The sequence below is a fragment of the Cnephaeus nilssonii genome (assembly GCF_951640355.1).
Source record: "Cnephaeus nilssonii genome assembly, chromosome: 7".
Taxonomy (NCBI): Eukaryota; Metazoa; Chordata; class Mammalia; order Chiroptera; family Vespertilionidae; genus Cnephaeus; species Cnephaeus nilssonii.
In genome coordinates this window covers 73327291-73397343 of record NC_137078.1, presented here as the reverse complement: position 1 = coordinate 73397343, position 70053 = coordinate 73327291, and the positions used below count along the sequence as shown (strand labels likewise).

Sequence of the window (70053 nt, the reverse complement as noted above, 5' to 3'; positions counted from 1 at the left end):
GGGCTCAAGGGCCACCAGACCCCTCCTCCTTCCCCCGTCACCCTCTCTGAGGGCCCTGGGCCTCTGGTTTGCAGGCCTGAGGAGAGGATGAGAAATAAGAGGAAGTGGGCCAGCTAGAAAGTTTCTGAGAGCCTTGGGGGCCACCTGAGCATCCACACTGGCATCTCTTCCCTCTTCCTCTGCCCCCCAGAGCCCAGGGCAGCCTCCTGTGCCCAGGCGGCTGAAGGGGGGAGGCTGACAGAAACCTCCGACTCCCACCAGGGCCGTCTACTCAGTTCTCCTCTGTCAGTGTCCCTGGGGGCACTCCGGCCAGTGCTGGACCTTCTGTCCAGAAGACACCTGCACAACTGGCCTGAGACCGAGCAGCAGCCGTTCCGTCAGGCAGGGAGAGAAACAGGAATTCTGTGGTCCAAGGAGAGTAATTGCTGGGCCCAGCCTGGAGGGCCAAGCCCGGGAGAAGGCTGAGCCTGTCCTGTGAATTCTTGGATTCACAGGGGGTGGTCCAGCTGTGCCAAAGCAGCTGCTGCCCTGCAGACCCCCAAGCAGTAGCAGGGAGAGGGCAGGGCTTGGGACAAAGCAATAGTAGTCCCGTCCAGCAGGGGGCGCTGGCGCAGCAGAAACCCAGCCAGTGGCAAGCAGGGAGCCTGCCAGCCCTGAGAAGGGCCTGGAGGTTCTGAGGCTGGAACATGATGTTGGAACAGGGAGGAAAGGCACCTGCTCATCAGACCTGATTGTCGAGGCATGACCTGGCACACGGACCCCGTGCAGTGTCATGAATAAGAGCACGGGCTTCGGCAACCACAAAGATGCACTTGCGTGGGAATCCTGCTTGTTGCTGTCTCTGCGGCCTTGGGCAAGTCATTTCTCCTCCGATCTTCAGATTCCACCTCTAAAAACGGAAGATGCTCACAGCTCTTTCCCCAGGGGGTTGTTGTGAGGCATAAATGAGAGAATGCAGGCATCAATGAGGCGTGGAACCTGGTGTGCAGTAAATGCTCAGTAAACGGACGGAGTCCTTTGTACGGAGCAAGAACACGTTCAGACCTGAGGACCAGTTTGGCAGATGTCCACGTCCCCCTGAGCCACTGACCCGGGGTCCTTTACCTTCCGGCGCAGGAAGAGAAGGGCTACAGAGACAGCGAGCCAGGCAAAGCCCCGGGGGTGGGGGTGGGGCCTCAGCTACCTGCCGGGTTTGCTTCATTTGCTCAGTGAATTATCAAGCACCTGCCCTATGTCAGGCTGCGTCAGGCACGGAGGATTCAGGAAAGGAGACACACATGCCCTGCCCTCCAGTCTCAGGCAGGGACAGATCCTGCTGACCACAGCCGGGTAGGGCCAGTGCTGCCTGCCCTGGGTTAACACTGGTTGAGCACCTCCTGGTGCGGGGTCCGCGCTTGACCTCACAAGGCCCCATTATTGCCCCGTATGAGGTGAGCTGTGACTTGGCAAGTGAAGGCTTATGAAGGTTCGAGCTCAGGGAGGGGGCCAGTGGCCGAGCAGGCCAGCGCCCCACCCCCATGCTCTCTCCCCCGAAAAGGCCACTCCTCTCAGAGACTCTGGAGCCAGCAGGACTTGGGTTCACATCTGGGCTTTGCTACTTACCGGTGACCTGGGGTAAGCCATTCCTGCCCTCTTAGCCTCGGGTTCCTCACTTATGAAATGGGCCCCCTAGGCCTGGCAGGAGACTACAAGGACAGGCTCAGTGAATTATTATATGATTTCCCTTTCACCAGGAAAGCCCCTCTGCTTTAAACTAACCTTGTGAGGTTGGTATTGATCCCCAGTTACATCAAAGGAAAGGCTCAGAGAGGTTAAGTGGCTTGCCCAACATCACACAGTATAAACCAGGTGCATTACTCCAACGCCTGTTTTTTCTAGAGCATATACAGCCTCAGGCAGACTGTTCCTTCTTTATACGGGCCCATCTAGGACCAAAAGAGTCCTTAGGAAGAACAGTTCACAAGGAGCTGTCCGTGGTGAGGGGCCCCCCTGGGGGTCCTGGTCCCCCACCATTGAAAGCCTAATAATATTCTTGGATAATAATCCTGGATCTGCTGCAGACTGCGTGACCGGGGACAAGTCTCTTGTCCTAGGCCTCCGTTTCCCTCTCCTTAAAATGGGGGAAGGAGTTCAATAAGCATAGGGCATCCTCCGCCCCTCTTTGTTTCTTTCCTCTGCCTGCTCCATCCCAGGCTTCCCTCCCCAGGCACCCCCAGGACTCGCCCCCTCAGATGGCACAGGCTGCTGCTGTGCTGAGCGCGTTCCCCCTTCCCAGAAGCACGCTCCCTGCTGGGGCTGGGGCTGCAGGCACCCTACCGAGGTGCCCTCTCGGTGCACCGAGTGCTCCCTGAGGACTTCCTACCGTGGAGCAGACACCCGGCTGAGGAGGCCCGGCATCTGGGGGCACACGAAACCCGGGAGCAGGTCTGGGCAGGAAGAAGCAGGGGCTGGGGGCGCCTGGCCTGCTCTGGTCTCCTGCCTCAATCTCCTGCACTTCTGGGTTCCCCTGGCCGTAGGATGTTGGAGGCCTCGCCTGACTTGGAAGGGACCCCCCCCCCCACCCCCCACAGGCCTGGGAAACCCAAATTATAATTAAACTCCTTGGTTGAGCCATCAAGTAAACGGCATTGCCTCCTCATGCACGTGAATATCAGCCAGCTAACTGCCAGGCCTGCAGCCCACCTTCCCCAGCCCCCGGCCTGCATGAGCACTGCAGGGGGACGGCCGGCCATTAAAAATAACTCTGTGCTTTGGGGAGGACGTGTGCGGAGAGAACGGCCAAGATACCCCACAGCCAAGCCTGAGGTAAGGCCACAAGTGCGGCGGAAGGAAGTCCTGGCAAGCCTGGTCCCTCACGTTGGACCAAGATGTTCAGTGCTCCTCGGAGGAGGGCGGCTTTGGGGACTAAGCGCCCCGCCCGCCCGGCAGGGCCCGGCAGGGGGGGAACCCGCATCAGCACCAGAGGGGCACACGTGGTTCTCGTTTGCATCTGGAAGCAGTTTTAGCTGCCTGGAAAGGTTGGACTCTCTCTCTCTCTCCCGCTCCTGCCCCGGCCCACTATAAAATTAATACTCGTTAAATAAATCGGAAACATACAACAGCAGCAAAGCACAAGAAAGCAACACCACACCGGCTCACCACTCACTTTCAGCATCCAGTGACCTCTGGGCGTTGGCCTCCCCACACTCTAACCACCTCCGTGGTGCACGGAGGGCCCCGTAAGCCTCCCCTTGGGCTCCGCGTCCCATCTGTGCCCGGAGGCTGCTCCCTGGTTCACCGGCTGAAGGCCGTTTCCACTTCCCGCTGCTCTAAGCAGAGCTGTGATGAGTACCCGTGTGCCGGCAGCTTTCCCCAAACCCGAACACGTCTCCGCAGGACTGACTGACAGAAGCAGGTGGCAGGTCAGAGGCTCTCTCTCTCCAAAGACAGCCTTGAGAGGGGGATGCTTTGTGCTGGCGAGAGCGGGAGACTGTGCCCTCAAACCCTCCCCAGCCCATCAGAGGATTTCCAGGGGAGACTTTCCCTTCTGCTCAAGGCCCACACAGATGGGGTGTCCCCAGTGGCCCTGGGAAGAGGACTGGGGCTCCTGAGGAGACAGAGGTTCATGTTTGCCTCGTCTATGAAGAAGCAGCCAAGGGCTGGGGGCGTGGAGAACAGGCCATGCACAGTGCAGAGCTGAGAATCGAGCGTGATGCGTGCACAACAGCTAAGAAGCCCGGGGCAGGAGCCAGACCTCCATCCTCAGCCCAGAGCACGGAGCAGTGGGGGTTTCAGCCAATGGATGTCGTGGGGAAAGACAACAGGCTTGTTCCATGTGGCTCCTGGGGCAGAGAAGGCCCTCGGGGGCAGCTCCAGAGAGATGGCCTCCACCTCGCCATAAGCACAGACCTGTGGACAGACAGAGTCACCTGAAGACAGAAATGGATTCCCGTAAGGGAATGAGCTCCCCGTAGCCGGAGGCAGGCAAGCAGGGGAGAACAGAGGTTCTGAAGGAGTGTTCTGGTTGCATTGGGCTGTGGGCATTCATCCAGTCGGTCACTCGGTGGACAGTCACAGTGCCCCTGCGCCCAGCCCTGTGCTGAGTGGCTGCACCGGGTCTGCCATGGGCACTGTTCTCATGGAGGTGAAGTCCCAGGAGGAAGACCAGGTGTGTGAACAGGGTGGAGAGGGCTTGGGATCACCTAACTCTAGGTCCTAGAGGGACAGAGCAAGTGTGAGGTCAGCAGAGGAGGGAGGGAGAGAGGCAGGGCGGACTGGGGGAAGGAGGGAGGGAATGGGGGAACATTTCTGGCTAGAGAGGAGGGGAGCTTCCTGGAGGAAGTGACGCATGCGCTGGGCTTTGGAGGGTAGGTTTTGACCTCAGGACACAGAGGGAATGGCATCTGGGCAGAAAGGGCCTGGACCGAGGTCTAGAGCAGCACCGCCCCAGCGAACTCTCTGTGGGGTGAGAGCTCTACATGTGCTCCGCCCCCTACAGAGCCCACGGACACCTAAGGTCATGGCACACCTGAAATGGGGCCAGTGTGAGTGAGACACGGAATTTTTTTTGTCTTATTTCACTTTAATTAGATTTAAATCGTCACGTGTGGCTAGGGACTACCACACAGGGCAGCACCGGTCTAGAGGCAGGACCATGTGGGCCAGGTCCGGGCTTGGGAGCGCAGTGAGCCAAGGGTGGGAGGAGTCATGGGGAGCTGGTCCAGGCGGCATCAGACTTGATCCTGCAGGCAGTGGGAGTCACTGAGACGTTTGCTGGGGCTCAAAGCCCCTTCTGTGGCAAGAAGGAGGGGTGCTAGAAGCAGGGAGATGCGTGTGACAGACTGTGGAGAGCGAGGGTGCCTCTGGGTTGAGGAAGAGACTGGGAGGGAGGCATGAGTGTGTTAGCCCGGGACATGACCTTGGGATGGGGGGCACAGCCCTTGGGGGGAACATAGCCCTTGGGGGGGACACAGCCGGGTGTCAGGAGACTTTATGCAGTGGTCCTCGGGGAGGAAGGTGTGCAGGGTGATGGACGGGGAGTCCAGCCGAGGGGAAGTCATAGATCTGTGTACTTAAGTGGCCTTGGGTAAGTCACTGAACCTGAGTCTCAATTGCCCCATCTGAGAAATGGCAAATGAGAGGCTGTCTCTGAAGGGTTTGGGGAATTGTTTCCTGGGGTGTTGAGAGAAGTATACATGTATGTGTGCATGTGTGTGGGTGTGGGGGACACAGAGGGGGAGGCTGGAGGGCTAGAGAGACAAAAGCAGATGGAGGGTGGCATTTGTCTACCCCACCATCCCTGGGGCTGCATCCTATATACAGTAGGCGCTTCCTAAATGCAGCTCAGAGCAGGCCAGGAGTCCTGAGTTTCAGTCCCAGATCTGCTCCCGAGGGAGAATGGGAGAGAAGGGATACATGTTGCGCACCTACTATGTGCCTTGTCCCGTGGGCAAGTGGGGTCCCTTCGCCTCTGTGAGCTCCTGTGTGTGCTTTACCTCCAACATCCTCTGTATTTCCCGGGTGTGGGGGTACAGTTATTGCTCACAGTTGACCAATGAGAAATGCTCAGAGAGGTGGTGGTCCCTTGGCCAAGGCCACACAGCTGTGCTGGCTCCCGAGGCCACGGGGCCCCTTTCCCAAGCCACCCGGTGTGTCTGGAGTCACTTCTGGTGCTGCACCCACACTGCCTGGTGGGACCAGCGTGAGGGCTGGGCTGGTGAGGGTCAGAGACAGCGCCAGCCATGGGTGCACTGGGGGTCCGGGAGAGGGGACCAGCTGTCTGCCAGTTTGCTAGCCGCCCGCCCAGGGTGAAGGCACAGGCTGGGGTGAGAGAGCTCCCAGGAGCAGCACAGTGCCGCTCATCCCTCCCTGCCCCCCCCCCCCTTGCTGAGCAGGAACCGCAGGTTCAGGTTGGGGTGTTTCTGCACAGCATGCTAGCTCTCCTGGTGGGAGGGAGGGGGTGTGCAGAGTGGGCACCCTGTGGGCATGTGGGAGTGTGGGTGGTGCACGTGCACAACTGTAAAGCCGCCTGCACTTGGGATGGGGCTGTGACAGCTTTAGGCAGTTGCCTGGGGGAGGGGGGGCAGGATGTGAAGGTGGTGGGGATGCTTATGGAGAAGGTGTGGCCAGAGGGCTGCAGTGCAGATGTGAGCAGCACCTGTATACAGAGTGGCCATCTGTCTGCTGGAGCCGTGAGGAGCCCACCCAGACCCCACCCCCCGCCATCATGGCTGGGCAGCCCCTGCCAGGAGCAGCAGGCTAGGCGGGGAGCTCCACCATCACAGCAGCCGCCTGCCCAGCACCCCTCACCATGAGCCCCTGCCGGGAGCACCAGCCTTGGCATGACCCCCGCCCCTCACCATCTCACAGGGTCCGGTGAGGCCCTGCAAGTGCTCCCCCAACCCCAGGGAAGCTCTAAGCAGGCAGGTGTGCCAGGAGGCATGAGACACCAGGGACCAATCTGCTAGGCTATTCATAGGCACCTCCTCCTGGTCTGGCAGCCACTGTATTTGATGAAACAAGCCAGTCAGAGAAAGACAAGTACCATATGATTCCACCTATATGTGGAATCTAATGAACAAAGTTAACTAACAAACAAAATAGAAACAGGCTCATGGATACAGAGAACAGACGGACAGCTGTCAGAGGGGAGGGGGGTTAGGGGTCTAGGTGGAAAAGGTGAAGGGATTAACCAAAGAAACAGTATGGTGAGTACCGGAGGGAAAGGGGGTGGGGGAGGATGAAGTGGGTAAAGGAGGGATGAATGGTGATGGAAGGAAACTTGACTTGGGGTGGTGAACATGCAATACAATATACAGATGATGTATTATAGAATTATCCACCTGAAACCTATATAATTTTATTAACCAACTAGAGGCCCGGTGCATGAAATTTGTGCACTGGGGGGAGGAGGGTGTCCCTCAGCCCAGCCTGCACCCTCTCCAATCTGGGACCCTTTGGGGAAGTTTGACTGCCAGTTTAGGCCCAATCCCACAGGATCGGTAGTCAGACATCCCTCTCACAATCCGGGACCACTGGCTCCTAAACACTCGCCTGCCTGCCTGATAGCCCCCTAACCACTCCCCTGCTGGCCTGATTGACATCTAACTGCTCCCCTGCTGGCATGATCATCCCAACTGCCCTCCCCTGCCAGCCCAATCACCCCCAACTGCCTTCCCCTGTGGGCTGAGGGGACTGGGGGACTCTGGCTGGATGAGGCTGGCCTGAGGGAACTGGGCACTGCCATCTTGTGGCTGTGGGCACTGCCCTCTTGTGAGGGCGTGGCAGTCAATTAGCATATTCCCTCTTTATTAGATAGGATGTTGCCCCAATAAACTCAATAAAATAAAAAATAAAAAATATTTATGAGAGTTCTGGAAATCCCAAATATTACTATTCCGAAATCTAAAATACCTGGAGAAATTTATATACAAATGTCATATGTGTTACACCAAGAATATTTCTGGACTTGCTGATAAAGACCTGTTACATGAAAAAAATAAAAAGAAAGAAACCTTGCAACAACCTTCCAAGATGGGTGTCTCCATCACTCCCATTTTACAGAAGAGGAACCTGAGGTCCAGAGAAATGACAAAAGTTACTCTTCCAAGCAGGTGCTGGCCCTCAATCCCATTTGCAACATGGGGTGTGGCACACAGAGGCCCGAACCAATCCGTGTGTCCTGAGCCAGCTTGTGGGGCCGCGTGCCCCGCCCACCTCACCACGTGAGTCTGATGGTCGTGCTCCTTGTTAACAGGAACAAGACTCCCAGGCACGGCCTCCAGGAGTGGAGCTGGCTGTGGCAAGCAAGGGCCAGCACCTCTCTTGCTGTTTCAGATTCCCAGGAATGTGGGAAAACCAACCAGCCATCCTCCAGAGCAGAGAGTGGGGTGGCCTGGAAGGGGCCTAGGGTCCCTGCTGGGAAATCTCAGCTTTGGCCCCATATATAGAGCCACTCCTTACCCCTTCCTGCCTAGGGAGGCTGTGGAGTGGGCTCTAGGACATAAGACAGGACAGCTGGCCAGGCCTGGCACGAGCAGGTGCCCTGCCCAGTGCAGCCCCTGCCTGGTACTTACAGCTCAGCCCTGAGAGGGAGGCCCGACTCACTGGCGTTTTGGGAGCTGCTGGTTCCAGGGTTGGGGCCCGGGGCTGGCTCTGATCACAGCCCACAGCCAATTGCTCATTAATCCACCCTCCTCAGCCCCTCCAAAGTGGTGCATTAGCCCCGGGATGCTGCTGGCAGCTTGCCAGAGTGGGGCTTTGAAGGAGGGGCCCCATACTGGAGGGAGGGACTGTGAGAAAGTGGGTGTTGCCGACTGGAAGTGGAGAGAGCTCAGCCCTCTAAAAAAATAGCAGGACGGAGAAATTTCCAGCAACTTGCCAGCCACTGCCCTCAAGACCCTTCCTGACTGTCCCCCATCAGTCCAGGCACACTGGGGGAGATGGGTGTGTGCACACGAACCCTCTCAGAGAGGGACGCGAGACTTCCAGTGAGCGGGAGCACTGCACGTGTGTCAGGTCCAAGGCTCAGCTCGCTGCCTCCATCTGCCTCTCTCCCACCTCCGAGAATGCCCCCATCAACCCCCAGCTTCCCAAGCCAGACACTGCTGACTCCCTCCCGCCCCACCCCATGCCCACTCTACCACCCAGTCCTGCCCAAGCCCCTCCCAAACTCTCAGAATCATCCATCTCTCAACTCCCCCAACCCACCTGAATCCAGGCCACCATCATCACCCCTCTGGGTGGCTGCCAAGTCCTTGTCACCAGTTACCCTGCTCTGCACACCCCTTCTACACACACACACACACACACACACACACACACACACCATCAGTACTCAAATCTGGCCGTAACCTGGCCTTCGAGGCCACTGGGACTTGCCTGCTCATCTCACTGAGACCCGAGGACAGAGCAGTTTAAAACACAGGCTCGGGATCAGCCAGGTCCGGGTCTGAAACCTGGGTGGGCCATTGGTGACTGTGTGATCTTAGATGAGTCACACCGTCTCTCTGAGCTCTCTCCTCTCCTGGGAAACAGGTTGCTAAGGGCCTTCATCGTGAAGGACTAATGAGGTCCTGGGGTGGGGCTCCTGCAAAGTGCCTGACTCCAAGTGGCCACACCACGTGGCACTGGCGAACTCCCACCCAACTCTCCATGCGAATGCCCAGGCCTTCCTCACCCTGCAGCTGTCCTTCCTCCAGGCTCCAACTAACCCTAGCACCCTGGCCCACATCTGTCTATTCTGTGAGACTGGGACGCATGAGAATTATGTTTGATGAATGAATAAATGGATGAAGTATGAATTCCTGTAGATGGACATGGTCACATGGAAAAGCACACACACACAACACACACACACACACACACACACAGGCTCATACACACACATACTCACACTCACAGGCGCATACACACACATACTCACTCTGCCATCTGTGGCCCAGATGGGATAGGAGTCAGAAAGGGGCCCCAAGTTCCCTCCCAAACTCTCAGAATCCCCCATCAGGGTCGGTCATCTTCACTCGGGAGTGTCTTCCAGAGCCCTTGGCACAGCCGCGCTCAGCCTGAGCTTACGGAAAAGGTGAGGACCCGTTCTCTGAGGCCCCGCTGTACACCCTGCACAATCACAACGCACCTGAGCCTAAGACCCTAAGACAGGCCGGCCTGCAGCGGGAGCCTGGGGAGCCGTGGAGGCCCACTGGGCAGGGTGGCCCACAGTGGGGGGCGGAGTTGCAGGCTGCCAGCTGGCGAATGCCTGGGCCTGGCAGTGCCGCCAAACACCCACTTACACCAGCCGTTAGTTTCTGGGTCCTGCCCACCAGCTAGCAGGCATGCTGGGCCCAGGCTTCCCTGGGGTGTCCTGCCAGGAAGAGGCAGCTTCTGGGAGGGCAGGAGGGGAGGGGCAGGACCCATCCTCCACCTCCCATCTCCCTGCCCCCCAAGCTGAGGACACCAGGCTGGAGGCCAGGGCCACCCCCAGCTCACAGTGTGGCCTGAAACAAGTTGTAGCGCTTTCAGGGCTCCCTCCATGCTGCCCACCCCGGGTTGGGGATTCTGGGCCCAGCAAGGGGTGGTGTGTGGAGGGATGTGGCCACAAGGGGGCACCAGAGCCTCACCCTGCAGGGAGCCAAGGCAATGAGGCCTCCAGGGGAGGCTGGGCTGGGCTGGAGCTGGAGCTGGAGCTGAATCTTGGGGGATGGGGCGCAGATACCTGTGTCCCGGTGAGGCCCTTGCCCACACTTTAGCTCTGTTCATCTGACGGCAGCACTGCCCAGCCTGGATAAGCACATACATACATTCATCGAGCGAGGTGCTACTGTGCGGTATTTTACAGGTGCGGAGAGCAGCTCAGGGTGACTCAGCGATTCCCTGGGTCACACAGCAGTGGGCATGGAGCCGCTTGTCCACCTGGTTCCGGCTGCTGGCAGAGCTTTGGAGAAAAGCTGGCACCAACCCGTGGGGGTGACAGCACTCCAGCCCTCAGAGCAGGGACAAACCCCAGTCCTGGCCCCCCTCTGCCAGAGACCAGACCCGTCCCTGGGCAGCACAAGTAATAACAATCATTAAGAAGCAGGCCCGCTGTGAGCACGTTACCCACCTCTGAGGCATCATTATCCTCTGACTTACAGATGAAGGAGGCCTGAGAGAGGTCAGAACTTGCCAGAGGCCACAGAGCTCCCAGTCCCAGCACTTTGGCCCAGAATCCACGCTCCCGCCTCCACGCTGTGTGTCTGGGACCTTCTGGCCACCTCCTTCCCTGGTTCAGCCAACACCTGGGCAGTTGGGGCAGAGGTGGCCTGGTAGCAGGCCTGGCCCATAGACCTCATGCTGGGGAGGGGGCAGGGGGGGAGAAAAGGCACATGGTGGGGGTGGCCATGCTCAAGGGGGTGCCCCCAACCAGTCAGGGGGTGAGGGTGTTCTGAGGGGAGATAACTCCCGAGCTGAGTCTTAAAGGAAAAGGAGAGGGAAGGAGAGGTTGGCATCTCAGGTAGGGGAAGGCCCGGAAGCGTATGTGTAGCAGGGGCAGCCAGACCACCGGCTCCAGGAGCCATGTGGGGCACTGGGCCTCTTCCTGAATAAATAGACGCTCCACAGAGGAGCGGCTTAGGATCGATGGTCCTGCCGTGGCGCTGGGCGGGCTACTCCCCACCCACACGTGCTCCGCACAGCCCTCACTGGCTTCCCTCCTGGGCCCAGGGGAGCTCTGAGCTGGGAGAGGCTGGCCCTGTGTGGACAGGAGTGGGCACCCAGCATGGCCGAGTCCAGGCTGGTTCCAACAGCGGCCAGCGCCCAGCAGTCAGGAAGTCATGGTGGGGTCATGAGGGGCTCCTCATGGGATCATGATGGGGTCACGGGTGGTCATGGAGCCACGCCCTCCATCCCCTTCTCTCAGGATGGGACCCGGGCGGATTCCCAGGGGTGTAGGGGGCAGTGAGACATGGCGGTCACAGCAGCACCACCCCCAGCACACTGAGCCCGGAGCCTTGTGCCCCTGGCCCTGTCTCTGGAGCCCGTTACCCTGAGCCTGAGCAGGGCCTGAGGCTGGAGGGGGTGAGGGCACCAGCCAGGGTCCGGGCTTGCTGCCCTCTGCATTGCCAGCCTAGATCCCAGCCCAGCGCCTGCACCTGTGCCTCAGGGAACCTTGAGGACCTGACTGCCACCCCCTGATGGGGGCAGTGAGAGACCAGCCCAAGTGCTCCCCCACGATCCAGGCCTTCCCAGGGCAACTAGTGGGGTTCTAGAGGCAGGACGCAGGCCAAGGCAGGCCCCTCCCCACCAGCAGCCACCTGGAGTGGAGCGGGCGGGGGGCTGGGAGCTGTGCGGGGAGCACACCCAGCACCTGTGCCGGCAGGGCGGGGAGGCACCCAGAGGGGTAAGTGGTCTTAAGACCTTTAGATCTGAGTTCCCCTCTGCAGAGGCTCACAGCACCGTCAGCTCGCTCCCCCAGCGATAAAACTCGGACACACACACCCCCAACTGGAGTCCTGCCTTCACGCTAGGCACTCCCAGCATCCCCCCATGACCCAGCCAACCCCTGCCTCTGGGTTTTGGGGTCCCCCACCACCAGCAGCCCTCGCCCTCCTCTGCACTCTCCCCACCATCCACACCTTGGACATTGTCCTCGCCCCTCTTACTCCCTCCCACCCAGAATCGGCCTCTATCTATCGCCCTCCATCCACCTCCGCCCTCAGGCTGGCTTCCCTCTCCTGACCCTCACACTCTGACATCATCTCACCCACTTTTTCCTCCTCCTGGGTTCCCTCCCTGTCCAGCCTGGACTCCAAGCGGTCTTTTCACATCCACAGTCTTGAGCACTCACCCTGGCCCTCAAAAGTGTCCCGCCCCATTCTCCAAAGGCCCAGCTTGGGACAGACCAGCAGCCCCCTATGCGGAGCCCGAGGCCCTGAGCGCCCGGCTGCACCCTCCCTGCCTCCCTGCCTCACTTTCTCCTTCCCCCGTCATCAGCAAACACTCCCACCTCTGGTTGAGGATTCCAAACCAGTCCTTCAGCACCACACGGGGCTCCAACGGGGCCCCATCTTTCTTCTCCCCTTCTCAGTGGCATTCTTCAAGCCTTACCTATACACCCCATCTCCGCCTCCGCTACTGCAGTCCCCCCACAGTCCCCCCCAAACTGTTCCTGCTGAGTCACTCGTGACATCGTGGCTACGGCCACGGGCTGAGCACTTCCGTGCCTACCCTGACCTGTGGCAGGCGCCTGAGCGCTGCTGGCCACCCTCCTCCCGCGCCCTTCTCAGCTCCGTGGCCCCATCCTGGGGGGGTTCCTCCTGTCTGCTCCTCCCCTACAGGTGCCCCTGCCATCCATTCCTGCCGAGGACGGGGCTCTCTCTTGGCCCTGCTCGTTAGGGCTGCACTTTGTTCCTCGGCACCGCGGCTCCCAAACTCACCGTCACCAGGACCCAGGTCCGCGTGTCCCATCCTCTCCTGAATGTCGGTCTGCCTCACACACACACTCGTTAATCCCAACACCGCAGCCTCGTGGGGGTAGGTGCTCATGTGATCCCCATTTTGCAGGTGCAGTACTGAGGCGGGAGGTTCACCGAGTTGCTCAGGGAGGAACAGCAGATAAGGCTCTGAGCCAAACTCTCCCTCCTGGAGATCCCACAGGAACCTCAAACTGGCCACAGCCGAAACAGGCTCTGCCCTGAGCGGCTTACTCCGGGCCAAGCTGGCCTTTGGATCAGACAGTTCGCAGTGGCCGGACCTTGAGCAATTTTACTTAATGTCTGTGAAGGGCTGGGCACAGAGCTCAGCTCACCGTGAGTGGCCACGGGAGGCCGCTGCTCTTGCTGCCTCCGCCCCTCGCTGCCTCACCTCGGAGCCGGGTTGTGGGGGAACATCCAGGCCCGCCACCTGGCCACATGGGGGAGCACTGTGCCCCGCCCCTCCCCGGTCACTCAGCACGCAGGCTTTCCTGCACTTACTTAATCAGAGCAGCATCGATTTATAGCCCTGCGTGTTTGGCATACACGCACTATTTTTCAAAAGCCAAAATAAAACTCCAAGAGGCTGTAAAACCCCGGGAGTTTGAAAGATTCCCTGCAGGGTCAATTAAGGTGAAGGAGGACCCACAGAAGTGAATCTCCCCAGTCATGGCAACATGGGTGGGTGCACTTAGGAATGCTAACGAGGCGTCTGCTGAGGGGGAGCCCGCCTCGCCCGCCCCGTGGGTGAGGAGGGACAGGGCCTCTGGCACCCAGGGCTGGGTGATCCGGGGCCAGCCCAGGCCCTCAGCTGCCTTTGCTGTGGCTGGGTTCCTGTGCATCGCTCAGGAGAGGAAGGCACCGGATGGAGACTCACAATGATGTGTTCAGCCTTTCTCATCCTCGGCATAGGTCTAGGGATTTGTACTCGTGGTTGCAAAAAAAATTCACCGATTTGCGGTTGAATTCACCAATAGTTGCTCCATAAGTGTGTGCCTCCGTAAGGCAGGGCCATTCTTCACCTTAATGGAAGCAACCCGAAAGTTGTCCTTGCTTTAGGCAGGGAGCCTGTGCGAGGCTGGCTGCAGTCCGGGCTCTGGGCCTTTTACTAATCACCGCCTCCCCCCCGCCCCCCCCCCCAGGGATGGTGACCACATTCCCCATTCTACAGATGAGGAGACTGAGGCCTGATTCCCAAACCCAGGAGCCGAACTTCTATACGTTCCTGGGACCCAGGCCCCAGCCTCACCCACCTCCTTGCTGGTGAGGTCACAGCCCTGCCCTGTGCCCCGATGCCCTCCTGCTTGGCAAAGAACACAGATCTCGGAGCCCCGAAGCCCAGCTCTGCACTTACAGCTGGGCAGCGAGAAGCAAGCCTGTCCCTTGTCCCTGAGCCTCAGTTTCCTTATCTATAAAACAGGCGGCAGTGCCCCTCGCAGTCCAGCAAGATAACTTGCATAAAACACATGCACAGTGCCTGGCACAGACTGAGTGCTCAACCACCGTCAGAAGGGCTCGCTATCTATTCATGAGGATCTATTACCCAATTTTGCAGACGAGTAAACCGAGACACAGACAGGTTTAGCAACTTGTCCAAGGTCACAGAGCTCCAGAGCCGTGGGCAGCAGGGAGGGTGTGAGGGAGTAGAGGCTCAAATCAGATCTGCTTGCCTCCTAAGGGGTCAGCCAGGTCAGAGCCCCCACAGCTGGGGAAGGAACTGGGAGGGCTAGAGGAGGGAAGGCAGAGAGGAAAGGGGAGAGAGGGCACAGAGGTGAGGCCAGGTGCAGGCAACTGCCTTAGGCAGGGAGCCAGGGCCAACAGGGGTCAGCGGGGGAGGGGCCTGGGCTGTGGGCCGCTGGTGCCCACACCCTTTCTCTGTTCTCCAGGGACCGGTGACTTTGCCTGCTCAGCCTGCACCACCTGCATCCTAATGAGGCCCTGTGGGTGGGGGGTGACAGCACTCAGCTGCGTCTCCCACCACCAGGGCCAGAGCCAGGGTTCTGCCCCTCCCCTGGTGGCCCAAAGTGCCTCCAGCAGCTCCATTCTGGGCCGCAGGGACAGGAGGTGAGCGTGACCCTGAGCAGCCAGCCAACAGTCCCACAGGGCTCCAACCAGCCCTGGAGACCTGGAGCGCCAGCAGCTGGCCCCGCCCATTTCCCCCCTAGGCCCCTGACGGCTGGGAATTCCTGGGGCATGACCCAGTCAGCCTTGCAGGGCTGGGAACCTGGCCCAGCAGCCCAGATGTGCTGGTTACAGCTCTGGCTGTGAGCTGGCTGTGAGGTCAGGGCCAGTGACCTCCCTCTCCAGGTCAAGGAGGGGGAAGCCACCGTGGAAAAGACTTTTCCAACCCAGTGAGTCTCAGATTCTGGAATCACAGAAGCCAAGGGTTGAAAAGAGCCTCTGGCGCTGATTTCCTAATACCAGTCGGAACGTGACAAAGTCAGGGTCACCTGGGAAACCTGGGGAAATGGGGGCTCCCTTCCACCCCCAGGAGAGCAGGAGGTGGGGGACCTGGGCATCTGTATACTTAACAAGAGGCCTAGATCCAGGCCCTCGTGGGCTTCCTGCTGCCTCTGACTCCTGGGGTGGGAGGGTTCCTGAGAGAGGGTCTCTTCAGGCCTCTACCCAGGGCTGGGTTCCAGCATCCACTCCCATTAGCAACCCCTCCATAGGGCTCCCCCCCCCCCGCCCCCCGCTTCTCTCTGTCCTGGATGGAGAGGCCACGGCTGCTGGCCCTTCCAACCTTCGTTCCCAGCCAGCCTGCTTTTGGTTTTCTTCTCCCAAAATATGCAGAAAGGGCCCTGATTTTAAGTGAACAGCTCCATGCACTTCTGCCTGTGTATACTCCGAGTAACTACAACCGCTGGTGGCTCTAGAACATTCCCCTAACCCCAGAGAGCTTTCAGGCAAGACCCCCAACCCCTGTGTCTCCCACCCCCACTCTGCTGACCTCTACCAGCACAGGTGGGATGTGAGAGGCCTCTCTCGAAGGTGATCTTTTATGCCCATTGGGCTGGACTGCAGGCTCCTTGGGGATGGCAGCTGGGCTGTCCTGCTCCTTGGCAGTTCCTGGCACAGAGCTGGTGCTTGGGAAAGTTGTGGGAGGAATGACGAGATGGCTGGAGGTTGCATCCCTAACTCCAGCAGCTGCCACGACAAGGCCCAGATTCCTTGGCTCGGCATTTGGGGCTTCCTCCAACCCGCCCCCTGCCTCCATCAGGCCTGGCCTGCAGGACACCCCGACACGTGCCTGTATCCACAGTCAGACACCTCTTTCCTGCCACCCCCACCACCCCCAGTGCTTTTGCTCCAGCTGTTGCCTCTTGGAATTCTGGAAATGCAAATGCACAGGATACCAGGACCTGCCACCACCTCTGCAGTGCCCTCAGCCCCTATCCTTGGTGGCCTCACTCACCCTGGCAGGCTGCACTGTCCTTCTCCCTGACCCAGCTCTGCCTCAGCCAGTAGGGTGACCTACAGACGCCATTCTGGGCTAAGCATGAAAGCTCAGCTCTCCCACATACCCACATACTCACACGTGTGACTTTAGGAAGGTCTCTCTCTCTCTCTCTCTCTCTCTCTCTCTCTCTCTCTCTCTCTCTCTCTCAGCCTCAGTTTCACCATCTGTAAAATGGCACCGTCAGGCTAGCTGGATTCTGTAGGCTCCTTTGGCGCTGATGTTTCCTGCAGGGCACTGCCCACAGCAGGTGTAAATAAGTATTTGTTAGACAGGTAGCGCCAAAGAGTGAGTCATCACTGACGGTGGCACTGTAGGCATCTGCTGCAGGTGATTTAGAGGCAGGATTCCGGAGTGTGGTGATCGCATCGAGTCACACTGCCTGGGTGTGAAACCCTGGGTCTCAACTTTCTCATCCGCAAGGTGGAAGTGATAGCAGGGTAGGAAGAGGATAAAATGAGATCGTGCATAGAAGCAGTTGGAAGAGTGCCTGGCACATACCAAGTGCTCAGTACACATCAGCGAGGCCCTGAAGTCCAAGCTAATGACCAGCGGGTGGAGCAAAGTATGGCAGCAGTGTCTACCTGGTGCCGCCAGAGGGCGCTGTGACACAGCCAAAACCTCCCTGACTCATCCTGCAAGACCACTCATGAGAGGAGGATGTGCCAGCCAGAGGCCTGCCAGCTGGGAGGGCGAGGGCAGAGGCCTGGACACCTGTGCAGTTTCTTCTCCAGAAAACGCTCCCAACCACCTTGGCTTGACATTCTATCCTTTTCTACCATAGTCACCTAGACCTTCCCACTGGGTCCATTAGTCCATCTACCAGAGGTCCCGGAGAGGGAGAGCCCCAGGTCACAAGGTGAATTCTGGCCTCCCTGCTCAGACTGACCTCCCTGCACATCTCGCTAAACGTTCCTGGTGTGATCTTCCAGCCAAGGCTGGGGAGCCAGCATTCATGCCCACTTCAAACACTCCTTAGCCTGGGGGGGCGGGGGTGCAGAGAGGACAATGGAAGATGCACATCGGATGGTGGGGAAACCTCAAGGATGAGGGGGCTAGAGAAAGTGAGTGCTGAGAGTGCACAGAGAGAGACGGAGAGACACATATGAGGGAGACTGGAGGGGAGCATGGAGGAGAGAGAGGTGTGGGAGAGCCATTTGAAAGAGACATAAGAGAAAGTGCATGGGATAAAAAGAGAGAGACAGAGAAATGAAGGAGAACTGAGGGAGGGAGGGAGGGAGGGAGGGAGGGAGGGAGGGAGGGAGGGAGACACACACAGAGGTGGAGATAGAGAGAGAAGGGAGACGGCTCCCAAAAGGCAGAGAGAGCATTGCAGGAAAAGAGATGGAGAAGGTGAGGGAGACAGAGAGAGAGAACTGGGGGGTCCTGCAGAGATCCCACTCTCCCCCACCCCGGGGCGCCCTGAAGCAGCTTCATCCTGGGCTGGAACGGGAGGAGCCCCCATGCCCCCCTCCTGGTGCTCAGCTGTAACTTCTGCCCTAGCCCCTCTGTCCCAGCCCCACCCCAGCAGACTTGCCAGCCAGACACCACCTCTTGGGGGTAGTGGTTGAGCCGGCCTCCCTGGGACGCCTAAGGCAGACAGGCGGGTCCCTGGGGCCATGTTGCTAGGAGATGAGGCCCAGGGTCCCAGCTTGTCTCTGGAACCTCTCCTAGGGCGGGTCTTAGCACTCACCTTGGGACTCACCTGCGGCCAGCGTCCCCCCAGCTCCCATCCCACCCAGCCCTGCAGGTCTCTGCCCAGTATCCTATGGATCCCTGTGGGCACAAAGATGGTGAAGGCGAAGGGAATTCACACTGGGTGAGCGCCCACTGCTCGCAAGGCCTCACGAGCTCCAGTCCCAGACCACGGGCCTGGTGGCTCGTGAGAAACACTGCACTCCCAGGCTTGGCTTCAGGCTGCAGAGAAGCATGTCCACATCGCAGCCTGCCCTTCCTTCACCCGCTGCGTGCACTTGGGCGAGTCGCTTTCCTTCCCTGAGTCTCAGTGCCTCAGTCTCTAAACAAGGATAACAATAGTCATTTCACGCGGCGGGCCAGAGGAAGAAGAGCCATGGTGAGGCACACACTGGGACGGGAGGCTGCTTCCAGCTCCGTCCCTGAGCCTGCAGGGGCTGCAGCTGGGAGCACCTCCTCCTACCTCCCCAGGGGGCCCAGTCTGATTGACAGCAGCCTCTGGGGAAGGGGCTGCCCTGATCCCTCCCCCACGCACTCAGACAGGCACCAGGAGGCACAAACCCAGGGCCCAAGTAAAGTCATGCCCGCGCCCCTGAGTGCTGCTGTGGGGCCTCAAGCAAGAGCAACATATCTCCCAAGCCCTGTTCCAAGCACCTTAGCAAACCCGCTAAACCCTCACCGGGGCCCACCTGTAGGTACGACCATCCTCCCCATTGACAGATGAAGAGACGGGCACAGACTGTGCCTTTGTCCAGGTTCCCACAACCAGGTATGCAGGACCTGGCACTTGGACCCGGGCAGGCAGCTTTCAGAGCCTGTAAAACCAGAGATGCTCGCAGGGACGGGAGGGAAGGCGCAGGGCCAGGGCTCCATCAGAGGCTGGTGCGGGCAGGCAGGTGAGGGCGCCTCGAAGGCAGCCTGGGAGGGCGAGCCCGAGGCCAGGCTCAGCTTGGGCCTCCCAGCTTTGATTTATCTGCCCCGCCTCCAGGCTGGATGCTCACCTCAGCCATAAATCTCCGACTGCAGTGCTGGCCAGGCCCTGGCAGGCTGCGGGGGCAGCTCAGAGAGCTTCAGAGCATGCCACCCAAAGGGGACACTTCCCCAGCCTGAGGCTGCCTCTTGGGGAAATCTGAAAACCACGTGCGTGTGTGTGCCTACACACACACACACACACACACACACACACACACACACACAAGCTAAGGCCTGGCATCACCAGGCTACTCGGCTCACGGGCCTGTGGCCATGCACCGGGTATCCAGCCCAAAGCCCCTTACCCCAGCCTGCTCCCTGCTGTGTCACCTTCTGGTGGCCTCTGCCCTCAGCAGGGTCAGTCTGAGACTATGTGGGCTGGGGGGCTGCCGTGGCAGCTGTGCCAGGACCACTCCAGCCTCTATGCCTTTCCAGCCAGGCCACGGCTTTGTAGAGACAAACACCTGAGGTCAAGGCCAGCCCTTCCCACCCTGGTCCGATGAACCCTGCAAGCCCCTTGACCTTTCACTTAAAAATGTAATGAGAGGAAAGAGGCCCACATGACGCCAGCACCCAGCAACTTCCCCTCCACAGACGCCAGCTCCTCCCATCCCCCTCTCTCCGGCCGGGGGCGCTAGGCACCGAGTCAGGCTGGTCAGGAGCCTTCTGGGCTCTTTTCCGGGGCCCCAGGCCCTTAGCCAGGACGCCCTGCCTGGGCCTCGGGAGATGGGTCCAGGGAGCTGAAAGGAGAGAGGACCAGAGGGAACATCGGTGGCATGGGGGTGGGGAGTGGTGCCAGCTGCAGGGGAAGGCACGTGCCAGCCATGTGTCTGGGCAGTTCCCTGGGTGGTATGACACATCTCTTTCTACCAGCAACAGCCATCCTCCCGCGCCTGCTGTGTGGCCCTTTGGGGGCTCATGGATTCACTACTTTGTCGGCTCCCCACCCCCACACAGGCACGCCCTCCCAAATGTGTCCAAATCCTGGCTCAGGTTCCGTGCAGCTATGCGACATTGCGCAAGTCACAGGGCTGTGCGTGTGACTGACGTAAGACTGAGGAGCATCTGAGATGCAATCCTGGCCTGGAGACCGGTGAGGCCTTGGGTCTCAGACGGTGTGAGACAGACTGTGAGAGCGTGAGAGTTTGTGACCAGGCCAGGTGGGGGCAGGGGGATGTGAGTATACACATGTATGCAGGTGTGCTCACATGTGTGTCTCTGTGTACACACATGTGATATGTATTTGTTCTGTGTGTATGTGTGTGCACATGCATATGTGTGTACGTGCGTGCTTTGTGTGCTGTAGATGTGCGTGCATTTGTTTGTGCACATGTATGCATGTGCTCCTATGAGCACCATGTGAGCTTTGTGTATATGGACGCACATGTGAGCAATTGTGTGTGCTATGTTCACTGCCTGTGTGAGCGTGCACATGTGCATGCATGTGCACAGAAGTGTGAGAGGTGCCTCGGGTGGGTCTTCTGGTTCCTCTGAACCCTCTGCCCTCGGATTCCTTGCCTTCTGCTTCCACCCCTCTTCCTCAGCCTGGGCCGCTCTCTGCTCCCTCCCCACCTGAGGCCCAGTGGCGGGCGGTGAGCCGGAGCTGAGCACACTGAGCCACTCAAGAGGACCATCTAATCCTCTCAGCTCCCCAACCCCACAGCCCCCCTGGCGGCAGCGGCCCCTGTCCACACTCAGCTGTCCTGGGGGCACATGGCAGAGGGTGATGGGCTCCTAAGCCAGCCCTCACCAAGTTCATTAGTCACAATGAACCCCAAAGCCTCGCTGAGGGGTGAGAGGGACACTTCTCAATCAATAGAGCCCTTTCCTAACCGTGATCCCTTTTGATCCCAGCGATCTCCTGGGAGGCGGGAATTCTAATTGCACATTCGACAGCGAAGGGCACTGCGGCCTTGAGAGGGAGAGGAGCTTTCTTGAGGTCACATCGCAGGTCAATGGCAGAACTTGCCAGAACTTGCTGAGCTCAGGCTGCTCCCACACCTGAGCCACAGGGAAGTGCCCTGGGGTGCTCCCTGGAGGAGACAGACTTGGAGGGCTCTGACACCTTGGAGGTCTCCTTCTAGTAGAGCACGCCTCACGTCCTGGGCCCCCACACCTCCTGGCAATCTTCTCCCCTGGCCTCCTGTCCCACCCACGGCTGTAGCTTCCTGGCAGCAGCCTCCTGGCCGATCGTCCTGGCCTCTGTCCTCCACAGCCCTGCCTCGGAGCCTCAGCTTCCTCTCTCCAAGTGTGTGTGTTGGGGGGCGGGGGTGGTAATAAGAGGGCCTACCTCCCAGGGTTGCTGTGAGGAGAAAGTGCTGAGAGCAGGACCCGGAGTTCTGTGAGTACTATGGAAGCACTGGTTATCACTGCAGTCACTTCCGCTCTGCCTGGGAGCCCTCCCTCCACTCCTCCCTCTCTCCTCTCACCACCAGCAGGTCTGCTCTCATCTTCCCTCCCCTGAGTCCCAGAGCCCGGGAGACGTGAGCCACTCCCCACATCTTGGTCCTCCCGAACCTCTCTGAGTCTCAGCTTCCACGTCTGCTAAAGGGGACCACTCCTCCCACCTGCACCCAATTCCCGGTGAGCACAGCCTCTCCCAGGGCCTGCCCTCCTCAGCTGGGTGCTCCCACACGGTTGCTGTACTGGCTCTCCTTCCCACAGGAGGGGGGCGTTGGGGAGAATGTTGGTCCCTCCCCTACAGACCCCCCACCCCAGCTCTGGCAGCCCAGCTCTCTGCTGACGTGAGCTGGCACCTCACCCAGGAGGGGAGAGCAGCTGCAGAGATGGTGGGAGAATTCCTCCCGCTGCTGGATTTGTAAAACAATTGATTAAAGACAATGCAATTAATTATTCCTTGATGAAATAGTGGAAATTACCCAAGAAAATGAAGATTTTAGCAGCAGAACGTTAAATCCCTCTAATTATGTCATTTCTGGAAAAGGGGGAGGGGGATTAAAAAGGATAGAAATGGTGGGACTAAGGAAGGAAAAGAAATGTAAAAATAGATGAGACGAGGTGACCCTGGAGCTCCTTGTAGGGTGAGCAGGGGGAGGTTAAATGGAGCCACCTCCCTGGGCCTTGATCACACCGTTCAAAAGGAAAGTGTGAGGTAACAGCTCTCTGCGGGGGACAGGAAGCAGCCCGGCAGGCCAGACACAGACACTGGGATACGTGCCTTGGGTGCATTAGCTCATTGTCCTCACACTGAATGCTGGTGCCTTCTTCCCTTTTTACAAATGAAAGGACCAGGCTTGGAGAGGTCACGTGACTTATTCAAGCATGCACAATTGCTAATGAATCGAGACAAGACTTGAACTCAGGTCTGACTCCTGAACCTGTACTTTTTCAACCCCACCCACTGGAGTCTACAGCAGCAGGCACTGCAGATGCCCTGGCAGAAGCTGCTCTGACCACCAGCTCCCCAGGGACTCAGTGGCCCCCTGAATCTCAGGGCTGGGTGTGGTGGAGTGCGTAGCTGCCGAGTGTTGTCATCTCTGTCCATCTGAATTGGGTTGCAGTCCTCTGGGAATGGGTCTGTGTAAACCCTCCATCCTCTCTGATCCCTCTGAACGTGCTTTTGCAGGCCAGGAAGGGGTAGCAAGTGGGACCTGCCACGGACCTGGCCAAACGTCTCTCCCTAGGGGCCCCGGGTGCTCTGCTGAGCCCAGGACTAGGGCGCTGATGGTTCTAACCTGGCTTTGCTAGGGGTCGCTGTTTGGCCTTCGCACATTCCCTTGCTTGCTCCAATTTCTTCTTCTTTTTTTTTAACTTTTTTAAAAAATATATTTTATTGATTTTTTACAGAGAGGAAAGGAGAGGGATAGAGAGCCAGAAACATGGATGAGAGAGAAACATCGATCAGCTGCCTCCTGCACACCCAGGTACATGCCCTCGACCGGAATCGAACCTGGGACCCTTCAGCCGGCAGGCCGACGCTCTATCCACTGAGCCAAACCGGTCAGGGCGCTTGCTCCCATTTCAATGGCCCTTTTGTAAGAGGTGATATGGGAGCAGGGGATATATTGGTCCATTTGAAAACACTGGACCTGGCCCTACCCAGCTCCAATGATGAGCTCAGTTCCAAGAAGCCAAAATTGGCTCTAGAGTGGGCAAGGGGAGGAGAGAGATGGGGAGGTCCCAGAGCCAGCAGAGGAGGGACTACGGGCCCCTGCAAGGAGGTAGCAGGGAGCCCTGCTGGGCCCGTGAACAGGGAGGGAGAGCTGCCCGGGATTCCTCCCAGTGTGGGCTGGGTCCAGAGAGGGAATGAAGGGTGGATGGAAGGAAGGAAGTAGAGAGGCCTCGAATGGAGTTAGACCAGCCCTCTTTGGGACGCCAAGCCAAGGGGACCAGTTTACTGGGATTACTGGGCATAGCGGGCCTAGAGCAGACAAAGCCCGATTCTTCCTCCGCTCTGCCGAGATCCCTTTCAGAGCTGGCTCAGTGTTTCCCTGCTCCTGAGCCATACCCGAGGCACACGCCCAAATTTTTCTGGACACACTCAGGTGCCGTCAGTCTCAGTTTTATGAGTTAAAATTTCCAGTCTAATCTAGCATCAAAACTGCAATTTCCATTCAGTCTAAAGATGCAGCCTTTTCCTCTCTAGCGCAGGCCGCCCGGCTAAGGAACCTGCGGTGGGATGGAGGCGGCCCTCCAGGAAGGTTGGGGCCCACAGATCTGCTGTGCGGAGGATTTCTTGTGGGTCTCTGGAGTCCCCCTCACTGGGATCCTGTCGCCATTATTTCCCTGACACGGGCAGTGATGTCTGCAGCTGGTGTCTCACAACTGCCCCGCTCACTCCAAGAGGTCACCGCACCATGGCAGTCAGGCCCTCTGTGCAGGGAGCCTCGCCGTGGCTGCTCTGACCACAGAGGAGCCTGGACTCCCCAGACTCTCCCCCACCACAAACAGTTCCAAGTCCCCAACCCCTTCTAGAATCTCTTCAAGCCAGGGTCAGGCCTCGGCCGCTGCGCTCACCCAAATTCTAGGGGACATATGTCAGCTTTTCCAGAGGTGTCTCCTGAAGCACCATCCCCTCACCCAGTTGAGGTGGGAGTAGGGGGCACGCCCCGCCCCTCCAAAGGGATCTTCATTGCCCGTCCCTCATCTTCCCCTCCCCACCCTCACCTCCCTCTGTGTGGCATGGAAGGGGGTACTGAGGGCCACAGAACCAGCTTGGGGTCACCACCCTTGCAAGGCCTGAAGGCTGCATCTCGATGCGGAATGTGGGGCTTCTTGGCGCCAGCTACTCTCAGAGCATTCCTAGTGAGCAACGTCCCGCGTGGACATCCTGTTAGGAAAGCCCCTGCTCCTTCAGCACCTCTGACTTTCTTGGCCACATCCCCATCGCTGCCATCTACCTCAGCTCCAGCCTCAATTCTCCCCTGCGCAGGGCAGAACCGCCCCAGGTCCGCTGTCCAGCAGCGCAGTTGCTCCAGCCGTCCCGCAATGCCTGGACAAAGGGACGGTGGCCCTGAGCGGGCTGCTACAGAGCCAGCCCCCAATCCAGGTGCCGACTCACAGGCCAGAGCTCCTTCCGCCCGCTCAGCCCCTGCCTGTCATCCCTCTGGTAGGGATGAGCTGACGGATGGAGGGGCTGGACCAGGGAGGGGTCCCTTGCCTCTGCAGTAAGGGTTCCTGCAAGAGCCAGGCTGGGAGCCAAATGGCCCTGGGCTTGAACCCTGATGCTCCCACTTTCCAGGTGGCTGATTTGAGGCAAGTTGCCCCATGTTTCTGAACCTCAGGTTCCCCTCTATAAAATGTGTCTGCTAATCCTGAATCCACAGAGTTGCCGGGAAGGTGATTGAAATATGGTCTTAGCCAGGTGCTGGCACAAAGCAAATTAGTTCTCTCAGGACGCTTCTCTTAAAATCAGGATGCCTGCCTGACCGGTTTGGCTCAGTGGATAGAGCATTGGCCTTTGGACTGAAGGGTCCCAGGTTCAATTCTGGTCAAGGGCATGTAGCTGGGTTGCGGGCACATTCCCAGTAGGGGGTGTGCAGGAGGCAGCTGATTGATGTTTCTAACACTCTCTCCCTCTCCCTTCCTCTCTATAGAAAATCAATAAAATATATATATTTAAAAAAAAATCAGGATGCCTGGGTCCTTACTCCTAACCCAGAGACCAGTTTCCTGGCTGAGCTGGGTCCTGAACTTCTCTTTTGTGTCAAGGAGGAAAGGGCTGTGGTGTGCTGAAGCAGGCAGCAGTGGCCTGAGGAGCTAAGGAGGGGGCCCTGGAAGAGGGCCTTTAGAACTCGGGTGGGGGGCACAGCCCAGATGGGAAGGGCTGTTCCTCCCACCCATCTGCTCCTAGACCCCTCCCACCAGGAATGGCACTTAGCCCCTCCCTTAGCTCCCAGCACAGATGGCAGGAAGGAAATGCCAAAGCACTGAGGCAGGGAGGGGCCACTCAGCCCCCGGAGGCTCCAGCCCTTGCCAAGCTTCCCACGGGAGGAAGAAACAAGCCCCCTCCCTGCCCATGGCACTGCCCCTACAAGAGCCACAGCCCACTGATGCCCTGGTGCCTTGCATCCCGTTGTCATGGTAACCAGGACTAGCTGATGTGCCGACAGGCAGACCAGGAGCCTTGCCACATGAATCACTTGAACTTGATGTGACAGATACAGGCAAGCGGCCTGCACGGGGCGGAAGGAGGTGGTGCCCCCATGGACAGAGGGGAGCTCAGGCTGAATCCCTTTGGCCGTGACAGGTTTGGGGGCCCCAGAAACCTGTGAGACCCTAGACCAGCCACGGATCATCTCTAAGCCCCCATTTCCTCATTTATAAGATTGGGAAAATAGACCGGATATAAAGATGAAATAAAATAATGAGCATGGGCTTGCTTTGTAAATTCAAATGTGACCAAGCGTTGGCTGTTTGGGAAGGCTCAAAGGCTCTGTCCTCACAGGGACTTGGACTTCAGTGCCCCTTCTGTCACTTACTGACTCCAGCCCCAACTTTCTGTTCTGTAGAATGGGGACAATACTGTCTCAAATGGATTTCATGTGTCACTTAGTCATTCAATAAATAACTATCAAATCCATCTATGTGCCAAGCACCGAGGTAGGTCCTAGGGACACAGGAGTGAAGGGGGCAGACCCATTTCCTCCCCACACTGAGCCTGCGTTGTGTGGAGGGGCAGACACACAACAAAGCACACAGAAGAACAATCTCTCCAGCTGTGACGATCCTGTGAGGAATGCAAGAGGGACTGGGATGCAGAGTAACTGGGCAAGCGCTCATTTAGGAAGGATGGTCCAGGTGGACATTCTGGGAGGGTGACATCCAGAGACCTAAGTGATGAGAAAGGGAGGGCTCTCAAGGGAGATGAGTGAGTGACCGCAGGGCAAGAGGCCTGAGGTGTGTTTGAAGGGTAAGAGGAAGACCACTGTGGCTACAGCAGGGCAAACAGGCACGTGTGAGCTGCGACTTTATTCCAGATGGGAGCTTTCTGTGCTCTCGCTGCACTTCCGGGGCCAGCCCAGATGGAAGCCAGTTGCAGTGGTCGGTCTAGAGAGCAAAGGAAAGTGGTATGAACCGGGGCAGCAATAAAGATGGAGAGAAGTGCTCAGATACTAGATAATTTGGGGTGACAGGATTATCAGGACTTGTTCGTGGTTTGATAGAGGGGAAAGGGGAGAAACAGGGTTACATCTGGGTCTCGGGTCTGAGTATATGAGTGATTGGTGGTGCCAATTTCCAAGATCAGAAAACCAATTATTTTGTAAATCGTCAGTAAAGATGAGACTTAAGTCCATGCACTGAACTTCTCTCTGCAGGAGAAAAAAAGACCATGGTTCCGAGCACGTCCCGCCCCTCCCCTGAAAGAAGTGTTTGGAGAGGCTGCATGGCAAGGGGCTCCTTGGGTCAGAACTCCGCTTTGCAAGTGACAGAAACGCAACTCCCACTCCCATAGATGGAATCCAAGGAATTACCCCGGAGAGCAGCTGGGCCTGAGGAGCTGCTGGGTCTGTTCCGCTCTGCTTCTCACAGGGCGGCTCATCCATTCCCACTGCAGACCCGCTTCTTCCCCCAGCAGGAGACACCGAGTCCTCCCGGGTTTTTTAATATATGTTTTTATTTCAGAGAGGACGGGAGAGGGAGAGAAAGACAGAAACATCAATGAGGAGAGGGAATCATTGATCAGCTGCCTCCTACCCACTGTGGGGATCAAGCCCGCAACCCAGGCATGTGCCCCAATCAGGAATTGATCCATGACCAAATGGAACCATGACCTCCTGGTTCATAGGTCAACGCTCAACCATTGAGCCACACCAGCCGGCAGGGCCCTCCTGATTTTTTAAAAACAGAGATCAGCCCTGGCAGGGTAGCTTAGTTGGTTAGAATGTCATCCTGATATGCCAACCGATATAACAAATTGATGTTTCTCTCTCTTTCTCTCTAAAGTCAATAAATTAAAAAAATTTTTAAAGAGATTAAATCTTATTTTTAATTTTTTTTCTCATTAGTAGGGCTGGCTTGACCACCTTTGGCCTAAAAATATTCATAATAAAGTTTGTGACGAGGGAAAAGACTACTCCAAAAGCACCTATATTTTTTAAAAAGTTATTCTAAAAAGTAATCATATATAAAAGCAATGAAATATCTACGACAGAAATAATAAAATATGAAAAAATTCATAATAGCATCCTCTCCATTTTTATATCCTATAACCTCCAAGAAAGACTGACTCTTTCATTTCCAGTTGAAAAACATAGAGGACTTTAGTTGCCTAGGTTTGGATTATGTGCCACCCTTGGGCCAGTGAGCTATGGCAGGGTGGGCGTGGGGTGGCGGGGGGGGGGGCCAGTGAGCTATGGCAGGGTGGGTGCGGGGTGGCGGGGGAGCATAAGAACATAGCAGCTCACACAGTGGTCTCAGGGCTGTAGGAGCTAAGGGAAGGGTGTGACTATCCAGAGGAGGGAAGGATGCTGAGCAGATAATGCTCCCAAAGTCTCTGACAGTATGAGTGTCAGCTGAATTCTCTGACCAGAGAGATGGAAGGGAGCCGTGAGAACAAGGGAAAATTTACAAAAGGTTGGAAAGCTGAGTAGTTATCACTTGGCGACCCAGGAGGAACAGCCAGAGAAAAGCCCATGGCCCCCGTAGGCATCTACTGAGAGCAAAGTCAGAAAACCTTGTCCCACCAGAGAAAACGATGAGGCTTTGGCGGAGTTTGTCTGTCTGTGAGAGGCTAGAAGAGCAGACTCTAGAGTGGTTGGTGGGGATCTAACTGAGCCCAACTATAAAATCTGGTAAAAGTTTGAGAAAAACTCTTATGTCCTCAGAGACTGGGGTTGCCAGATGGGAGCTGAGTGGCAGATCAGACAAAGGAGCAGTCGTCAATGGCTTTCTAAAGAGCCGAAGGCTTTCTAGCCACTCACAAGTTGTGCAGCGTTGGGGAAATTAGATTTCACGTCTCCCAGCCTCAGTTTGCTCAGATTTAAAACGGTGAATGTGTAAAAAAATGTACACATGAGAGTGCCTCTCTCACGCAAAGTCAAGTGAGGAGTAGATGAGATAATGCGTGTAAAATAGCTGCTACCGAGCCTGGCACAGAGTTAGGTCCTGTTCTCACAGCTCCCTTCCATCTCTCTGACCAGGAATTCAGCTGACACTCATACCGCGCAAGAGGCATGGGGTGCATTATCTGCTCAGTAATGTTACCCACTATTTTCATTACTACTACAGAGATGAGTAGGTCAAAGGGAGTCCCTCTAACTTTTGAGTGCCTTTAAGAGTCTCGGATTTTATTTGTGGTCACTGCCGCCACCCTGGGCAATAGCGATAGAAGCTCTACTTTCCAATCACCTCTATGTGCCTGCCAGGCACTCCGCTAGGTACTTTACTTGCATTATCTCATTTCCCCACAAAGCAATGATTTGAGATAGTGTATCAGTTAGCTTCTGCTGTGTAATAAATCACCCCCAACATTTATGACTTAAAACAACAACCACTCATTAAGCTCATGATTCTGTGGTTCGGGCTGTCCTTCTGGTCTTGGCTGAGCTCACTCATGCAGCTGCAGTCAGCTGCTAGTCAGTTAAGTGGCTCCACTTCTGGGAGTTGCCTGGCTGTCATCTAGGTGATGAGGGTGACTGAGCCATGTGTCTCTCTTCATCCAGCAGGATAGCCCAAGCTTTTTCACACAGCAGCTGGGCAGGGTTCCAAGAGAACAAAAGAAAGCATGTAAGGCCCCTGGAGGCTTAGGCTCAGAACTGGCACTGGCACTACCACATTCTGTTGGCCAGCGTTCGTCACAAGGCCATCCCAGATTCAAGGGGATGGGAGAAGCTGCAAAGTGATATCCCCAGGGGGCATGCTCAGAGAGGATGGAGCAGTGTGGCCAGGTTTGTAACCTACCACAGACAGGTACGAGTATCACTGCCGCTTTACATACGATAAAATGGAGACTCAAAGAGGTAAAAATGCCTTGCCCAAATTATGCAGCTAGTAAGTGGAAGAGCCAGGATTTGAACTCAGGGGTCTCCATGCTTGACTGCATTATGACATTCAAACCCATGGTCTTGGGGTAACTGGCAGGGTCATTGTCAACTACCGTTCCAAACAGCCCAGTCTAAGGGGCATCAGAGAGCTTGGCTGAGATGAAGGCCAGGCAGGAGCAGATAAAAGCTGAGGCTGAGGCTGGTCGGAACGAGGAAATTCAGACAGAGCCTGTGGCCGTGGCAAGGATGCCGGTTTTGTGCTGTGACTTCAGCCTGCCTCACAAAGTCACAGAACTCAGCTGGACAGGCCAGAGCTGACCCCTTCCAGACAGAAACCTTGTGGGGGCCCTCATATTGGCGGGGGCCCATTGTGAGCCAGCCCCCCCCCCCTCCCCCGTGAGGGAGCTCCAGGCCATGGGTGGTGACAGTGCAGGCCAAGAGATCAAAGAGGCGTCACAGGGTGAAAGAGATCCGTCCTCTCAAAAGCACTCTGAGATATCTCTGCCTGAGATATCACCAAGGGTGAGCAGAGGGCACTGGGCTGGGGATGAGACTGCCCCACCTCCTCACCTCCGCTGTGGCCAGCCCCTCCCCCACAGAGACACCAGAGCCAGGAGCACAGCTGTGCCCAGCCAAGCTGCCGGGTGCCAAGACGGGCCTGGCGGGCTCCCTCTCATCTGTCTCTCTTTAGCAGGAACAAATGGGAATGAGGGAATCAATTAACAAGGCTCCTTAGCCAAATGACTGCTGCTCCCTCCTTCCCCAGCCTGTTAACCCTTTGCTTCCGGGGCTGGGAAGGGCTGCCCTGGCTTGCCAACCATGCTCACCCCTGGAGCCCACAGCTGGATTCTGTGCTTCTGCCTTGTCCGTGCCAAGTGCCAGTGGCATCTGCCAAACTGAAGAACCAGAGCCAGAAACACGGACACCTCCATTCTACCAGGGCAGAATTTGGGGTCAGTCTCAAAGGGTACTCAGGAACTTTGGCCCACAGAGAAGGGCCCGGCTCTGTCTTATCTCTCCAGAGACCTGGGCCCTCTCCTGGATCAAAAAGCCCAGAACAGAAGCAACAGGTCTAACAGCAGCCTTCACACTGGGAGGGTGGGTCCTGGCTGACCTCTCCCTGGGGCCCACACTGGGTCTGGGGAAGGTAGGGGCCCAGGGGCGGGGCGGGATGCATCAGGCCACATTCAGTAAGCCCTGCCAACTCTGACTGAAGAAGCAAATGGGCAGTGCTAAGAATTCTCTCTGAGGAATTCAGAAGTCCAGAGTTGTTAAGAGTCCTGGGTTTGAGTCCCAGCTCAACAGCTGACATTTTGAATAATTAGTCAATAGGCCACGCTTTCTCCCACCCACTCTCACCAAATGCCTTTACTTGTTCCCAGGGGTCTTCCCCTCGAGCCTAGGCTGCTGGGCTTCAGTCTTAAGCTGCTCTAACACAATTCAGGGGGTGGCATCATAGCCTGTCCGGGCCTGAGACATATGTCAGCTCAACCATCCATTCATTCCTTTCACAGATGGATGTGAGTGCCTTCCATGTATCAGACACTGTTCTGGGCACAGTGAACAAGCAGACATGGGCCCTGGCCTTGGGCAAGGTGAAGGTGAGGACCACTCGGTGACAGCACTCAGCCATTCACTCGTGGATTGTCCAGCAGGAATGAGGCTGTCTGTACCCCGAGTCCTGCCTCAGCACCTCCTGGGTTATCCAATGGGCACAGCCCCTCCTGCCTGGCTTCAGTCCCCTGACACTGGTTGTGAGCCTCCTGAGTGATGAAGGGGCGTAGACAAGCAGAGGGGTGATGAGCAATGGAGGAGAGACTTGGGCACGGTGGGGCTGGGTGGAACCAGCTGGAGACTGCCCAGTAAGCCAAAGAAGCTCCGGGGCTGTGCCCTGACAGGCGGGTTATATGCATCCTCCCCTCCCTTCAGTGCATTGGCCAGTGTCGCTTCTCCCACTGCAGAAGGGGATCTGGGCTGCTGGAAATCCAGAGCCTTGCCTTAGTCCCCAGTTCAAAATGCTCAAGCCAGGACTCTGATTGGCCCATTTGAATCATTTGTCCATCACTGAGCAATCAACACTGTTTGGAGGGTGGGATCTGTAAAAGATGGCAGCGCCATCCCAAAAGTGGGGTTAGCATGGGGTGGGAGGAAAAGTTCCCTGAAGACAAGGCTACAGATGCCCACCACGCTGGCCTCGGGAATTGGAGATACACTGAGCTAATAAGAGCGCCGATCTCTCTGGAGGGTTAAAGTCGATCACTCAGATGTGAGTGCTCAGCTCACAGCAGGTACTGAAGAAATGGGAATCAGGTTTGACCTGGGACCTCTCTGGCTTTAGTCACCCCACCCACCCACCCCCAATGTGGGCGTATCCTGACTAATTTCCCAGCCCTGATGTCCCAGGATCCCATGGCCCAGAGCCTCCATGACATGTGTGAGTGGTCAAAGACCCTCCCCTCAGAGGTCAAGAACGCTCTTCTTTCCTCAGTACTGAGGAACGCCTCTTGCTGCTTTTCCCCTCCCCCACACCCGACCCCCCACCCCTATAACTGCCCCTTCCCTCTGCTTTTCTGCCTGGTGTCCTGGGGAAGAGCACATACAGGGCGGCCCAGAGCTCAGATACCAGTAGTTCTGTCTGTCACTTACAGGCTGAGTGATCTTGACCAGGCTCCCAATCCTCCTGAGCCTCAGTTTCCTCACCTGTGACCATGGAGTTGATAGCAATAGAAACTCCCTCATGGGGTCGTTGTGTGTATGGCCATTAGCTGTTCGTGTTATTATGGCTGTTGTCTCCTGCTCCACCCTATTGCGGAAACAGCACGGATGGGTAGGAGCTGAGCACTGGGGACGGAGCGGGCACCAGACTGACTGCCGCCTTCCCGGCCTCCTTGAGCTCCCCGCCTGGCGGAGGCAGACACATCAACAGGCAGCTCAGTGCAGTGGGCCAGGGCCACCCTCTAGGGAAGCCTGGGGGGCCCTGTGGCCACAGAAGGGGCCCAACACTACAGAGGGAGGCCAGGGCAAGCTGCCCGGGCAGGGGGTGGCTGGAAGGCAGGACAAGTGGGCTGGGTGAAGGAGGTTCAGGGTGGGGGTTCCAAGCAGAGGGCCCAACAGTACAAGAAACTCACCGTCAGGGCTGGTGGGAGACACAGGCGGGTCCTGGGTAATTCTGGTAGAGGGGTCCCGACGGGACTCAGTGCCTGCCTCTCACTGGACTGTGTGCCTGGGTGTGACTTTGTGTGACTGCCTGGGGCTGTGTATGTACATGTGTGGCTGAGTGAGGGAGCGTTTTTGTGGGTTAATCTCTGTGCAGGACTGTGTAAAATATTGTGAGTTTGAGGGGGGTGCTGGGTATGCCTTTTTGAGACAGTTTAGGGTGTGGTCACTGCGGGTAAAGTTGTGTGGCTGTGATTGTGGGTCCGTGGGTGTCCCTCAGCTGTAGCTATATGGCTGGCGGGCTGTGACCAGGAGTGTCTGTTGGTCTGGTGTGCATATGTTTATATGTGTGTGTATGCACGCATCTGTGTGTATGTGTATCATGTATGCGTGTCTTTGTGTAGGTGTGTGTGTGGATGTGCGTGAGACACATGTGTACTGCTGTCTGTGAAGTCCGCTCTGAGAGCTGCTCCCCCTCTTCAGACCCTGCTGTAGACAATTCCCTCTCTCTCTCTCTCTCTCTCTCTCTCTCTCTCTCTCTCTCTCACTGGGCTGGGAGGGGTGGCTGCCACAGCCAGTCAGAACTTGCTAATTTGCATGTTAATGAAGCTTGGGGAGCTCTCCAGCTCGAGACTGACAGGAGCCCCGGTGCCCCCCCACCTCCTCCCCTGACAAGCCTGGGAGGGGGAGAGGGGAGGGCTGAGAACCAGCAGCGGGAAGAGGAGGCGGAGGCTCTGGGCTGAAGCTCCCCTTTCTCTCTCTTTCTCTCTCCCACCCTGTGCAGGCCCCAGGCCCCACCACATGGCTGCCTGCCCCTCAGCCCCCTGCACCCACCCTCCTAGACTGAGCTGAGGGAGAGAGGGCGGGGGCAGAGCCCTGGGGTGAGGGAGGAGCCCTGGGGTGAGGGCAGAACAGGCTGCACAGGGTTCCCCGTGAGGTGAGGCTGGGCTGCCCATCCCCTGCCCTACATGGAGCACCCAGAAAGTCACCTGGGGTACCCACCGTGGGGCAGGTGCCCTGGAATGGGCATCTGAGAGCAGGGTGGTGTCACACAGACAGTCAGCATCTCTCTCCTGCCCCCTGCACTGGACTTCAGCACAGGGCCCTTCACCCCGCCCCCAAGAAAGAGGGCTCAACCCATGTGCGACCAGGGCTCCTGCCCAGGAAGGGAGAGAGGGGGACAGGGTGGGGACAGGGATGGAAATGAAGACTGGAGACCAAGATGTGTGGGGAGACTGGGGTAGAAATGACGAGTGCCTGCCCCCAGAGGGCTGTGCCTCCAAGGACAGGGTGGGGGGGCAGGGGGAGGGGGGGCAGGTGGGAGCATGGAGCCCCTCCCACCCTCCCACTTCGATCAACAGGTCAGCCCTGGTTGTGTGCTGTCTCCTTCTCAGTCCCCTGTCCCCATCCACATTTATATCTGGTCCCAGATCCTTCACCTTTCCTGTCCCCCACACCCCTCCTGCCCCATCCTTCCTCCCCTCCTTCACTTCTTAATCAGCCACATCCCACTGGAGACTGGGCTCTCTGGGGAGCCCTCAGCAGCTGGCTCCTCAAAACACTGTCTGGTTTTGTCTCAGAGGTATGTCCCCTGCCTTTGCAGAGAGCGTCTGGGCTGGGGGCCCTGTCTCCTGCTGCTTCAGCTTGAACCCCAGTTGGCATTTTCCTCCCTCCTTTGCCTTTCCTCTCCTTCATGTATGCCCTGGTCTGGCTGCTGCCTCCCTGACTCTTTCTGGGCCTGGGCCTCCCTCCCTCATTCCTTTCTCAAATACTCAAATGCTCAAATATTCTCATTCATTCCTCTCTCTCTCTCTCTCCCTCTCTTCCTTGCCCTGTAAATCTCTGGGCACCTGCCCCTGCCCCATTCACCCACCCCTTGTGGCCAGGCCTAGTCCCCAGATGTGCCCTGGCCAGAGCTGAGAGGCAGAAAGGTGAGGCCCCCCAGGCCCTGGGTCTCTGCAGGTGAGAGGAGAGGCAGGCAGTTGCTGGTGTTAATTGCAGGAGGATGTCTGGCAGAAATAAGGTGGTTTTTCTGCTTCAGTGACGACTGTTACAATCAAATTGTCCACAGACAATTAGCAGAGTGGGAGAAATAAGAATTAGATTTCTAATTATTTTCCCAGTAAAAGCCTCCCTGGACCCCGTGGGTGAGGGGGAAGGGCTTCTCGGTGGAGCCAACAGGCACTTTCTCGGATCTAGCTTCCAGGGGCAGGGAGGACCCCGGAGGAGGAGTTCCCAAGGGGATTAGGAAGGGGCAAACCTGGCTGAGGCTCGGGTGCTGGAAAGAGCTGGAAATCTGGATCCCAGAACTAGCCTTGATGCTAACTTGCTGTCACCTCCCATTTTGAGCCTCAGTTTGCTCATTCTGAAATGGGGGAAAACTCTATCCCAGGCAGTAGACGCATAGGGAGTTGAGGAGATGAAGTGGCAAAGTGCCAGGGTAGGGTCCTGCTGGGCCCCAAGCTCACCCACACCTGCGTGGATGTGCAAGCTCACACACACACTCTCCTTCCACACCCCTCTGCCTCCTGGACATGCAGGTCTGTGTCAGAGGATGGGGACTCTTGGGGAAAAGGAGCTGAACCCACAAAGAGACTAACTCTGAGCAAACGCCTCTCCCTGACCTGCATGAGCCTCTGTTTCCCCATCTGTCAAATGTGGGTGAGGGTGGTGCCCCCTGCCTGGGGTTGAAGTGAGCATGCAATGACACATATGTGAAGGGCATACCTCGTGCCTGGCACACGGCGTGGGCTCAGTAAACACTGTTAATGGTGAAAGTACTCTCCAAGGTGTCCAGCTCAGGTCTGTGAGGCTGAAGAGGGAAGATGGGGCCGCTCAGGAGGATACCAGGATAGGAAGCCGAAGGAAGGAGGAAGAAATCCTTATCAACCCGATTAAGCACAGGGCTCCGGGCAGAGTGTTCTGGGCTCACCAGACCCAGCCTTTGTCAGGGGCCACGGACACCCAGAGAGACACACAGAAGACCACGCACTGGAAGGCCGCTGGGCTGAGCAGCACAGTCCTGGGCTTGTGTTTGGGCTGTGCCCTTTCTAGCTGGTCCACTTGCCCTCTGTGAACCCCCGTGTTCTTGTCTGTGAAGTGGGGGGAACGTCAGTGGCTTCCTCCCTGCGTTGTCCTGAGGCTGTGACAATGCCGCCAGCAGGGCCGGAGGGCTGTGGGCACAATCACTCCGGCTTGAACACCGGCACCCACAGGTCCTGCACACAGACGCGGGGCCCTTGGGTGGGAGTCCCTGGGCCCCCCGGGCCTTTAGGCCTGACTCCACACCGAGAGGAGGGAAAACCTAGCTCACTAATGTCCTCCCAGTGCCCACACCCGGCGACGGCAACACCTGCACCCAGAAGATCCCATGCAGGTGTGGCGCCTGCTCCCACTCTGCCCTCACCGTCACGTACACACACACACACACACACACACACACACACACACACACCCTTGCTGGGGCAGTCAGAATGTCCCCGAGTGAACTGAGGGGGAGCTCAGGGCCGCACCCGCCAGGGCTATGCTGAAGGAGGCAGCTGCAGCCCAGCTGTGGGGTCTGGGCCGGGTGAGGGGCGCTGCTGGAGACTCAGCTGGGAGTCAGGCAGGAGGGGCGCTCCGCTGCATCTTGGGCTTTGGGCCACCCCCTTCCCTCTTTGCTCCGAAGGGCACAGTCACTTGCCTGGAGGTGGCAAGTCCTCCCTGCCCTGCCCACCTTCCCCCACCCTCTACGCTGTTGCTTTCTTCCCCACCCCCCACCCTATCTCCCTGTCTCTGTCTCTCTGACTCCCTCTGTGTCTCGGAGTCCCTGGATCTGCCTCTCCAGGTCAGGTCTCCAGCCCGGGCGCTGGGCTATGTAAATGTGGTATTTCCTGCCTCCTCATCAGCCTGCCTGCTTGGCTCACATTTAATTTGATCCATGGCAGCACCTCTCTGGAGCCACTCATCAAAGCTGGAAGACAATTAGGTGAATGTCAGGGTGGCCTAGGCTCCAGGGGCGACAAGGCCTGGGGCTGGGGCCATGAGGAGCGGGGGCAGGGACTTGGCTGCAACTTTCATCTCCCTCGAGGCCTGTCCATACTCAGGGCCCATGCCCATTGGATGACCAGAAGCCTGGACTGTCCCGGGCACCCGTCTGCCCAGCACCAGCTGTTTTGAGGGGCTTGTCTGCCACTTCTGCAATGGAGGCAGAGCTTGGCAGGTCCACCTCCCAGCCCCCAGATCCCAGAAAGCAAGGGACCAGGGCATCTGTGTGGCTGCAGTTAGGTGGACTCCTGCGCTGGATTTAGGAGAGGGTCCGAGCTCTGGGCTGGCTCAGGGTCCCCTGAGAACAGCACACATTCTTTCCACAGGCGCTCCCAGCCCCGCCCACATCCGCCCAGGAGGGGGCCTCCCCTGAGCCTAAGCCCAGCCTTTCATCCTCCCTCTCTGTCTCTCTTCTGCTCCTTGTCTTTATTTCTGATTATCTTTATGTGTCTCTAACCTCTCTCTGCCTCTTTTTCTAACCTCATCTCTTTACTCCTCAATCTCTCCCTTTTGCTGTCTTACACTTGCACGCCCACTCCCACAATGTCCCTGAGATCTTCTAGCTTCAACTACTGTAGTTCCCCATCTCCCCCTCCATGGCTTCCTCACAGCCCTGCCCCAATGGCTCACCTAGGGGTGTCTTCTAGGTAAATCCCAACTGTCACTCCCAGTCCCCGATTCCTCCCACGGCCCCCCACTCCTCAGGGACCCCCTGACTCTCCTTTCCTAATGGTTCCTTCCTGTCAGCTATCAACATATTCAAGTTTGCTCCCTCTTTTAAGAAAAGAACAATAAAAATAATAATATTTAAAGACACATTCTGCCGAAACCGGTTTGGCTCAGTGGATAGAGCGTCGGCCTGCGGACTGAAAGGTCCCAGGTTCGATTCCGGTCAAGGGCATGTACATTGGTTGCGGGCACATCCCTGGTAGGGGGTGTGCAGGAGGCAGCTGGTCGATGTTTCTCTCTCATCGATGTTTCTAGCTCTCTATCCCTCTCCTTTCCTCTCTGTAAAAAATCAATAAAATATATTAAAAAATAAAAAATAAAAAAAATAAAGACACATTCTCCTTTGACAGCCCGACCTCTCACCAGAGCCATCTCTCTCCTTCCATCCAGGAAAGCCTCTGGGAGAGCTGTCTACATTTGCTCCTTAACCCACTCCAAGCTGCCTTCTGTACCCCTCATACCCTAGAAACAAGGTCTCCAGCAGGCTTCTTGCCACTAAATCCCATGGTCACACCTCCTCTGGATGCCGGGACAGTGTCGGGCACAATTGACCTGTCCTGTCTTGGCTCTCCTGTGCTCCCACGACACCTCCTGGATTTGCCCCACACCTCTGACCGATACCTTCTTGGACTTGGCCTCTGCCCTTGCTCACAAGGCTGCCCTCCAGAGCTCTGTCCCGGATCCCCTTCCCCATTCGCCTTTCACATGACCCCTGAGTCATGCAATCCACGCCTGAGGCCTCAGTCACCATCTGTGTGCCTACATTTCTGATCTGCTCCAGCCCCAGTTCCTTCTGAGCTTAGGAACCCACTATCCACTGGCTCCTGGCCCCTCCCCGTGTGTTCCATGGTATCTCAAACCCAATGTGACCCAAACCAACCTTTCCCTTTGACCCCACACGGCTCCTCCTCTTGGGTTCTCCAACTTGATGTCTGGTACCTCCTCTCCCAGTTTCCCAAGCCAGAAACCTGGAAGTCAGACCAGGGCCCTCTTCTCCCACCACAACCACACAGCGGGTGCTGATGGACTGTGGATTTGTCAATTCTGCCCCCAAAACACATCCTCTCTAGGCCTTGAAAGTCCACCCTCACCTTCCCCATCCTCCCCAGACCGATCCACGTAAGCCAGGATGTTCTCATTGTTCCTTGGAGGCATTGTATGCTTGTCTACCTCCAGGTGTGTTTACTCATTCTTGTCCCCACATGGAACACCATCCTTCTCTTCTTTACCTTCCAAGTCCATCTTGCTCTCCTTCATAGCCTACATCCAGCCCCCTCCAACTGGCAGGACCTCCTCTCACCCTAAACTCCTGGACCTTTCTTGTCTGGTTCATGCCTGGACATACAGCATCACCTCCAACCTTTCTCCTTCATACATGGATTCCTACATTTCCCAGGCTCCTTGCTGGCAGGTGGGCCATGTGACTGCTCCTGACCAGCGCGTTGTGGGCAGAGGCGAAAGGGTCACTGCCTGGCCAAAGCATACAAGAGTTGGTACATAATCTTCCAGCTGCTACAGCAACCAAAAAAGCCTCTTTTGAGATGGTGGGTCTTCGAGATCAAAGCAGCACGGAAAAGCTGAGTCAGCCCTGAGAGCTGCCTGGACCTGCAGCAGAATTTACATAAGTAAACAATGAACTTTTGTTGTGTTCATCCATTGAGATTTAGGGGTTGTTTGTTTGTAAGGCATAGCCTCTCTTATCCTAACACAGCCCTCTCTGAGCGCTATATCCCCATTTCTCGTCAGAGGATAACCATCTGCTCCTCACAGGGTGGTGGTGAGGATTGATTATTAAAAGGTCCACACAGAGTCCCTGAGTGCCTACTGCATACCAGGCTCGTGGGGAAGTGCCTGGCTATGCGATGTCCTGGTTGGGTGGGTGTTATAAACTGAATGTCTGTGTCAGGCCAAACTTCATGGTCAAGCCATAATCCCCAATGTGATGGTGCTTGGAGGTAGGGGCCCTTGGGAGGTAGTTAGGTTTGGATGAGATCACAAGGTGGAGCCTCCATGATTATATTAGTGTCCTTATGAAAAAAGGAAGAGACCAGAGCACTTTCTCTGACATAGGAAGGAAAATGGGAAAGGGAACCAGAAAGTGTTCTCACGAGAAACCTTGATCTCAGACTTCCCAGCCTCCAGACAGGTGAGAAATAAGTGTTTGTTGTTTAAGCCACCCGGTCCATTTGTTATAGCAGCCCAAGCAGACCGACAGCGAGCTCCATGTATTGGAGAGAACAGGAGAGAGCTGTGTTCAGATGCTCAGGTTGGGCACTGAATAATTGGGGGTGAACACTGACAATGATTATAAAGTGGAAGTTGCCCCCTGGAATTATGAACTGTCGGACTCCCCCTTCTGTTTTGAACGCACTGGTAAGTATGGAGACGGGTTTTGCAGCTAGAAGAATTGAGAGGGGGCTCTGAGAAAGGGCTCAGGAAGAAATAGGAACAATGGCTATAATATCATAATAATCCTATATTATAAAAGGCCTGTGGGCGTAACGTCCTAATGGCGTCACGACCAAACAACCGGTCAGAGCTGCGAGGTGGAGGCGGGTCCCGTGCGATTTCGCATGCTGGGCCTCTAGTCCTATATAATAAAAGGCTAATATGCAAATAGACGGAAAGGCGGAACGACCGGTTGCTATGACATGCACTGACCACCAGGGGGCAGACGCTCAATGCAGGAGCTGCCCCCTGGTGGTCAGTGCGCTCCCATAGGGGCAGTGCTGCTCAGCCAGAAGTCCTGAGCCAGGCTCATGGCTGGTGAGCGCAGCGGTGGTGGCGGGAGCCTCTCCCGCCTCCATGGCAGCACTAAGGATGTCTGACTGCCGGCTTAGGTCTGCGGGGAGTGGGCCTAAGCTGTCAGTCGGACATCCCCCGAGGGCTCCCAGACTGCGAGAGGGCGCAGGCCGGGCTGAGGGACCTCCTCCCTCCCCAGTGCATGAATTTAGTGCACAGGGCCTATAGTAATATGAGGAAATACTCACATCCTGTGGCTATGTGCCTGGTACTGCTCCAAGCACTTTACTCATATTTGTTTATTTATTTCTCACAACTTCAGCCCTATGAGGTAGATACCATCATCTCCATTTTACAGATTAGAAAATTGAGGCAAAGGTAAAGTAAGCTACCTAACATCATGTGGCTTATAAATAGCTAAGGCAGGATTTAAATATGGACAGTCTGGCTTCAGAATCGCTCTTCAACCTTCCATTGTGTGGGTTCCTGGAAGGGGGGCAGTGGGGGGCCCCTCCCCAGCACAGCACCTGGCCTGGATTTGAGCTTCCAGAGTGAGAGCAGGGGCAGGAGCTGAAGAAACTGATTTCATGAGAGTGTTTGAGAGACGATAATATGCACTAACACAGCTCTTTGAGGCCCAGATGACAAGACACAGAGTTGAGTAGGAACACAGTTTCCTCCACCCTTTACCCCTTCCATCCCTCTACCCCCATCCTGCCACCTTGACCTTGATGCATAGCCCAGAACTGCTCTGGTATCCAAAGGACAGAGGACTTGGAGAGCATCCAGAGGCCACCCCTTTGGCCTGGACTGGTAGTTCATGAGGGGAGGGATGGTGAGGAGGATGTTCCAAACATGTTCAGGGGTGGCAGACGTTCATGAGCACAAGTTTAAGCAGAACCAGGATGGAAGCATGGATGGGCTCCTGTCGTGAAAGACAGTTTGTGGGCCCCTGTGAGACCCTACCCCTGCAGCCTGCCAGAAATGGCTGGCAGTGAGCATGTAGGGACTCAGACAGAGCCAGAGCCATTTAAATGCAAATGTCATCTCATTTGTGCTCAGAGGTCCTTCAGCCCTGTTACATATCATGTCACAGGCAGTAACTCATCTAATTCTTACATCAACCCATTTTATAGATGAAAAAACCAAGGGTCAGAGGAGCTGACTGCCCAAAGTCATTCAGCCATTAGGCAACAGAGTTTGGCAAACCACAGAGCTCCTGCACCATCTCCAGCTGCCCCCCCCCCCCCAAAAATGCCAGCCCTCCTGAGAGAATGGCCCCCGTCTTCAGGGAAGCCTCCTCCTGGGGACCAGGTTCTTCAGGTCTCCAGCGGCCTGGCAGAGGTCTGTCTACCAGGGCAAGCCTCTGCCTCACCCGCCCACCCGTGTGCTAGGGACAGAAGGGGGACTTTATGTGCAATCTGCCCGACTCTCCAGAAAGCACTTAGGTTTATGATGTGCATGAAATTGATCACCAGTTGGCGCAGCCCCCGCTCACTCATTGCCAGCCCAACGCTGGCAGAAGACTGTCCCCCAACCCCCCCTCCCCTTCAAGGAGCATCAAAGCGGCCTGCCAAGGCCCCTTGTGAGGGTCTTTCCTCACTAACAAGTGCAGAGTGGAGTGGGGAGCTCTGCCCAAAGGCCTTTCTGCAGCGTACATACCCCCGCCCCACGGTAGTTAAATAGCTCTGTGCTTTATGCCAATTCCAGCCTCTCCTGCTTCCCCTCTAACGAGCTGATGCTTTCAAAGGCCCCACTAATTGGTGTTTGTGCCTCGCACACCACGACACTTTGATAGTCACTTAGGACATGGGTCCACCCGTTACACCCGTACATGAGGTTGCTCACCTCGCTGCACCAGGATGCCCTGTCCTGCGTGCCTGTGTCTGTGTGCACATGCGCAAGTGCCTGTGTGCCTTGTTTCATATGTGGAGGACATGTGTCTGTACGGACACACGATGTGCACGTGTGTGTATAAATGCTCTTTTGAGGTGATTGCTTACATACTATTTTGTCAGTGCCCAGGCATGGGTGAATGCTACCATACATACAAGGGTATGTATTTGTGTGTGTACTATGTTCCTGGGTGTGTGTGTTTGTGTGCATGTGATAGAGCCTGTGTATTTAAGCATGCACTCATGTGCTTTGCATGTTTGTACGTGGACATCTCCTAGCAGGCACATGCACGTGAATTTTTGCAAGTCTGCTTAAATAAGGTGCGTATTCACACCCAAGTGCATCTGTGGAGTGTGAGTGTGTATACCTAAGCACAGGGCAGGGCAGGAATGTGCATCTGTATGCATGTAGGCGAGATATGGAAGAAAAAGAATCTCTGGTTGGGGGATATATGTGTATGTGGCATGCATGTACTTGGGTATTTGTACACGATGTGTGAGCCAAAGGTGTAACGTAGCTGTCAAAGGCCCATGGGCTTTAGGTGTGATCCTGGCTCTGTCATTTTCTAGCTGTGTGACTTTGGGATAATCACTTAACCTCTCTAATCTTCAGTTTTCATCTGTGAAATGGAGGTAATAAAAGCATCTACCTCATGTTGTGGTTGCATGGGCCCAATGGACACACGCAGAGGGCTAGAAGGAATGTGCAAGACGCGGGGAGTGTGCCTACCTGCAGGTGGGGAGTTCCTTCCCACCCTCCCAACCCCTCCTCTCCCAGAACCTGGTGGTACTGACCCTTTGTCCTGGCCTCAACATGAAGCCAGCTGCCTGGCAGACCCTGTGGCACTTGGGGAAAGAACTGGCCAGGCCCAAGACACAGAGCAACCATCTGAGGTCTTTGTCTCATCCAATGTGAACTCACATGTCTATGACCTACCTTTGACAGGTGGGAAACTGAGGCCAATAAGTGGAGGTGAGTTGGTGGCTGAGCTGGAACTTGCTGTCAGAGGACACAGCCTACAAGCAGGCTTACTCCCAAGGGAGGGGGCGGGGCGCTTCAAGAGGATGGAGGAATACACACATCCCTGCACCCCAGGCACAAAATATACAGACCTGGAGCACGAGGGACTCCTTGTCTGTCCCTCAGCCTGGGTGTCTGCCTCCAGGCAGGGCCCCTGATGAGGATTCAGACCAAGTACAAACAACGCCCCCCGCCCCCCCCAGGAGCCCAGGCCTGTCCTGTAAGCACAGCTCTAGTCTAACCCTCTCCTTTACTCACTGAGAAACTGAGGCCCAGGAAGGAAAGGAGCCTGCTCAAAGCCATAGGACGGAAAAAGCTACAATAGAAGCCCTGGCACCCAGACCATGACTCTCACCGCCTTGCTCTCAGTCACCACACTGCCACGCAATTGGCCCTGACCGGGCTGGGGCATCACGGGGCAGTGGCAGGGTACTCCCCATGGGCAGGTCATAGGGCCTTCAAACCACCTGGTGGTCAGCCCGAAGGGTCCACTGTGTCCCTATGGGGGGAACGTGACCTCCTGCACTGCCCCCACCTAAGATTGCAACCAGTATGTGCTTTTTTTTCACATTTATGTTATTTTTTAACTTGAAAAAAATCAAAACTTAAAAAAACACACACAACCAGCAGCGCTGCAACCTCCCCAGTTGACACTGCCACTCTCATTAGCGCCGTCCTCCCCCAGAGTCATCACTGTCACCAGCATCAGAGTAAGACTGCCGCCACCACCGATTCCCACCCCGGAAGCTGTCCTTACCCCCAGCCCTTAATAAACGTCTCTGACATGGCTCCAGGATGAACAAAAATGGGCTTTCCCCACCATTTGCATTTCATCTCTCCTCCCACCCCCATGCTCATTCCAGAACCTTGTAACCAAAGCCCTCCCCAAATCTGCATCCCTCCCTGCTCCCCTGCTCCCAAGGGCCCCTGGCCGGCCTCTCCTGCAGAAACCTCAGGCTGGGCTTTGGCCCTGAAGCCTCGCTGGGGACGGGCAGCCATCGAGGGAGCCAGGAAGGCAGGAGGGCCAGCGTCCCCTCCTCAGGCCTAGCGTCCCACCCACCCAGCCGGCTGCCTGTCTGCCTTCCTGAGCTCATTAACTGCAGGTCACTGTTCAGCAGGAAAGACAAGGCGTGGGTTCTGCGGGCGTTCATTAGCCGTGAGAGGAACAGTGTGTGTGAAATTAGCAGTCACCTGAGGACCTCGATAATTTCATAATTAGGAGGCCTAATGGCTCCAGCTCTGGATGCCAAATGACTTAACCTCTTGTCTGCTGGGCACCTAACCCCCAACCCAAGGCTGAGGGAAGGCCCTGCAGTGCCCCCTCTGCTCCAGCTCCCCACTTCCTGTGGTCCAATCAAGTTCATCTCTGCCTCCCAGTGCCCAGCACCACTGTTGGCACAAAAGGGGTGCAAAAGCAGTTAGTGGAATGAATGAATGAATGAATGAATGAATGAATGACAGAGCAGGTGTCTGAATGGCAAGAGTTTCAGCCCCCACTGCAGGTGCTCAGGGAGGAAGGCTTTGCATCTGTGTGAGTTGGTGTGGAGCTGTGTGCATGCCTGTGTGTGCGTGCGCTTCTAAGAACCTTGTGTGTGTCCTTGTCCATGCTCACATCTGCTGCCTCCTGTGTGGAAACAGGGTGCTCACCATGTGATGGGGCTCCAAGTGCCTCCCCTGAAGCCAGCCTCTCCTGGCACCACCTGAATAACAGGGTCTCACTTGAGGGGAAGAGGGAGCCTAGGGACTTTGCCTTGGGAAACTGGTGTTAATAACGGAGGAAAGTCACACCCTTTACCATGGGGGAGCAGGTTGTGACAGCTTCCCAAGACCCCTGCCTTTCTAAGCCTGCTCCCCCTCCTCCCAAACTTCCCCTGGTCCTGAAGAGGGGGAAGGCTGAGGTGGTGGGTGGGGTCCACCGGGCTCCTGGCTGGCGTAGGCCTTCCCCAACCTGGGGCAACTGGTTCCAAGCCTCCAATGACCCAGCCTCACACCCCTAATAGCAGAGCGGAAGTGGGAGGAGGTAAGTGGGGTGGGAGGAGAGGAGAATGAAATGGGAGGAGAGGAGGTATGAGGAGAACAATAAAGGACTAGAGAGGGAGACCAGGAGGGGGAGGGGGAAGAGAGGGGGTGGAGAAAGCATGGGAAGTCCCTAGGAGGTGAGAGAGAAGATAAGAGAGAGAAGAGGGGAGGGAATGGGAGAGGAGAGGCAAGGAGGCTGAGAGCATTATCAGCACTTAAAAAGCGAGCAGCTCAGTTCTTCTTTGGCACAAATAATGGCTTTTTATGAATAAATCATGTGTCAGACGCCTCCCAGGGAGTAGGCATGGAGGGGGGCGCGTCTGCTGGGCTCCATGGCTGGCGAGGGAAGGGCCAGTCGCAGACCCCCAGAAGCAGGGGTGTTGCCCCCTTTCTCCTGATGGGGCCCAGCCCAGGAGCTGTCTCTGCAATTGCCACTGGCCTGAGCCAGGCCAAGCTCAGTCATTACTCTAAGGCGGTCTCACTGCTCTCTGCTCAAGAGCCTGGTGCATCCCAGGGTGGGAATGTCCCTCTGCTCCCCTCCCCTCCCCTCTCCTCCCCTCCCACAGCAGAGCAGCCCATAAGGCGCTCCTGGCAGGGGAACAGCAGCTCAGGTGCACGTGGCGAGGTCTGCGCCAAGACAGTCAGACACATCCAGAGAGGAAGGCATGCAGCACACACCATTCCCGCAGGCATGGACTCCTCAGCTCCGAGTGCACATGTGGGCACACCCAGAGATGGAGACACTGTCATTCCACACACACACACACACACACACACACACACACACACACACGCATGCATATGGGGCTACATTGACACACACAGACCTACACACACCAGCAGCCCACCCTCCGTCAAACAGGGTGGGAGCAGCTTTGCAGCCCATATGGAGCCCAGATCCAGCTGGGCTGCCCCAGATTCTGATTGTGGGGTGGGGCCAGGGCATGTGTCCCAGGGGAGGGTCCATCAGCCTCTCTGTGCTCTCCACCCAGCAAGAACACCTACCACACCCCAGTGAGGTCTTGGCCCCCAACTGAGCCCAGAACCTGCACAGGTGCTGCTGGCTCAGAGCTCCTTTGCTCTTCTGCTCACCCCCCGCCCTCGGCCCCCGCCTCCCCGGAGGCAGCAAGGGCCAGAGCCAGGGCATCAGAGGCACACAGTCTGGGCAAGAACCCTGGTTTGTCCCTTGCCAGTTGTATAACCTCTGAGAGTAATTCCAATCTTATTTGCTCCTCAAAACAAATCTGAGGCAGATGCTATTGGCCCATCTTCCAGACCAAGAAAGTGAGGCTCCGAAAAGTGAGTGCATTGGGCATTTCTTTCTAGGACCTGACTCTTCACAGATTCTAGGAACCCAGTGTTCTGGCTTTCCTCCTCCTCTCCATGGGGCTGCTCCTTCTCAGCCGGTGGCTCCCCTTCCTGTGCCAAGGTGTTCTAAGGTATTCACCAGAGCAGACCTCGGTCACCTGTTCTTCCCACTCCGCACCACCCTCCAAGCCACTTGCAACACCCCCATGACCGCCTCTGTGTGGATTTTCTGACCTCCCTCTCCAGCCCAGACACCTTCCTGGGCTTCGGACTCCTCTCTCCAGCTGAACTCTCCAGGCCGGCATGTTGCCCAATGCCAGGGAATGCCATTCACACCGTATCTATGCTCCTGAACATCCCTCCCCAATCCCACAGGACATAACTCAGGTTGAGCCTGGTTGAAGCTGAGTGCACCATCTTCCCCAGGGCTCCGCCAGCCTGGAAGTTCCCCATCTCAGGGGAGAGCTGTCTGCCCAACCAGAAATCAGGCATCACTTCACTCTCCTTTCTCCCTCATCCCGCCCCCCCCACCCCCGTCCAATCCACAACAGTCCCAGTGACTCTATATGTGAGCTCATCCTTCCCCCTCCAGCCCCACTGCCCTCCTCTCTCTCCTGACTTGAGTCAGACCAGTCCCTCTAGCCTGGCCACTGACTCCCTCCCATTGTTGTCCCCTCTGGCCCATTTGCCTCCCCCTCATCAGGTAACCTTTCCATCTCTGAGTTTTGGCCACACTAAACTGCTTTTGGTTCTGGAGCCCACATGATCTCTTGACTCTGAGTCTCTGATCATGCCGTTCCCTCTCTCTGAAGCCCTTCCCTTCCCAATGCCAACTCACCCTTTAAGGCTCAACTGAGACAATACTCCCTCCAGGCATCTTCCCTGACTCCTCAAGCATTCGATCAACGTTATTTGTTCCCACCACAGACCCCTGGCTCCTCCATTCATTATAGCTCTGATCTATAATCACCTATTTAATCATCTGTGTACCACTCGAGCCTCTTAAGTTTCTTGAGGGCAGAGATTATACCTATGTTGCTCTCTATGGCAGCCCCAATGCTTGGTACAAGACCTATCACAGCCCGGCTGGCATAGCTCAGTGGTTGAGCGTCGACCTATGAACCAGGTCACAGTTAAATTCCAATCAGGGCACATTTCCTGGTTTACGGGTTCAGTCTCCAGGGGGTAGGAAGGGGGCATGCAGGAGGCAGCTGATCCATGATTCTCTATCATCATTGATGTTTTTATCTCTCTCTCTCTCCCTCTCTGGAATCAATAAAAATATACTTAAAAAACAAACCTGTCACATAGCAGGTGCTCAATAAATCTCCCATGGAGGAATGAGTGAGTGGGAGGATGCAGGACTGTGCTCATCGGTGTACATACCTTTCCTCATTTACTCCTCACAAGAAATCCATGGGATGGGTGCTATTATCCTACGATCTAGACCAGGAAAGCAAGGCTATAGAGATTTAAAACATGTCCAAGGTCATGGGCTGATTTAAAAAAAAAAAAACAGCAAGGAATGACTGGAATCAAATAGAAATGTGCCTTCAAAGGCTTCCTGTCCACCACCCCACCCTGCTTTCTCAAGACATTTTCCCTTCCGGACCCTGTTTTCTCATCTGTACAATGGGAACCAAAGTCATACTAACACAGAACCTAACGCTGCAGGTTCTCAGTAGATATCTGTGCCTTCTCTCCCAACTCAGAGGCTTATTCAGGGCAGCGTTTCCCAGGCCTGAAACGTCCCGCATGCACAAGAAACAGGTGCACAGCTCCACGGTCACATCCCCAGCCGCCAAAACTCAGTGGGCGTTTAACCAATGTGTGCTGAGCAGAGAGGCATCAGGGAATGCGGACACATTCTCAGACACAAAACCACAATAGGGACTCAGACACTGGAACCCCCGCCCCAGGATCCCTGCCAGTTATCCTCCTCCCCCACCCCTCCCCCTGCTAGCCCAAGGCGCAGGAAATATTTAAAACAATTTTATTCATGAAAATATGCTGTACAATGCACTCTACACGGCCTCGACACGGCACACACGCACACGCACACGCTGACTGACGGCACGGCCACGGTACACAGCCTACGATATGCGCCAGGGACGCCGCGCCCACAGCCCGCCCCGCCCCGACACTTATAAATATGGGAGAGAGGAGCAAGGACTGGCACGGAGAAAGGGGTGCTGGGGTTGGGGTGTGGATCTAGAGCTGAGGCCCGCTGGAGAGGCTGTGACCTGTTCTTGGGGGAGTGTGGGGGGGAGGGGGTGGTAGGGACTGCAAAGGGCAACTGACTCGAGGGAGGAGGGGAGAAGCTAGGATTGATTGACAAGGGTGGGAGGGAGGGGTTGGACCATGAGGGTGCAGGGTCAGAGGGCGGTTCAGGGCTAAGGACAGTTCAGGGTGCACAGCCAATGGGCAGCTGTGAGTGTGTTTTCTGGAAGGGGTTGCTGGCTTTCGGTGGGTAGGCTAAGACCAGTGGAAAGTGTCAGTTGGGGTAGGCGATTCACCATCTACCGCGAGGGCGCCTGCAAAGGAAACTTGAAGATTGAGAGACGCCCTCGCTCACCTCCCCCCATCTCCGGGTAGGCTTCTCCAGCCAGCGCAGCCCATCTCACTCCTCCCCACTCCCACCCAGTCCGGAATTCAGCCTCCACCCCCAGGCTTCCTGCCCCGGGAGTAGGGGGAGCGGCTCTCAGGAGTCTGGGCAGGAATGTGGGGTGCCCCAGCCCCTCCCTACCACATCCCTCAGCCGCCAACTTCTGAGAGATGTCTCTAGCAGGGCTGGGGCTGTCTCCTGGATCCTCCGTGGAGCTGGAATCAGGGGGATGGGGACCCGGGGATCAGGATGGGAAGACGGAGGCCCTCTGGGGGCGGGGCTGGCACCCGGGGCGCAGCGAGCGGATCCTCAGCCCGGCACCCAGCTCTGGTTGGGGGGAGGGGCCCCGGCCAGGCCGGGTGGCGGCGGAGGCAGTGCCGAGTCGAAGTTGAAGTCCATTTCGTCGCTGTCCATAAAGTCGTTGAGGATGATGGACTCGACGTCGCACTCCAGGCTGCCGCTGAACATGTCGAGGTCCAGGTCGGCCGGGAAGCGGTCCGGCGCGGCACCCAAAGGCCCGGCGGCCGCGGCGTACGGCCCGGGCAGTGCTTCCAGCAGGAGGCCGCCGGGCGGGCCCCCGAAGGCGGCCGCGTGGCCAGGAGGCGCCAGGCCCGCGGTGCCCGCCTCGCCGGGCTGCGTCATAAGGCTGATGGGGTGGGCTAAGGCACTGCGCGAGGGCACCGGCGGCGCGTATGGGGCCGCGCCCTTGCCAGGGTAGGCGGCGGCCGCGCCCGCCAGCGCGAGCTCCCCGGGCGCGCCCAGCACCGGGCCGGGGCGGGGTGCGGGCGGCGGCGGCGGCAGCAGCGGGGGCAGCGCCCCGGGGCGGAAGGGCGGGGCGGCCGGCGCGAAGCTGGCCTGCTTATTCTCTTGGATGGTCTGCATGGGCAGGCGTCGCAGCGCGCCCAGCACCGGCGGCCCGAAGCCCCCACCCGCGCCGTAAGCGCCGCCCTTGCAGCTGCCGAAGTAGGCGGGCGTCCCGGCGCGGGCCCGCGGCCCGTACGCGTCCTGCGCGCCGTCCAGCAGGGCCTCGGGCATCCCCGCGCTGCTGCCGTGCAGGCCCATACGGCCTCCCAGCTCCGCCAGGCGGGGCAGCTCCCCGGGGCAGCGCGCACCTAGCGCGGGCGACAGCGCGCTCGCGGGACTCGGGTACATGAGCGGCGACGACGGCGTCAGGGCCTCCAGGGCCTCGTCGTCCTCCAGTTCAGCCGCCTCCCCGAGCAGGGGTCTCCCGCCACTGCGGAAGTCGGCCCACGCCTCGTAGTCGTCGCTGGCGTGCGAGGCTGGGCTGGTGGCCCACTTGGCCGCGGCAGGCACAGGCCCCGGTGCTGGTGCGCCCGGGGAGCTGTCGTCGGGGCTTCGCTCGGGTGCCTGCAGTTGCTTCTTCTTGCTTGCCTTTCCCTTGATGCGCAGGAACTTGGCCCCATTGTCCATGGACACGGCCCTGCGCCGCGGCGTCTTGCCGGTCTTGCCGCCCTCAGGGTTCAGCATCCACCAGGAGCTCTTGCCCGTGCCTTCGTTCTGCACGCGGATGAAACGGGTGTGCAGCGACAGGTTGTGCCGGATGGAGTTCTGTGACCAGAGACAAGGACATGGGTCGGGGAGTGGGAAGTGAGGAGGCCAAGAGTAAAGATGGGGTAGTGATGGAAAGAGGAGGGGGAGGGAATAGAGAAAGAGGAGGATAAGAGAATGGAAAAGAGCCAGAAGCGGGGAAGGGGAGGAAATAGGGAAGATGAAAAGGTGAATGGGGGAAGGGATTAGGGGGGAGGAAGGCAGGGGTAAGCATCCGGTCAGACAAACTCAGAATATCCATCCAAGACCCTAGAACCACCTCAGCCCTCCCCGCCCCCGCCCCCGCCCCCGCAGGCACTGCCCAGAGGGTGGGGCCGAGCTTTGGGCGGGGCCTTTCCTGGGAGGCATCGCCAACCCTGAGGGCTACTCTCAAGGGGTCTGCAGCCGGAGAGCAAGATCCCCTCTCTGACTCAGCCGAGCCCCACCGCGGGGCTAGCCCGGCTGCCAGCCGCCCCCCCCCCCCCCCCCAGCAGATTATGTAAGGGCTCATGCTGCTGTGGCTCATTTGTCCGCCCCCCTCCTTCCCCAGTCTGGCATGGCGCCAGGAGCCCGAAAACCCAGGGCTCCAGAAATCAATCTCGTGGTGACTGATTAAGCCCTGTTTAGAACTAATTGCTCTTTCGTGTGTGGGGAGAATAAATTACCTGCTTTAATTTCGTGTCTTTAAAATGCAACTGCAGGTAGAGAAGGCTGTTAACCCTTTGCTGGGAGGGCCTGGCCGGGGAGAGCCGAACAGGTTGGGCATCCCCAAGGTGGGCAGAGGCCTGACACTTTTCAGAGATTGCCCCCAACTCTGCTGAGCTTCTGGGAACTCCACAGAGGCCTTGGATTCCAGCAAAATACATCCATGGGCTTGGAGGCCTCCGACCCCATTTCTGCTCAGTGCCCCCACCTTCAAGCCAGCCCAGCTCTCTGGCCTGCCTTTTGGGTTGCAGCCCACCCTCCCTACAAAGCCCCATCCTGGTGAAATCTTCACAAATCTCCACAGAGCACGTGGCATAATGTCCACTTACAGATAAGAAGACCAGGCTCAGAGAGGTGGCTTACCCAGGGCTACACAGCCCTCTCTGCTGTCCCGGGCACTTCCCTGGGCTTCACCCTTTGTCACCGCTGCACATATCCTATTCTAAATGTCTTTTGTGCCAGTCTGTAGTGCTCCCCATATGACTGCCTGCTTTTGCCAGCCCTGTCCTGGGGACAGAGGAAGGCAGAGGAGGCCACAGCTAGATTGACTTCACAGGAACTTACTGGGCCTGCCACCGCCCCACCTCTGGGGCCTCCCACCTGGTGACCTTGACCTCCTGGCTCAGGTATTGCTGTGGAAACAGCAGGCGCTTGAGTATCAGAAGGCTAGTCAGGATGCCTGGCTCTTTGCAGCCACCTAGCTCTATGACCACGGGCTGTTGACTTAACCTCTATGAGCCTCAGTGCTTTAGTGAGCTACCCTGAAAAAAAGGGGGTGACATTCAATAACCACCTCGGAACACACCAGGTGTTCATAAACAGTTAAATCCCTCACCCTGTCCGGAAGACCCTCACCTGTTGGATCACCCATAGACCTGCTCTGTCTCTCTCTCCTTGACATTATGCTGACTGTAACTGTGCTGGGCACCAGTAACTCTGGAGAGCTGGCATTACCCAGCTCAGGTACCAGAGAGTGGAGGCCCAGAGGCATGATGTAACTTGCCCATGGTCCCATAGGCAGCAATGCCAGGTACCACTCCAGATCTGCCCAGCGCATGGACCTGCTCTTAACTCTTTATCCACCCAGCCCTGTAATCACTGACCCATGAGGACTCTCCCTCCCGCCCCCTTCCCATCGGGGTCCAGAAGGAAGGGTCCTTTCTGCTGCCCAGGGTACCCTCCCTCAGCCTGAACTCCAGAGCACCTGGCTCTTCAGGGCCCCAGGTGCCCTATCTCTGGCACTTTCTGGTCTTGGGAGGTGACAGCTGGGTCTCCAAGGCCCCTCCCCGTGTTGCCCTGCCTGGCTTCTCCTGGGACCCTGAGAGGAGGGGAGCTGGACCCTCCAGGGAGTGGTACTCATCCCCTATCCTGCTCCCGCCCCTGCACCTGCCTCCCCAGCCCCTCCCCACACCTGTGTTCAGGGGCCACCGGGGCCTCAGTTCTCCCAAATGGGACATCTGGCTTACAGAGGCTCCACCTCCCAGCCTCTCCAGCTGAAGGCCAGTCAGGCAACACCTCTTGATTAATGTCACTAGGTACCAGCCTGGTTCTGAGTGCTCAGAGGTGGGGGGAGGAGGAAGGACATCACCAAGTACCAGCACCTACTCAGTACTACCTGTTCAGCTCTGGGCCTTGTAAGTACTTTATCTCATGCAATCACTCTATCAAACTCCACACGAGTCGGGGATTGTGATCCCTATTTCAAGGTGAGGAGCGTGAGGCTCGGAGAGGTTGAGGAAGTTGCCAGGGAAGTTGCCAAGTTCACACAGTTTAAGTGGCAGAGCCCGGTATTGATTTCAGGTTAGTCTCACTGAGTCTAAAGGACATCGCATTCCACCCGGGGAGAGAGAGAGGAGTTGCAGGATTTCCAATGCATCTTATGAAGCCAGCACTCCAGTGCTTCTCAAACTTTCCATGTAACCATTCCCAGAAGCTAGCAGCCTGGGAAGACTGGGGGCATATTCAAAGATCAAAATTCCTTACAAGCCTTGTGCTTCCTTTTTAGAATTCAAGGGAATTTTGCATTGTACGTCATAATACATCCACATTTTCTGAATACAAATAAAAGTGTTTCAGATTACCACCAAGAGCATGTGCTCCGGGCCTATGACAGTTTGTATCCTTCCCCTCTCTGTCCCCTGCCCAGCCAGTACCCCTGGGTGCCCGAGCTCCAGCCTGAGACCATGACTGATCAAACCCAGAGAGGAGAAAGGTCTCGCCCAAAGCCGCCCAGGACCTGGTGGCAGAGCTGGAATTGAGTCCAAGCCTCAGGATCCCTACTTGGTGCTCTTCCCCCTCCACCAAGCTTGATCTGGGGCAAGTCCCTCCTCCACTCTGGGCCTCAGTTTCCCTACCCGTAAACTGATGAGATGGGCCAATGGTATTCTGAGGACCTTTTAAATTTGATAATCAAAGTTCTTGGAATCATCCAGTCCAGAGGTCTTGAAACTTTTTTTTTTTTTTAAGTTGTGACGTTCTTTTTGTAAAGAGAATCTAATGCAATACTTGAGTGTTACACACTTAAGTCGTCAGGGGATGGGGCAGAAGTGCCTGGAGCCCTCTCGCTCGGCACCCGCCTTGCACTCTCCCTTTGGGAGGGATTTTGCAAGCCAGATAGATAGGGCAGACGGATGCCATGCCTTTCCCAGGGTCACCCAGGGAGGAGGCCCAGAGCAAGGTGAGGACCTTGGCCTCTGACTGCTGAGCTGGGCTCTACATCAGGTGTGCACCAGGGCTGTGCCCCATGAGGGAAGCCCAGGCTCCGCAGTCTAGTCTGGCTCCTCAGGGACCAGCCACCTGGTACCAATCAGAGCTCTGGGCCAAGATCCAGTGGCAAGCGCCAATCACATCTTGCCCACAAGGCCTCCTGGGAAGCCAGAGGCCACAGAGGTGGTGAGGGAGGCAGAGGAGGGAGACGCCTCTGCCAGGCAGCAGTAACCAGGGCTCCCTCTTGGAGTCACCTAGCAACCCACCACCACAGCCACGCCCTGGCATGCCCAGGCTTCCCTGATGCCCAGAGCTGGGCGGGCTTCTGGGGCCTCATGCCTCCTACACCTCCAGACAGACTTGGGGCGGGTTCCCAGGAGAAACAGGATCTTTCTGATTCAAGCTCAGAGAGACCATTAGGGGCAGAGGGAAGGGACAGTGGCCATCCTATGTCCATCCTACTCTCCCTCAGGACCTGGCCCAGAGAGGCCAGTCTCCAGAGGCCTCACCCACCAGAAAGAGGCTGGTGCAGGGCAAAGTGGTCTTGGTCTGAGCAGTAATGCATTCATCTGACAGCACAACCCCAGTTTTGGCTTCATGCGGCTCTGGAGCAAGATGCTTTGAACCTCAGTGTCCTCCAACGGTAGCAGCTTCTACCCTTACTTCCCCACAGCTCTCCACTGTGCAGCAGCCAGTGATCCTTCCGACGACCTCAGAACCCTCCAATGCACCCATCTTGCTCAGAATAAAGAACGGGGGCCTGGCTAGAATCCACAAGCCCCTCTGTGACCTCTCAGATTCCTCCCCTGACATTGTCTGGCTTGACCCTCCCTCTGTCCCTTGAGCCTAAGAGGCATGGTTCCACCTTGGGGCCTCTGTCTCAGAGAAACACTGTTCCCCCAGATACCCAACCAATCCCTCCTCTCCTTTGAGTCTTTGTCCAGATGCCACCTTTCAGGAGGCCCAGCCTGGCCACTCTCTTAACAATTGCTCTTCTTCTCTGCCATTTCTTGGCCCCCTTACCTTACTTACTCTAAAGTTTTCCAAAGTCATTATCACTTTCTAAATTAATATATAATTGTTGTATATATATATATATATATATATATATATATATATATATATTTTTAAATCAATAAATTATATGTTGTATGCATAAATATATAACTTATCTTCTGTATTTATTACTTATTGTCTGGTTTTCCTTATATTAGAATATAAGGAAATTAGAACATTAGAATATAAGGGAGCCTGATGGGCCCCCTCACTTAATTCATGAGGGATTTTTGTCCATTTTTTTACTGTACCTCATGAGTTTGATATAAACAAGGAGTTTAATAAATGTTTGTAGAATGAATGAGAGCGAGAAGGGAGGTAATACTGTGTCGCAGGAAGAATTAATGAGACTGGGCAGAGTAGCTGGCACATGACAGGAGCTTCTCCAAACTGCGCTGAGAGAGGGCAACCTAGAATAAGAGACAAGCGTGGAGTGGAGAAAGTCAGGAAGAGTATGATGCACAAGGAGAATGGCAGGGAGGAATACGGCTTCCAGGAGAGGTGCCGGCTGTCTCACGGGGTGAACAGAGCAGCTGCCCGCTCCAGCCCCCTACCCTGCACCCTCCTGCTTCTCTGATAGACCTGGTTAACCCAGGGCCTGCTGCAGCCAACGGTCCTCACAGCCTGTACCATCTGAGCCAGAAGACACCCCAGGAGCCCCAGTGGGAACAAAATACCCTCGTCCTCGGTGATGGTGTCTCCCTTGTGGTCAGGGTCTGATCCATTTGGTGGCGGCAGCTCATCTATCCAGCAGGACACCCTCATCTGTTCCCAGGACACCCTTCGCCCACGAGCAATAATGCATTCATCTGACAGCACAACCCCATTTATCCAGCACACCAGTCCCATTTATCCCGCAAGTACAACCTCATTTGCTAACAGCACTCTATTCACCTGATGGGCCCCCTCATTTATCCAGCAGGACACCCTCATTTATCCTCCCAGTCAGAGGCTCCCCTTCCTCCTGTGGTGTGGCTGTGTTCTCTGACGGTGCAACCCGACTGATCCAGCAGGACGTCATCTCTCCTACAAGTACACTTCATTCCCTGACAGTACAACCTCATTTATCTAATAATGCAGCCTCACCTTGCCTCCAAGTACCACCTCATTCCCTGACAGTACAACCTTATTTATCTTCCAGTACAACCTCATTTCTCCTTCCAGCACAGCTTCATTCTCTGATAGCTCAACCTCATCCAATCTTACTTCTCCAGCCAGAGCCTGTCAGATCTCTTGAGGAAGGGGGGTGAAGAAGGAGAGAAAAGGGGTCCCACCATTCCCTGTCCCATGTCTACAGAGAGCTGTCTGGCACTATGACTAGGTCCAATATCCCCAGGTCCAAAAGGGCCCACAGACTTAGAATTCTAGGTTGCTTGGCCCTGCCAGCACTCCATCATTACCCCGCCTCCCGTTTGTCCCCTCTGGGGACAAAATGGATTTCCTCCAGCTCTCCAGGAGGGAAAAGTTCCCAACTGATTTGATTTATAGCTTTTGCTGATTTATGTGGCATGGATACTCCCATCGTAGCCAGTTTTAAGCTGCCAGTATGACGTGATCACTGAGTGCAACATTGGGAAGTGTGCAAGATGGCTCTCATGAGCCAGTGCAAGCCAGCTCTAGCACACCATTGGCACATACTTCAAATACCCAGGCAAGAGAAGAGCAGCGCCTACTACATGCCAGACTCAGACTAGGTTCATTACATACTATTTACAAAGGGAGGAAACTGAGGCTCAGGTGGGTTAAGAAGTGGGGAAGTGATGGAGCCAGGTCTAGGTCTCTGAGCTGTTGGATCCCAAAACCAGAGCTCATACCCCCAACGTGGTGGGTGGCAATGCCCTGCTGCTCACATCAGTGGCCATCCCTGCCTTGGTTCTCAAGCCAAGTCTCCTGGCTTCTATCACAGACAGGAGACCCAGGGCTTGTGCCCCCCCACTGTAAGCCCTGTGCTACCTCCTGGCCTCCCTGGCACCTGCGGAATTCCAGGACCCTCCCAGTTCAGTCCAGGGTCTTGCTCATCCATCTGAGCCCCAAACCAGGTATGGATGTCTCTCTAGGTTCCATCACTGTCCACGGTTCATCCCAGCCCCTCCCTCCGGAAACTGAGCCCGTCTACAAGATGGGGATGATAATCCAGCTCCTCCCTCGGTGCCTCCCTGAGCAGAGATCACCTGTGTGTGTGTGTGTGGGGGGGGGGGGGGGGGGAGTACAAAGGTTCTAATCCCCTGACAGCTCCTATTTCCTCTCTTCCTCCCTCCCTTCCTCTCTTACTGCAGGAAGAAAGGTCAAGGGCAGGGGCTGGAATCCCAACTTCATCCAAGTGACCCTGGGCCTCCCCTGTAAAACAGGGTGACAATCCCAACATCCACGAGAGAGGGCTGAGACCTGAATGAGATCCTACATGTCAAGAATCTCATCCCTCCCTGTTCAGAGCCCCCAAAAGCAGCCCCTTTCCCATCCCATATCCCCACCCCACTCTGGCCTAAAAATACACACCTGTCTCAGACAGAGCCTTAGACTCTCCAGGGGTCACTTGCTCTGCTGCCTGGGGTGAAACTGGGATGCTCAATCCAGGCAGGCTTCCTGGCAGAAGGGGTAACCTGGATGACCACAGGGACCTGAGACCAAGTATAAATCCTTGGTACTAGGGCCTGTAGTAGAGGAGGGGCAGAAGGGCAGGCGGATCATCAGAGCCACAGGTGTTGACAGGTCAGTAGGCTTGGAGTCAGCAGTGGGACAGAAGTGGGCAGCCAGAGGCCAAGAGGAATGTCCAAAGCAAGGCATTAGGTCAGGATAGGACCTGGCACCCCCGCTCCCACTCCAGAGACAGCAGAACCCACACACCCAGCTTGGGCAGCAAATAAATCAGCAGCAGAAGTCCAAGTTCACCCCTACATGGCTCCTCATCACCTGTGGCCTTCAGTCCAACTCCAGACTGCTATTAAAGAGCCCTTGATGCTCTTCAGCTTCATCACCTCCATTCCCTTAAGCCCACCTGAGACTCCAGCCACCCCAGATGTCTCACACCTCCATGCCTTTGCACACTCTGTTCCCTTTGTCCTTCCATCTCTCTGCTCGACCCGTTTTTGCTGCTCCATCAAAGCTAGCTCTGTAGCTTCTTCCTAGTCCCCTCTGTGAGCCCCAAAGATAATTGCTCCCACCTTAGTGCCATGGCAGAAATCTAACTGCAAACCGGAGTACAACTGTGCATGAGCCTGCCTCCCCACTTGAACTTTGTGGGCAGTCCTCAGCTCACAGTAAGCCACATAGAGGATGGAGCTCTCAGCAGCCACAAACCACTCAGGGCCTGGCCATTCTGTGAAGTTTCTGTTCAGCAAAACCTCAGGCCAGAGCTCCAGGCCTCTCCTCCTCCCTCTGGCTTCACCTCCCGTTCATTCTGCCTCTGCCACTTCCCTCCTCTTCCTCCTCAGCACCTCCTGGCTCCTCAGGAGAATTCAGCAAAGTGAGGAGGGAAAGAACCAATCATTTACAGAACATTCACCACCAGCCATGCACGCAACAATTACATCTTATTGAGTCTTTGTGACTACCCCCTCTGAGTGTATCTATTATCCCCATTTTACAGATAAGAAACTGAGGCTCCAAGAGACAAACCCACCTCCCCGAGGTCACAGGGTGTAAGTGGTGCTGAGAATTCACACCACGGCTCTTCCACTCTGAGATGCCCAGGGAGGAGCCTGGGCCAGGCAGAAGCTCCAAGGTGGGCCTGGGATGGGGGTAGGAGGTGCTGTCCACACTGGCTCAGCAACCCCTCCACAGGCTTCCTTCCCTCATCCAGGAGTAAAGGGATCCCTAAGTGAAAAGCCATTCAAGCCTCTCCCTGTCTCTCCTCAGTCTGAGCCCCCTCCTCCCTCTGCACCAGCACCTCCCTGCACCCCTGCGCAGGCCCTGGGAGCAGCTGCGGTGACCTCACCGAGCCCTGCCCTGGGTCTGGCTCTGGGGAGGGCCCAGCAGCTGTGCCCTAGCCCTGCTGGCTGGCTCCTAGGGGAAAAAAAGGAAGAGTGGGCATGGTGCCAAGAGAACCATCTGCTCTCCCAGGGGCATGGCCACCCGCACAGACACTGGCCTCACCCCCAGAGGCTGCCCTTGGCCCACTGTCCCCATGCCAAGGGGCTCTAGGAGCCCAGGCCAGCCCACCCAGACCGGGGCATCAGCCCTCATCTGCCATCTGTCCTCTCCTGGATACTGAGAAGTCCTTACAGGACATGTTGGAGCATGCATGTCCACTAAAAAATGAACAAGTGCTCAGGGTAAGCTCTGACTGCAGAGGCCAGAGGGCAAGGCTGGGTGTGCTGAGCCCTGCCTGCCCCAGCCTTGCTGGGCTAAGAGCCTGTGATCTCCTGGGGAGGGGCCTGCATCCCCTCACATCTGCTCAGCTGGCAGGTGCCTCTGGCAAAGGGTAAGCCCCTTCCCCCACAGCCCCAGCTCAGGTTACAGAGGAGGCAAGGCCAGCTGAGGACAGGGGGAGGGGACAGGAGGGGTGGAGGAGGCATCACAGCTTCCCAGAGTGTTGGGGGAGGGGGAATTCAGATCTCTAGATAGGACTCCAAGCCAGAGAGGGAAGAACCATGCCCAAGGTCAAAGCCTCCCAGTGGTTCAAGAGGAGCTGGTGTCTAGGGGCAGGTAGCCCTGGGTTCAAGAGTGACCTTGAGCAAATCATTGTCCTCATCTGTGAAAATACAGAGCCTGCACCCTGCCTGCTTGCCTCCCAAGGCCATGGGGGAAGGCTCTGTGGGCTAGAAAGCAGTGGGTCAACCTAAGGGCAGGACAGAGCTTGGACATCCTGAATATCTGATACCTCAAGGACAGAACGGGAGGCATTAGAGCAAGAGCCTCCCTCCCCCTGCAACATACACACACACACACACACACACACACACACACACACACACATCAGTGTCTCTCAGGGATCAGGGCTAAAGGACCCCAACTCAACATAGTAGTAGGGAGGTGGTTCTTTTCCTTGCCCAGAGCAATGATTAACAGTAATGATATTTACTAAGATTTATTGAGCACTTTACAAGTATTTCTCCTATAATTCTTACAACAAAGCTTGGGCATAAGTCCTGTTATTATCCCATTTTGTAGAGGAGGAAACTGAGGTCCAGTTGCCCAAGGCCACACAGGGGATGAGTGGTAGAGCTAGTATCTGCCCTTCCCTTCTTGCCTCCAAGACTCCTAACTATACTACTGTCTCACCTCCGAAATCCTCAAAGCCACAGGCCTGGAATCTTGGACTCTAAGAGCCTCCACCCTCTCTCAGGCTCATATTCTCTATCCCAGCATCAGACCCACACTGGGCGCTATTGCCAGGCCCCCAACTCCACCCTCCACACTACTCTCAAGTGATCTTTCTCCATCCCACACAGCTTGGAGTACCAGCTCCCCATTTTGGCATCCAAGGCCACTCGCCCTCAGGCCCTTGCTTGCTTCTCCAGCCTCAAGTCCTGACCAACACAGCCAAAACTCCCAGAGTCCTGCAGGGTCTGACCTCCTTTGTCTGGTTCCCTTCCCCTTCCTCCAAACACCCTTGGCTTATTATCTGGCCTTCCATCATGACCCTGAGCAGTCTTCATCCTGAATCAAAATCAGAAGTCCTCATCTTATCTTCCCAGATTGACCCGGAGGAATCTCAAGGTCAAGGAGATGTTCAGTTCCTCTGAGCAGCACTGCGCAATGGGCCTGGATTAAAGTGAATGGAGGAAGCTGCCATCAGTCTTGGGGCCTGCAGAGGGAGGGAGGAGACATCATGGGGTGGAGGACATCTCTCAAGGAGCTCTCTGTCTGAGAAAATTAGGGACCTTGGATTCGTGCATGCCCCAGACGGCAAGCCTCAGGGCCAGACTCCAAGGGAAGCAGAAATGATAGGGGCGGACAAGGTGGGGGGGGGGCGGGGGGGTCAGTTTGGAATGGCCTGGCCAGAGCACTGGGTTAGGAAAGAATTAGCCCTGGGGAGTTTCATTTCTGTCACTTACAGTGGGATACTGTGAAAGCCACTTTATTTCTCTCAGCATTAGTTTCCTCATCTGCAAAACAGGGACAGTAACAGTATCAGCTTCACAGGATGGCTGTGAGAATGAAACAAAAGCATGTAGTGAGGGTTGAATCCTGAGCTGGAATAGTTCAGTGTGGATAAGCAAGGGTCAGAAGATGAGAGCGGTCAGTGATGTGGCTGGAGAGGTTGACTGGGGCCAAGTGGCCAAGGCCTTGGGCTTCAGTTAAAGCCCCAGGATTGGATCCCGTGGGAACAACACTGTGCTGTGCCCATGCTCTTGTCTCTCCCACCAGATGGGGAGCTATCAGAGAGCAGGGGCTGCGACTTTCGGGTTCTTCACCATTCTGAGTATTCACACTGACATTTCCCCTCCATCCTGCAGCCAAAGGCTCAGTGGCAGGGTGCATCAGCCCATTCTCCTCCTCCAGTTGGGTTCAGCATAACTGCTACAGTGTGGGGGCTGGGCAATGTGTTGGAGATGGGCGGGGGGGGGGGGGGGGCGCGGTCAGCCCCTTGGAGCTCACTATAGGGGGTTCAATTCTCTGGAAAACCTAACAAAGAGTGAGGAGGAGGAGGAGTGGCTCAACCTGGGCGGCCTGCTTAGAGAAGAGGCTGGTCCACACTGGAAAAACAGAAGAAGGGAAGAGCAAGCAGGATCCGGGGAAGTTACCATCTAAGGCATCAGTTCAGAATCTGACCATCACCAAACAAACCTGTTAAAATATAGATTCCAAAGCCCACCTGACGAGACTCTGACAGAGAGGGTCTGAGATGGGCCTCAACACCTTGATTCACTAAAAGCTTCCAGGTAACTCTGATCATCGGCCAGGTTTGCCAACAACTAAGGATTTAAGGCGGAAATTCTCAGGCAGACGCAGTGGGTTCCAGAATCACCTGGGAGGCAGGTCTTTGTTCAAACCACCCAAGCACCCCGCCTAGTTTCTGAGGGGTGTCCCAAGGGATCAGTTCTACAGCTGCCTTGGTGAGCATGTGACAATGCAAGTGGGTGTGGGTTGAGAACTCCAGTGTCAGATGCAAGGTGGCAGTGGGAAGGCAGCCTGAGATTAGAGGCAGCAAGGAAAGTTGGAGGGAGGGCAGGGCCTGGACAAGGCCAGCAGAGGGCCCAGGGGTCCAAACAGAGCAGTTTGGGCTTGGTTGGCTCTCAAGGGAACTGAGGAGTCCCAGAGGGTTCTGGAGCATGCGTAAGCCTTGGGGCAGGAGGGCTGGCTGGTGTGTGGGCTGGCACTGCACGGGCATTGGGAGATGGTAGAAACAGACAGGTCTAAATCCAGGCTCAGCCTCGTCCCAGCTATACTGCCTTAGCCAAGTGACTTCATCTTTCTGGGCCTCCATTACCTCAACTGCAAAATGGGGCTGAAAACATGTACCTGTTAGATCCCAGAGAATATGAAATGAGAGAATTTCATACTGAAGTGCCCACTGACGGCCTAGCACCCAGACATTATTGCTCTTAATTCTTGTTCCCCTTCCCACAAGAGGCATCCCCCTTAGAGACCAGAAAGGTTCTCTGCAAAGATGGAGGCCCTGGGGGGGAGGGTGTGGGAGGCCCCTCCCCTACACGCCACCTGGCCCCCCTCCCACCTCCACATATGGGTTGGGGGGTGGGGAGAGGCAGCAAACAGCCAAACCATCCCAAACAGGAGTTGGTTTCTATGGTAACCAGGGTGCCAGGAGGAAGGGGGTGCTCTAGATCCAGCTGTCCCCCTGAGCACCCTACCCAGGCCCCAGAGCCTCAGCTAATGCCCACCCAACACCCTCCACTCCCCATCTGCCTGCTCTGGGGCCAGCTTGGACTGCCATGAGGGCCCGGAAGGAGGTGCCCACTAACCAAGCACCTGGCCACCGTTCTTCCAGGTGGTTATTAAGACCCCTGTTTCCCAGATGGAGAACTGACTTGCCCCCGTCATTGTGCCCAAAGTACGTTTGCCACCTGGGCACTGCCAGGGGCAGGGTAGGAAGTTCCAAGCAGGAGTCCCAAGTTCGAGTCCATCCAAACCTGAACTCACATGCTTCCACCCTGAGAAATTCTATCAGTACTTTGTCCTCAGTCCCAACCAACCCCTCGTAACTCCTAGAACCAGAGGGGTTGTCAGTCACACCCCGGAAAGAACCAGAGACCGAGTTAAGGCCCCTTGGACACCGATGGGGATACTGAGGACCGGGAATGGGAGAGAGCTTCGCTCCAGCTCACACACACTAGGTCAGATTCCCCTATAGGTGCTCTGTCCACCCCACACCCACTCCCAGCTCCACAGCTCCAACTGACCCCAAAGGACTGAACTAGGACACCCTGAGTGATGCTCAGGGAAATGAGGCACAGCTGGGGGAAAGAAAGAAGCCCTGACATTAAGACCCGACTAGCAAGAGAATGGCAGTGCCAGAGGTCATGAGCTCTCGGTCACTTGGAGTGTGTGAAGGGACTGAGCTGGGAAGGAGGCATGTTAGGCTCTGTGAGTCCCCCTTTCCCTAGACACCTGAAGTCTGATTCGGATGTGGAAGAACTGGACACCAATGTGTACCAGTTTCCCAGGCACCCACCCCCACAGGCTGCAGTAGGGAGGGTGTACTGGTGAGTCAGCCACAGGTGAGGGAGGCAGGGAGGTGAGGAACAGCTCTGTTATAGCCGGTACAACCATATCCCAGAGGCTCACAGTCCAGAATCACCCCTCACAAGACAGATAGCAGGGCTTCCACAGCCCCCGGACCACACGTGGTGGCCACCACCAGCTGCCACTCAAAGAGAAGAGAAGGTGGGCTTCCAGGAACAAGCTCGCGTCTAGCCTTGATGGCATAGGAAAAGCTTAAATTGGGGGTCAGAAGGGGGTTCAGTTCCCAGGCCTGCCACTTCCTAGGATGTGACCCCAGGGCAAGTCAGTTCTCCACCTGGGAAACAGGGATCCTAATAAGCACCTGGAAGGACGGGGGCCAGGCGCTTGGTTGGTGGGCACCTCCTCCCGGGCCCTCTCAGCCAACCCCACCCTCTCTGGCAAAGCCCCAACTCCAGTCAGTCCTGAGGCTGGAGTCCCCCAGGGCCTGAGAGAGAGGGCCCCCAAACCGCAGAAAGTGGGGGTTGGTGGGCACTGAACTTTCGAACCGCAAACCCCACCCCACCCCCACCCCCTCGCGCCGTTCATTACCTTAACACGAGTTAAAAATAACCGTCTCATCTCTTTAAATTAGTCTGTCTGCAATTACCGCCTGGCACGGCGCTGCCCGCCATCGTCCCGCTGGAGCGGCGCCAGGTGGCAGGCGGGGCCCTCACCCTGTCTGTCGGTCTGTCTGCTTCCTCGTGCCCCCTCTTCCCCTCCCCGCAGCGAAGCTACCCCCAGGGGCCTGGGACCCAGCTCCCCAAGTTGTGCGGGTATGGGGCCAGCACCCTGGGCTCCGGACAGGCAAGAGCGAGGGGGCGGGCGGCGGGGAGCCGAGGGCTGGGGTGGGGGCTCCAGAGCGCGGGGGAGGGGCCCCGGGAGGCCCGGAAAGCCGGAAGGGCCCGCAGCGCCAGCGCTAGCTCGTGGGTGGGTGTGAGCAGGTGGCCGTGGGAGTCTGCCGGGCGTGCCAGCAACTGTGCCAGGAGCGGCTGGCACGGGCTTGTGCCCAGGAGGCGGGCAGCTGCCAGCCCCCCGCTCGTGCAGTGTGTTTGTGGGGGGGGGGTTGTGAGGACACCCCCCAACCCTGGCTCACACAGCCTCTTCCCACACCCCACTAGCCCTGGGGGCTGGGGATCCCCGGAGGACAAAGGAGGAGGAGGGAGCCCTGCTCCAGCAGGCTAGGGGAGGAAAAAAGGGGGTGCCCCTGTACTCACAACCAATGCTCAGCCCAGCTGTAGCAGGACCCTCCTCCTGGCATCTCAGATCAGTCCCTCCTTCCAGCCCCCATCCCACTTGGGACCTATTGTCCAGCCTGGGCCGATGGGGGGTAGCACACCATCCCTCCAGATCCCACCCCCAACAGCCAGGCTGCTCCAGGCCCTGAGGGTAAAGAGAAGTCCTCATCCCCGTGCTCCTCCCCCACCAGGCCTGGGGACAAGAATGGGAGGCGCCCGGGCTTGGCCTGGGAGCTCCCAGGGGAGCTGGCAGCCAGGAAACAGGCAGAACAACTCCAGGGGCGATCAGAGACAGGAGTGCTGAGTGCTTCACCAGGACCCAGAGCAGCCTGGAAGGCTCCCTGGAGGAGTCATCACTGGGGAAGGTGGAGCCGGAGCATCTGAGAGAAAGTGGGAGGCTCTACCTGGATGTCCGATATCCACACTTCTGGGACACTGTGGAGGGATGGGGACCTCCTGTCCAGTCCCTCTTCCCAGGCCGGGAGACCCTCTACTCTGAGGGGAACACGATCAGCCTCTATTTTAATAGCGTTCCCAGCACCAAGGCTTCAGCCTGGTGGGTGTGCTGCGCCTGCTGCTGATCTCGCCTCCTTCGATTTGCTCGACTACCTCCCCACATCACAGGTGGGACCACCAGGCAAAGGCCAAGCACAGGAGCCCTTCCTGATCTGTCCCAGTCTGCCTTTCCCAGGCCGCCTCCTGGCCCTCCTGAGGAGCCTTGGGTTTTAGCCTAGCGTGCCCAATGGTCTCCCAGACCCAGCACGCTCAGCTCCACCTCCCCTGGAAGAATTTCTCCCAAGTTCTACCCCAATGAAAGCAGTTCAGATCAGGTGCCACCTTCTCAGTGAGGGCTTGCTGGGCTCCCCCAAGGGATCTAAGCTGCTTTCCCCATACCTCTGCTCCCACCCCGGCCCCTCCTTCCTGTAAAACACAGGCCTGGGTGTGGCACTGGCTGAGCCCTGATGCGTCCTAAAGGCAGGTCCAATGCCTTTCCTTCTGGTTGACCTACTCCATCTAACCCAGGGTTTAGTACAACCCAGGGGTCCCAGTGCAACATTTATGTGGGGGAGGAGGGGAAGGAAGGAATAATGGGCCCTGGCCCCAGTCTAGGCACCTGAGGTGTACCACAGCCCCTGCGAACCAGAGGTTGGCTGGGAGTTAGGGATGGCCCCCCTACCAGGCCCCTGGAGGGACTGACTGGGAATGGGGAAAGAGGCAGCAGGGGGAGTAGGATGAGAGGGAAAAAAGGCTCCCTGCGGAGCTGAATGGAAGGAGGAGAAGGAGGATAACCACCAGGGAATGAGATGGGAAAGGCCCGAATCCCCTCTGAACAGGCCTCCCCCAGTGGTTGGGCGGGCTCTGCCAGGGCCTAGGTCAGGAGCCCAAGCCTGAGGCTCCCTCTCCAACGCTCCAGCCCAGGACGAGCCTTCCAGAACTCCCTCCTTCCTGCGCCCAGACCCAGGGAGAACCACTGTGTCCTGAGCAGCTTGGTGCAGCGGAAATCGCATCCAATGGGCAGGCTGGAGACCTGGCCGTCATCCAGGGCCTGCTGCTCACCGATGGCCTGAGGAAGGTCCCATCTCCTTCCTGGGCCTCAGTCTCACGGTCTGAGAAATGAACTCATGGGACGAAGCTGTCTCCAAGCACACTCCCAATCACATCTTAGGATTTAGACCTGCCCCTGTTCAAAAGCCATCGGTGTTCCACGCCCACACCCAGTGCCAGCAGGACACTATTTCAGAGGCTCGGTGGGGCACTGGAGGGAGAGACCCCAGGATTGGAGCCCAGCTTTCCCATCTACTGATGGTGTGGCCTGGGGCAGTTCACTCCTCCACGCCGTGCCTCAGTGTCCAGCTCTGTAAATGGTGACAATAAAACCCACCCCAGGGACTGATGAGAGCCTTTAAGGAGACACCTGGCACAGATGCCTGCAAGTGTCTGGCACCGGGCTTGGCCCGGAGAGCCTCAGTGAACTGCAGTTCTCTCCTAGCTTCCAGCTTCGTGTCCCCTCTTGTCATCTTCCCCCATCATCCCTAATCCACCAAGCCCCGTGGGAGCACCGCCTCCTGCAGCGAGCCCTCCTGGCTTACTCTGGCCCGCAGCCTCGGCATCCTTTGCACCAGCCACCCATTTCTTCCCTTTTTCGCCAGAGAGCACTGGCGGCTCTCAGTGCCAGGCTCTACCGCTGGGTGCTGTGGGCACAGGAATTACTCTGACACCGCCACTGTCCCCCAAAGGCAGGGTGGGGAAGGCAAAGGAGACAGGACACAAAAGACGAAGACCTGTGACAGGCAGGGAGAGGATCAGAGAAGAGGGATTCCGGAGCTAACCAAAAAGGGTGAAGGAAGGCTTCCAGGAAGAGGCATCTGAACTTTGCCCTTCAGAACAAGGAATGTGTCTACAGGGAGAAGGAAAAGGTGGGACAGTGCCTGGGGAGCGGGAAAGGAGGTGGGAGCGGAGCCCAAGGGCAGGACACACTTGGGAGGAGTAAGTGTTCCAATGGGAGCTGATCCCAAGGGGACGGCAGGTTGCTAGGGAAGGAGGTTCGTGTCTGCTCCTCCAGCCTGTGACCCCACCCCATAGTGGCCTGAGAGCCAAAGGCGCCCAGGTCAGAGCACCCACGACCCCTATAATGCAGCCACTGGGCATCTAGTGTTGTCCATGCAGACAAGCTTGGCCGCCCCCCCCCACCCCTGGGCACACCTCCTCTGACCCTGTCTGCAGCCACCTCCAGGCACAGCCCCCTCCCTCCATTTAGGCATGCCTCCCTGGCAGAGATCCCCCTCTGCCAGAGGGAGTCTGACAGCTCACAGACCTTAGGCACAGTCCCTCCATCCGCAACTTCCTATCCCCCCCCCAAAAACAATGACTCTTCCCATTCACCACGAGAGGGTCTGGAACCCACCATCCAGTCAAGCCCCTGTCCTCTCCCAAGATGGCTCTCCCCTGTCCCCTGGCTGGCGGCGAGGCTTCCCTTGGGGTGCCCCTGCCCCTCCCCCACTCCCAAATGCATCTGAGCTCAGAAAGCCTGGGAAGTGGGAGACAGCCCGGGGTAGGCAGGGACAGATCCCCAGCCCTCAATGCCATGCCCTAGCACCAGCGGGAGTCATCACCAGCCCATCATACTGATCGAAGCAAGGGGACAGCAGCTGCCCCACGGAAAACTCAGATCCCAGGTCACCTGACAAGTCACCCCACCCCAGACTAGCTGGTGCCCTAAGGTGAACTCCTGGCTCCACAGGAAGAGCTGTGAGCTGAGGGTTGCCCTCCTCACCCGGGGGGTCAGCGCCAGGCAGGGAAGTGGGAAAGATCTGGGGGGAAAGCAGCCACTGACCAAGTCATTATGCCGGCTCTTTCAGGAGGGTGCCCTGGTGGAGAGGTAAAACAAGAGTAACTCAAAGCACACTCGTGGGGGTAAGAGGAGGCTCCCCACTGTCCGAAGCCTGGGAATGGGTTCCTCTGCGATGCCTCCAAGGATGGGCTGGGGGTGTCCTTCAGGGGTGCTTCAAAGTGGCAGTCAGTCCCTCGTTACCCCGTGAGACCTCCCATCCCGCATCCAGAATATGCACACAGCTGCTCCCAGCACGCCCCCTCCTGTCTGCTGGCCGGCCCCACGCCCTGGGCACACACTCCTTGACCCCTGGGGGTGCCCCGGGGCGGGGGGCCTCCCTCCCGCCGGCTCGCCCGGAACCCAGACACACAGAGCTCCCCCTGGAAGCCCTAGCCAAGGAGCCCAGCCCCTCTCCCCAGCCGGACTCCCCCACCTTCCAGCCGGCCGAGCTGTTGCTGTCGCCTTTATCCTTGAAGTAGGGCACGTAACGGACCATCCAGTCGTAGATCTGAGAGAGTGTGAGCCGCTTGTCCGGGGCGCTCTCGATGGCTTTGGTGATGAGGTCGGCATAAGACAGGTTCCCCCACGCGTTCCGCCGAGAGCTCTTGGCTTTCCGCAGCGGTCCGACCTCCGCTCCCAGCGGCGGCGCTGGGGCCATGGCCGGGGCCGTCGCCCGGCGCTCCAGCCCGCAGTCCTCGGCGCCCTCGGCTACCCCCGAACCCAGCGCTCCGTCTTCGTCGCCAACCAGGTCGGGCTGCGGCAGGGGCCAGGTACAGGAGCGCGGCCGGCTTTGCGGCGCGAAGTCCGGGTCCACGTCCACCTGATGCGCTCGCAGCTTCGCAGCCATGGTCCCGCCCGGCTCGGGCGAGGAGGGAAGCTCCGTGGAGGGTGGGCGGGTGGCTCCGGGATCTGCACGCCCCGGGGAGGCCCGCGGGAGGGGTCCCTGGCGGCGCCGGCTCAACCGCGGGGCGCCATGGGCCGGGGCACGGAGACAGAGGGCTGGTGCCGCTGGAAAGCCCAAAGGGAGGGAAAGACCAGAGCAGTGAGGGGGCGGCGGCCCCGGAGCCCAGCGGGCACACACCTCGCCCAGCTCCGCTTCTAGCACCTGCCGCCTGCCGGAACCTGCAGCCACCACCGCCACCGTCGCTGCCGCCGCTCCCCGGGCGCCGGCCCCGCGCGCGGGCCCCGGTCTCCTGGGACGAGGCCGGATTGCACCATGCCGGAGCCCGAGCCCGTGCGGGAGCCCGCACCGCCGCCGCCCCGTGAATGCCGACGCCGCCGCCGCCTCTCCGGCTCCAGCGCCAGCTCCCGCGCCTGCCGCGCTCAGCGCCGGCTGCACCTCGGGATGGGCGGGGGACCGAGAAGGGGCGGGTCCGGCGGGGGCGGGGGCGGGGCGTACCCACTAGCAGCCACGGAATCCTGGGCCTGCCGGGTGCCCCGCCCGCGGGCCGGGGGAGTGGTGGGGACGCGGGGCGCGCGACTCGGGGCGACCCCACCGCATCCCCTGCAAGCAACAGCGCCGCCTATGGAGCAATGGAGGAGTGGCGGGCGCGACCCCGCCCCCTGCTCGGCTCGCGGGGAGGGGGCGCGGGGGCGGGGCCCTAGCGCCCTCATTGGTTCGCAGCAGGGCTGTCCCACCCACGGACTCGGCAGGATCCCTCCCAGAAGCGCGTCAGCGGGTTATTGTTACAACCCTGGGTTTCCCGGGGCAACGAGGATGGGGCGGGACTCAGAGCACTTGACCCCGCCTTCTACTCTCGCCGGGAATGCCCAGCCCCTGACTCTGGATCCCTGGCGTTTCCAAGTCTTAGAATCCTGAGGGGGCGGGTGGTGGAGCTCTCCTTTGTGCCCTAG

General features: G+C 57.2%; 1 protein-coding gene across 1 annotated transcript; it reads right to left on the bottom strand.

Annotated features, from left to right (window-relative positions):
• Positions 1-48369: 48369 nt before the first annotated feature.
• Positions 48370-69482, bottom strand: FOXO6 (forkhead box O6). The gene is made up of 2 exons (XM_079776191.1): positions 68633-69482; positions 48370-50562 (listed from the first exon to the last, which is right to left on the bottom strand). Exons 1-2 carry the CDS (start codon positions 69044-69046, stop codon positions 49303-49305), a joined length of 1674 nt encoding a protein of 557 aa, XP_079632317.1. The 5' UTR covers positions 69047-69482; the 3' UTR covers positions 48370-49302.
• Between the last annotated feature and the right edge of the window lie 571 nt (positions 69483-70053).

What these genes read in the sequence shown, in the direction of transcription:
- FOXO6 (XM_079776191.1), bottom strand. Translation starts at nt 69,046, where the DNA reads ATGGCTGCGAAGCTGCGAGCGCATCAGGTGGACGTGGACCCGGACTTC. An exon ending in ACAGCTCGGCCGGCTGGAAG is followed by an intron (nt 50,563 to 68,632) that starts GTGGGGGAGTCC and finishes CTCTGGTCACAG; the next exon opens with AACTCCATCCGGCACAACCT.